Raw genomic sequence first — 64,442 nt, forward strand, 5'->3', positions numbered from 1 at the left:
TTACAAACACCGTGTAGCTGTTATGAACCTGCAGTGCGTGATAGTTCGCTAAGAACACTACAGCAGATAAACAACTCCGATACCGAGGAGTTAAGTCATTGTGTCTAAAACATGTCACCTGGTTATCTCGAAATCTGGACTCCCCGAAGACCCTGTTCGACACGTGTATTAATTTCCTCCTCACATAGAAGGGAGACGATACATCAGTGCAGGGGGACTTCGTGTTGTTCCTGTATATTAATATCCGCAATACGCGTGCTTGTACAAGATATCTCTGTTTGGCGAGGTTGGGGAAATGAACCTTTATCAGCGGATATTGATCTTAAGTTTCAAACTCTCTACACGGGAATTATATCTGATCGCCAACGGCGTGATCTGACTCCTTTCTCCTCCACATAAACGTTTAGGACACATAATCCATATCTGAATACATGGGAAACTCCCTATGGGGAGAACTGCTAAGTAGAGTGTTTGATCTAAAGTCACCTGGTCTTCGACAGCAAAGATACGTGGTTGTTACGGCAAAGATACGTGGTTGTTACAGCAAAGATACGTGGTTGTTACAGCAAAGATACGTGGTTGTTACATTTATCCTGAAAGTCAACTATACAGTGTCGCGCAAAGTGAAATTATAGTATTTTTGCTTTTTTTACAAATGCAAGAGCAGAGGCTGATTTCAACATTCATCAAACGAACATAACTACAGCTTGAAATGTTGATGAGGTGCTCCTGGCTACATCCCCTCTGCTACAATGTACTGAACTGACCGGTACATCGGTGTCAAACATTGTATTACATTACTGTATAAAGACTGGATACAGGAAAGATTTGAAGATCAAAACGTTTCACCATAAAGGAAAATGTCTCCGTCTCCGAGATGCCCCCTTGCTGTGTTCCTGACATTAAGCTTTATATCAGGTAAGTAAACTGATAACTAATGAAGCCTGTTAGCGCTGAGAGATTATCTGACTTAATGGGGGTTTGAAGGTGACCACTGTGTTGCATGCTGAGGTAAGACATGGGAATTGTCTCTAATCTAGACACATAAACAATACCCTACATAGTGAACAGATGGGTAAATATTGTTTCGTTAATTGTGAATATTCATAAAATATAATATAAAGATAGTATTTGACACTTGACTTATTAACGCTTCTTGCATAAGGATGTTTCCCGTGGCCTGTGTAGGTCCTCACTCCCTTCTCCTGGTGTAAATAGGCGACTACAATGGGGATCTGAGACCTACTGTTTCCCGTGGCCTGTGTAGGTCCTCACTCCCTCCTCCTGGTGTAAAGAGGCGACTACAATGGGGATCTGAGACCTACTGTTTCCCGTGGCCTGTGTAGGTCCTCACTCCCTCCTCCTGGTGTAAAGAGGCGACTACAATGGGGATCTGAGACCTGCTGTTTCCCGCGGCCTGTGTAGGTCATCACTCCCTCCTCCTGGTGTAAAGAGGCGACTTCAATGGGGATCTGAGACTTGCTGTTTCCCGTGGCCTGGTTAGGTCCTCACTCCCTCCTCCTTGTGTAAAGAGGCGACTTCAATGGGGATCTGAGACTTGCTGTTTCCGTGGCCTGGGTAGGTCCTCACTCCCTCCTCCTGGTGTTAAGAGGCGACTACAATGGGGATCTGGGACCTGCTGTTTCCCGTGGCCTGGGTAGGTCCTCACTCCCTCCTCCTGGTGTTAAGAGGCGACTACAATGGGGATCTGAGACCTGCTGTTTCCCGTGGCCTGGGTAGGTCCTCACTCCCTCCTCCTGGTGTTAAGAGGCGACTACAATGGGGATCTGGGACCTGCTGTTTCCCGTGGCCTGGGTAGGTCCTCACTCCCTCCTCCTGGTGTTAAGAGGCGACTACAATGGGGATCTGAGACTTGCTGTGCATGTGCCATCTCACTCCGCCAGAGTTGATCGTTACGAATTCTTCAAATCACTTGTTTGTCTGGTCCTGATTCCAATATTTACTGTCCGCCGTGAGCTGGGTTACTGCAGCGTCATATAACATGCACCACTCACACACATGTATGCATCTCGCATGCATAATCGTCATGGAAAAATAGATTGTTCTTAACACACACCCTATACATTTCAAACGGATGCTCCCTTAGAATATATATCTTGATGGTTTCATATTTATGATTACTTAAGGAATATACTTTACACTGGTACTCACATACGTATCACCATTATTAATATTTATAGTTACTTGAGACAGATACTGATGGTATATCAGCCATAGTTTATCAGCTTGTACATTCAGTCTTAATATAGCAGCTTTTTTTTATATTCGGCCATTGTCTATCAGCTTGTATAAACAGCCGTGATATATAACAGTTTATATTCAACCATTGTCTCTCAGCTTGTATAACCAGCCGTGATATATCAAATGTTATATTCAACCATTGTCTATCAACTTGTATATTCAGTCTTGGTATATCAGCTTATATATTCAACCATTGTCTATCAGCTTGTATAACCAGCCGTGATATATCAAATGTTACGTATATTCAACCATTGCCTATCAGCTTGTATATTCAGTCTTGATATATCAAATTTTATATTCAACCATTGTCTATAAGCTTGTATAACCAGCCGTGATGTATCAAATTTTATATTCAACCATTGTCCATCAACTTGTATATTCAGTCTTGATATATCAAATTTTATATTCGACCATTGTCTATCAACTTGTATATTCAGTCGTGATATATTAGCTTATATATTCTGTCATGATATATCAACTTATATATTTAGCCAGTGTATATCAGCTTGTACATTCGACCATGGCATATCACCTACTTATACATTAAAGAAATATAATTTAATCATGCAATTGTTTTCATAAAAAAACGCAATTCCAAACTGACTGGTTTCGAACAGCTGTTCACGAATCGATTATGCCTCAGTATCTTTGGATATTTGTATTTTTAGTATCTTTTCTAACCCCACCTCAGTCAAGGTCACGTTGACCTTGATAACGCGAAGGAATATGTGTAGAATGGTGGAAATTATTAATGACTCACTTGATAAATCATGTACTAGACTGATAGCATTTATGAGACATAAAGTCGTGCTGTCGGGTCGTCATGGGAACAACGTGTACGGCCGTATGTGAAGGGGCCAGAAGGAGATTACCCCACGAAACACGTGTATCGATAACAACAGACGTTGTGTTGTATAGAAACGTATATTGTCTGTTAAAACTTAATAGAGCTTTCATTCATTAGCCACGATATCTTTCAGAAACTGTTTCAAGATCTGTACAGGGCATGTCGCTTTGACCAGAGAACCCCATATTTATTCTATTTTCACACAACTTATCGCTAACAGAGTTACAGCTTCTTGTGTGTGTGTGTATTAAACACATGTACAGTGCAATTAACCCCGTGCGGTACCCGTTCCTGGTGTTCTCGCAGTGATAAGCCTTAAATGTTGCCCTAAAGCAATGCTCCCTCACTCACCCACTCAATAACCATACAGTTTGTTCATAACGAGGTGCAAGCGGTGTCTATTTTTAATTTACCCAAACATGAAATCACACTTGTCCGCGTTACAAGACAATGTTACAATGTAACATTTATGCAAAACACAGTAACGGGAAGAAAAATAGTATTGATCATTGTCATTTTACAAACGCCCAAGGCATACAATGTGAATATATCCTTATTTATCAAAGTATCTACATATCTGACCACATATAGTATTCACATGCTGTTAGATTTCAATATGAGTTGGTTTTTAAACGGGAACTTTTAAACAGATCCCACACGTATGGAAGATAATTTATGGATGTCAACTTCTTTAATATGAGAAACACAACGTTTTGGAGTATATGCTTACTCCTCCATCAGGTGAATGACTGCTATGAGCCAGAGGGCATTTATAAGTACATGTAAGAACTACAAAAGTAGTAAGATAACAAAAGGTGGAAACTTAACAAGGGAAGCCAACAGATAATTGGCGCTGATAGGTGATTAGCAATAGACAATGGAAGTCAACACTTTACAGTAATTACCACTGATAGTTTGGACAACTGGAAGCCAGGACTAAATGATCACTGCTGCTCCGAAACGTTGTGTTCCTCATACTAAAGGAGTTGACATCCATAAATTATCTTCCTTATGTGTATCACTTCTACATGTCTTTCAAAGACTTATATGACGCTATGATACCTAACAGGACGGCTGTATGTGATGACGCTATGATACCTTACAGGACGGCTGTATGTGATGACGCTATGATACCTTACAGGACGGCTGTATGTGATGACGCTATGATACCTTACAGGACGACTGTATGTGATGACGCTATGATACCTTACAGGACGACTGTATGTGATGACGCTATGATACCTTACAGGACGACTGTATGTGATGACGCTATGATACCTTACAGGACGGCTGTATGTGATGACGCTATGATACCTTACAGGACGGCTGTATGTGATGACGCTATGATACCTTACAGGACGGCTGTATGCGATGACGCTATGATACCTTACAGGACGGCTGTATGTGATGACGCTATGATACCTTACAGGACGGCTGTATGTGATGACGCTATGATACCTTACAGGACGGCTGTATGCGATGACGCTATGATACCTTACAGGACGGCTGTATGTGATGACGCTATGATACCTTACAGGACGGCTGTATGCGATGACGCTATGATACCTTACAGGACGGCTGTATGTGATGACGCTATGATACCTTACAGGACGGCTGTATGTGATGACGCTATGATACCTTACAGGACGGCTGTGCGATATGACAACCAGGCATGATCATGAGTCGATTGTGTTCACGGGAGATACTCATAGAACAGACATGGTGAACACATACCCATCAGTACATACATATCTACTCATAGAACAGGGTTAATGACACCATACCCATCAGTACATACATATCTACTCATAGAACAGGGTTAATGACACCATACCCATCAGTACATACATATCTACTCATAGAACAGGTTTAATGACACCATACCCATCAGAAAGCGCAGATCTACTCATAGAACAGGTATTGTGATAAGACATATATATCTGATTTCAACAATATTAATTTCCAAAAGAAGGAATGGGTTTTTTGAACAGGCAAAGTCTATTTTAACACCTCTCCCTACAAAAGACATTTAACAATTGATGAGTAAATTGTACATAACATAATAAATCTAGATGAATTGTACCTATTGTTGCAAATAGTGTGATGCGAATATACAAGTCACACACAAATACACACATACCAACTTTTAGTGAAGTCATATACAGTATTTTGTGACTGAATATTATCAGGTGGTTTATTCCACATTCGCACTGTATCCGGTATATATGATCTATACTAGCTTACTGTTCTAGCATTTACAGTCTGTAGCTGTGAAGAAATTCTTAAATTGTAACGTGCGCCCGCTGAGACATTAGGAGGAACAAGATTACATAGATATTCAGGGGCCATCTTTTTTAACCATTTTATAAAATGTACATATCTCAGTACATGCAGTTGTGACAAAGTGACAATACATCCATCAGTGCGTGCATATGTACTCATAAAACGGACATTGCGACACTCTATCCATCAATGGATACATACCTACTCACAGAACAGACATTTTGAGAATATATCCATGAGTACTAGTGCATAATATTTATAAAACATTTAAGATTTTGAGCTGTAAGAATATCTTGCGACGCGTGTGCGACACAGTCGTATGTTGAAACCATTTCGGTAAGCACCCAGTGTTACGATGGTAGTAAGGCTGGGTTTGTTTTTGGAGATGCGCCAAGTGGTCTCAGTAAAAACACCCCGTACATGAAGGATGGTAGTTCTTGCTGTGAGCAATATTCACTTTCTCACTCGTACGAACAAACAATGCTGACAGATGCACCAAGAGGGTCACATAATCCTTTAATAGTTCTGGGGGGTCAATTTAGTGTGTTTGTGATCCATGGCTCTGTGTGTCACAGTAAATGTTACCTTACCAGGCAACAAGCAACATGCTTTTAAAAACACAGAAAATATCAACATGTTTTTTTATTTCAATATATACACTTCAAGCAGGTGGAAGGAGAAAAGATCCCCTGAAATTAGTTAAGACTTGACAAACGGAGGAATGACTTCAAACATTTGCTTGTACAAGGTCTTCCCTGGGATTACTAAACAAATAGACGTACATCATCCTCTGAAAATACTATCGGCCTAAACAGCAACCAGTTAGTCTTGTCTTGCTCTGTCTGTTTGGACTGTGCCGTAATGTGGTTTCTACAATTTAATAAACGTTTGTAACAAATAAACAGACGGTTCTATCAAGGGCATTTCAAATATAATCCTTAGATACGACTGATAGCGCAGTGACCTTTCTGATCTTTGCAAACATGAGTCAGCCCTTGAAGGAAGCATCGGCTACATCAAACGTGTAATAACAGCACATGCTTCGATCTTCAACACGACTTTGTCTGCAAACAGTGGCTCGTCCCACTCCTAATGTACATATGTCTGTCTGCGATATGTACTGACTGAGGTCTATATATCTGACTAAGTGATCATTATCAAGCACATTCCTGTCACTGAAGATTAAATATGAACAAGAAACAGGCATGGCTATATCGTGATTGCAGTCAAATAATCACGTTGTAAATTGTTGCTTTACATGCATATTGAGAACAAATGCATGTAGATGTTTCCTCTTAAACTCCTTTAATCAATATTCACCACTCCATCGTGTGTGTGTGTGTGTGTGTGTGTGTGTGTGTGTGTGTGTGTGTTTGTGAGTGTGTTTGTTTGTGTGTGTTCCTGCACGTGTACGTGTGTGTTTGTTTGTTTTTGTATGTGTGTTTGTGATTTGATTTAAATATTTTTATTCAATAATTGAATCTGGATTGGGTATGTTTGGGGAATGTTGTCGTAGCCACTTTGTGAATGTAGAATTACCCCGTAGTAGCAGCGTCGTTGTAGGGATGTAATGTTGCCGTAGCCACTGTGTGAATGTAGAATTACCCCGTAGTAGCAGCGTCGTTGTGGGGATGTAATGTTGCCGTATCCACTGTGTGAATGTAGAATTACCACGTAGTAGCAGCGTCGTTGTGGGGATGAAATGTTGCCGTAGCCACTGTGTGAATGTAGAATTACCCCGTAGTAGCAGCGTCGTTGTGGGGAGGAATGTTGCCGTAGCCACTGTGTGAATGTAGAATTACCCCGTAGTAGCAGCGTCGTTGTAGGGATGTAATGTTGCCGTAGCCACTGTGTGAATGTAGAATTACCCCGTAGTAGCAGCGTCGTCGTGGGGAGGAATGTTGCCGTAGCCACTGTGTGAATGTAGAATTACCCCGTAGTAGCAGCGTCGTTGTGGGGATGTAATGTTGCCGTATCCACTGTGTGAATGTAGAATTACCCCGTAGTAGCAGCGTCGTTGTGGGGATGTAATGTTGCCGTATCCACTGTGTGAATGTAGAATTACCCCGTAGTAGCAGCGTCGTTGTAGGGATGTAATGTTGCCGTATCCACTGTGTGAATGTAGAATTACCCCGTAGTAGCAGCGTCGTTGTGGGGATGTAATGTTGCCGTATCCACTGTGTGAATGTAGAATTACCCCGTAGTAGCAGCGTCGTTGTGGGGATGTAATGTTGCCGTAGCCACTGTGTGAATGTAGAATTACCCCGTAGTAGCAGCGTCGTCGTGGGGATGTAATGTTGCCGTAGCCACTGTGTGAATGTAGAATTACCCCGTAGTAGCAGCGTCGTTGTAGGGATGTAATGTTGCCGTAGCCACTGTGTGAATGTAGAATTACCCCGTAGTAGCAGCGTCGTTGTAGGGATGTAATGTTGCCGTATCCACTGTGTGAATGTAGAATTACCCCGTAGTAGCAGCGTCGTTGTAGGGATGTAATGTTGCCGTAGCCACTGTGTGAATGTAGAATTACCCCGTAGTAGCAGCGTCGTCGTGGGGATGTAATGTTGCCGTAGCCACTGTGTGAATGTAGAATTACCCCGTAGTAGCAGCGTCGTTGTAGGGATGTAATGTTGCCGTAGCCACTGTGTGAATGTAGAATTACCCCGTAGTAGCAGCGTCGTCGTGGGAATGTAATGTTGCCGTATCCACTGTGTGAATGTAGAATTACCCCGTAGTAGCAGCGTCGTCGTGGGAATGTAATGTTGCCGTATCCACTGTGTGAATGTAGAATTACCCCGTAGTAGCAGCGTCGTCGTGGGGAGGAATGTTGCCGTAGCCACTGTGTGAATGTAGAATTACCCCGTAGTAGCAGCGTCGTTGTGGGGATGTAATGTTGCCGTATCCACTGTGTGAATGTAGAATTACCCCGTAGTAGCAGCGTCGTTGTAGGGATGTAATGTTGCCGTAGCCACTGTGTGAATGTAGAATTACCCCGTAGTAGCAGCGTCGTCGTGGGAATGTAATGTTGCCGTATCCACTGTGTGAATGTAGAATTACCCCGTAGTAGCAGCGTCGTCGTGGGGAGGAATGTTGCCGTAGCCACTGTGTGAATGTAGAATTACCCGTAGTAGCAACGTCGTCGTGGGGATGTAAACTCCCCTCCAGTACAATCGTCACAGTTATAAGATATAAAATCAAGAGTTGTATGAGTAGTAAGTTACCCCTAGTATCCGTATAATTGTCGGATGTAAAGTTACCCCTACTACCAGCTATATTGAACGATGGACGATGATGTGTGTAAAAACATGTGGTGTGTGCAGATATTAATCACCCATGTTAATATCACCCCGGACTTGTTAATCTGTCATCCGGGTACTTCCTCCATAGGGACACCGTTCGTCCAGTATACCAGACACTTTCGTTTGCCACACAGACGGGGTAATCCTGTGTTGTCAGTGCATTAATAACATCACTATGGAGGGTTTGACAGGCTCACCGCCCAGCTATAGGTCGTACATTATAATTATGACTTATTGGAAATAAGATCAAAATTAGGGGCTGTTGGATTGAAAATCGGCAGTGAATATATTGATCATATGAGAGTATACCGCTGGTATTCCAAACAAAACACAGGTTCGGAGGGAGGAATGGTCGATAGATAACTGGTAGTTTGGATTATGTCTGATGTGGGATAAAGGTTTTGTTTGGATGTGTTTGTTGTTGCCAGTCATTGCGGGGTAACCTAATCACATGGTAATGTGTCAACCAACGAAACTCGCCAGATGCCAGTAAAGCTTGTCATGGATTTAGAGAACACTATAAAGAGACACCCCTCTGCTTTCTCTGGAGATACGGGTGTTTTGTATTGTCGGCGAGAGGCAAGAGCCGGGACCATGGCGACGATGACAACGCAACAATGTTTGGTTGTTGCAATTACGCTAGCGGGTAGGACATTTTCTACTTTGACTTCACTGTATTGTTATGAATGTATTTGGGCTCAGTATCCAATATGCAGTTTTCATGTACTTCAGCGAGATATTTAAGTTTCGCTCTGCGGACCTGAATTCGTATCTGTTCACGTACAGAAACAATGTTTCTGAAATGGTATGATCTTCCATGACCGTTAGCATCTCTGAAGTAATTTGAGGTTATATCACAGAGTTGAAACCAATATATATCATTTTGCATTTTACTACAGGCGTCATTATCAATTACTGAGTAACCTTCTACTGCGTAAGTCTTCTACTTCTAAAGATCAGGAGATCGAGAGATGGATATTGCTAAACTCATCTTCAAGATATCTAAGGGTGGTCGGCGGACTGGGTGTGATAGAAAGCGGAACATGCAAGTCGACGATTTTATCTGTTACCCAAACAAACAGTGATAACCCGAGACACACCCATGTTATCAAACTCAGGATTTCATAAATTATCCTTGTCTGACATCATGAATGTATGACCGATAATTTGCGATAATGAAAAATAAGACATTAAAACTACAAGGAACCTTCATAACATGCAATTTCTATCAAGTCTTAGAATCATACTGAACGTGAATTGTGGCATCCTAATGACCTTAAAGGGGACATTTGACAAACATGCGACTGATTTTGACATAAGTCTGTTAGTATCGCCAAAGTGGAAAAATCATATACATGTATATATGCTTTAAAAAAAATAGGGGCTAGTGAACTATATATGTTATGAACGGTCGTCAGAAGAAAGCTTAGCTTTGAAAAATAACTGCTACAGAGAGAACGGTTTAGGAACCAAAACACACCTGAAACATTGCACGTGAAAGATGCAATTCCTCCGTGCTCGTGGGTAGGGGGTACTTCCAGATGTTGACACTTCAGTGAAAGGTCGTCAAATCGCTCTTATCCATTTTTATTGTTGATTTTCATTATCTATGTCTTTACGCTTGATTTAATGCAGGGTTTGTGCCTAGGTTGGGAATGTTTCGTCTACAACGCGAGGAACGCCTTTGGTTTATAGATGTAGCCAATATGTTCAATGTGTCTCAGTCTGTGATTTGCAGATATTGGAACTGGTTTCTGCAGACATAAATGTTAATCATTGGCCTCGCTCAGGGCACCGTCGGTCAACAACACAAATTCGGGATTAATTAATCAGAAAATAGGCTTTAAGATATTGAGCCTTAACAACCAATAAAATCGCGCCAGGAAACCTGAGTTCAAGTTTCTGACCACAGGGTTAGAAACCGTCTGCATACAGGTAATCGGTATACCCGGCGATCACGTGTTGTAGCATCGTTAACAAATGGGCACATTCTAGCCAAGCGCCTATATGGTGTTAAGAATCGCCTGTAGTCGCCAATGGACTCCAGTGGTGTTTTCAGATGAACCCAGATTCACTCTGGACTTTCTGGATAGGCGTGGACGTGTCTGAGACGTCCCAACGATATATCGCCATGCGAATGTCAACTTAAGGCAACATGACAGATTAGGGGGTGAGTCTGTAATGATATGGGGCGGGATCACTATGACTGCAAGAACGCCAATGCATTTGGTCCATGTTGCAGTCACTGGACAATACTTCCGAGACAACATACTGGCACCAATACTTATGCCGCTGGAACGTCATGCTGGTCCACGTTTTGTCTTTCAAGACGATAACGCTCGTGTCCAACGTGCACGCCTCGTAGCTGATTACCTTCACCAGAAACATATGCCCAACGGTCAGTCAAACGTTCTGCCCTATCCCCCATAGACCCCTTCTGGGATATATTCGGTACTTTCTCTATAGTCAAAAACTTGATGATTGCTCGGTACTCGTTCTTTTCCATTTCTGTGTCCATTTGGACTCCTATCACGTTCAACTGGCTGTCACTAATTTACAAACAGCCTCAACAGACCAAATTCACTTGCAATGAACAACTCAAACAGTGTACAACATTGACTACTTCACTTTGTCATGGCCCATAGTTGAAAGTTAGAAAGGCTTCGAACTTTTTGACCAACCCTCGTACTTTCATGACTAGCGCCTCGTCTTTGCAAATGTCACGTTAGACTATCGTTTCTCATCGTTCCTCCATGCCGATATGTGGGCCTATTTCTCATCGTCCCTCCATGCCGATCTGTGGGCTTATATCTCATCGTCCCTCCATGCCGATCTTTTGGCTTATTTCTCATCGTCCCTCCATGCCGATCAGTGGGCCTATTTCTCATTGTCCCTCCATGCCGATCTATGGGCTTATTTCTCATCGTCCCTCCATGCCGGTCTGTGGGCTTATTTCTCATCGTCCCTCCATGCCGATCAGTGGGCTTATTTCTCATCGTCCCTCCATGCCGATCAGTGGGCTTATTTCTCATCGTCCCTCCATGCCGATCTTTGGCTTATTTCTCATCCCGGCCAGATTCTTTTAATAACATATATTTGTGTGTTGCTTTTGGAAAATACGAAAATGTGTATAGAGGAGTAGCCACAATTAAAGGTCAAAGTTTTGGCATAACCATGCAAATATTATTAATTCATGTGTGATGATCAATACCGCTTTCTTGTATTATCTTCTTTTCGCGGCCTGTATGGAGGATGAATGTGTAAGTTGGGATCAAAAAGACATTAAGACAAAAGTGTTAGTGACTACGCCTTCATGTTGCTGAGATTTTTTAAAACGTCCTACCTATGCACTCACTGACTTGTCTTCCATGTCCGGACCAAGTACAGACAACTGAATAGATCTGTTGTTTGTATACTTAAGCACTGATACACTTTGATCTTGTGAGTAGGCAGCATGGCCTGGATTGAATGCCGTGACTCAAGTGAATAAATCCTGACATAGTATGCGTTAATGCAAGAGTCACTTTGTATCCTTATTCCTCTCAGAGCTGGAAGTAGTATCAAGAGGTTAGATTTACTGTAGCTTTCATGTTGGTCTGTAATCTAGTTTATTCCCGCAATGTATACAGCTAATTTGTGGAGTGCTGATGTGTTAACATGGCATGATAGAAGATGATTCATTGACTCAGTCAGTATTTACATACTATTGTCATCTTACATTCTTATCTGAAAGGATGCCGTACATGAGATATGATGGACACGATTAAACCAATAATATCTTCATTACCGTTGTCCTTTCCCTCGGTAATCTTGGTATTTCAGCCAACATCGGAATGAAGCGGTGTGATCGAACGTGCGCTACGCTATATATTCATAAGCATACAGATTGCACATAAACGATACGATGTTCTGTACAACTGTATTTCAGGGCTGCTGCAGACGTGTGCTGGTTCAGCTGTGGGCCCCGGGCACCGAGCCAAGAGGAGTGTGGGTAGTCCAATCTTTTGTTTTAAACACTGTAGTTTTTAAAATTCGAATAAGCTGGATTTAGCGTATCACCTTACAAGTAGGAATATAAATATCTTACAGCTGGAAGCTACTTAAACACCTTTTGATCGTGTACTTTATGAACCTGGGTCCTTTTTCACAAAGCAAGATACGTTGTTGATATATGACTAACTTCCTGAGGTAGTTCTTAAATTACCTTTATCATCCAATAAGGTAAGTACTTGAATGTATTTGTTGTAGCCAAACTATAAAAGACGTAACCGTAGAGCAAGTTGTGTATACATACGCTCATGTCTCCTTTTGAGTAACTATCTTATTCCGCGATATATCCGCGATACTGCTGGTCGTTGCATGGCTGCCATGTGAACAAGACGTCACACGTACTAAATGAATGCGTGTGCACACCTTCATGCTATAAGATAACATTTTGTAATAAGTTAACAGACATTCACTTTGTGTGAGTTCGTTGGAGTATGAACCTTCATTAGAGAGAGGGCCAAACATTACAACTACACACATTTGAATGTGGGACCTTTTTGGGTGAATGGTGCTCCTCGGAATCGGTTACTAGTATATAATTGGTGGCATTCCCGCTCTATACTGCTCACAAACAGCTAAGCACCTCCCAATTCTTTCATATTACTGTCGTTAATTTGTCAGAATAACTATAGTAATATGAAATAATCGGGTGGTCATTTAACCTTTTATGAGCAGTATATCTACAACATGTGGAGGAATTGGCAACGAATGGCTGTGAATTATTCTACATTATTGTTCGATTGTATCTGATCATGTTTTAAACATGGCGTGACATGTTTTAGGCGTAAAGGTGTATATCTGAATCATATATTCCTTTTCCAGGCAACATGCAAGGACAAGTATAGGCAAGTGACGGACCATTCTGCTTGTATTGCGAGCTCAAGTCAAGTGTCAGAATCAGGTACAACATTACACTTTTAAAGGACAGTCGCTAAAAATTCAGGATTTAGTTAATTAGCTTAATGGATATAGCATCAGCAGTAGCTGGGCGGATGGTTAGGTCGTAGCTGAGGGTTGCCGTAATTTCAGCTGTGTCTGTCACATGTTATGGCCATGTTGAATGCCTTTACGAAAGGCATGAGTGAATGGTACATATTCGTCAATGATGATTATTCATTGTTGGAAATACTTGAAGTGTACTGTTGGAACAATGTAAGCATGTATATGTACGTCACAGGAACTCGTTATTGATCAGTAAATAAATATATATATATACCCCATATATGTAAGTAGAGATATCTTTTTATTTACAAAGCAATATCGATGTACATGTACTTTGATTGACAAGTCAGTACCTTGTACTACTAACCGTTGACGCTACCGTCCGGATTTACAGGGTTTCACGTTTTCAATGCCGTATTTTTTCTTTTAGGGATTTCCGACGCTGACAAAATTCTAATCGTTACCCTACACAACAGTCATAGAAATAGCGTTGACCCACAGGCTTCAAACATGCTTAAAATGGTAAGTGGCAAGAAGTAACAGGGTTCCATGTTAATAGGGGATCACCACAGGGGTCGCCGCGGCTCCCTCCATGCCTGTCTTTCCTCACGAAAATTTCAGCGATTAAGGAAACAAGGGCTAGAATGAAATTGCTGATAAAATGAGTTCGGGTAAACGAACAACGCATTGACAATAAAAAACATCACCTTTGTCAGCTTAGGTTATATTTTAATCACGATATTGTAGCACAACCACCGGTGTTGTTTTCACCCCCAATCAATATTCCTTTTTAATTATGAAGCTATTTCTGGATAATAGCCACCTAGATGAAAACAGCAGGTAAATGTTGAGTAGCGAGTACTCCGTCCACGTGTCCGGATAACGACCTCCATCCACCCTGCGTGCCATCCATCCAGTCAGACGTCGGAGAAGCTAAGGGGGCAACTGCAGCCAATCCCCATGCAAAGCTGCTTCCATTTCTCGCGTAGTCTGTACATGAGGCTCCAGTACCTGTATACGACGCCCAGGGATGTCACAAATGTCCTCGAGAGGATTCAGATCTGGCTCATTGTGGCACAGGGGTAGCAGCGTTGTTCCGGAGGCATGTTGTTCCAAAATATCTAGCATGTACTGATTATCTATGAGGTTGCCTTGTATGGTGATCAGTACTTGCAATCGTGTGAAATACACCCAGATCATTACTGAGCCTCCTCCCAAAAGGGGCGGTTAGCCTGCAGTTCCTGGGAGTTTTAGTCTTACTCCTGTCCCTCAGAACCCTCAGTCGTCCATCCGTGACATGGGGCAGAAACCTGGTTTCGTCGACCAATGGATTTTCCGCCAGGTTCACCGATCCCAAGCCCGCCGTGCTAAACCCCTGGCAAACGGAACCCCTGATGATGCTCTGTCAGGAAGGGGCGATGTGAGGACTCTCCTGAGCGCCATCCCTACTGCTTTAAAGCGGATCCTCGGGATTCTGGTGAACAAACGTCGATTGGATAGCCACAGTCGCTTCAGGACGGGACTCGTCCTACAAATGGCTGCCGTTGAACAAATTGAAGCGGTGTCCTGTTTTAACGTTGTTACGTCACAGGAGACCGCCCTGACCGTGAAAGGTTCTCCACAGCTCTGGTTTGTCCATGTTGTCTTACCGATCGGCTGATTACTGTGTAATTGTGGGCCATTTGACGCCTGGTAGCTTTGAAGGACAACTCTATGGAATGCATTCCGATTATTCGCCATTATTATTTGTGCCTCTGATATCTTCCTTCGTGCCATGTTCAGGGGAAGTGAACATTACAATTTCAAACAGCGGATTTAAATACCCAAATGTGATGCCTGGGCATACTGTATGTGGGAGAAACTATGAGAGACATACTGTATGTTGGAGAAACTATGAGAGACATACTGTATGTGGGAGAAACTATGAGAGACATACTGTATGTGGGAGAAACTATGAGAGACATACTGTATGTGGGAGAAACTATGAGAGACCTGCTGCACGAGCATGTCACTGTTAGTTCTGATGTCAAACATGAATGGTTACGTCCTTACGATTGTTCCAGCAGATACATGTATGTCTACGAACATTCCAAAACATCCACAAATTCCCAGGTTTAACCACTCGTGTAACACTCCCCCTGTATCATCTCTGGAAGTAAAGATAAAGATACATATGTTAATGTTGTGACAGACAAGCTCGATTTATTTGCCAGCACAAGATCCGACAAATGACTTTCACGGGAATGTGTGGGTGATGATAAGTCTCTTTGTTAACCTTAAAACATGCACAGAACGAACTGATTTCTTATATAAGCTATCATTTCATTTTCTCACAGTCCTGGGACGAAGAAATAGCGAGCATAGCACAGCACTGGGCAGAGGCGTGCTTATTAAAGCATGACAGTAACGACCAGAGAGCCATTCCAGGTAGTGTAGAATCATTGCACAAACACGTTATACATAGTATGATAGATGGATACCATGGGATTGTAAAATGGGTAACAGTGTTCTTTCTGAGACTATGTCCATTATTGATTTTATTTGGGAGGGAACTTCAGTCACACACCACTTTCTGTATGCTACTACTACTACTACTACTACTTCTACTGCTGCTACTACTACTACTACTACTACTACTACTACTACTACTACTACTACACCTACTCCTACCCTCTCTAATCCGGTGTCTCGAGGTCACCCCATCTTATAACTGACATTATCCAGTATATGACTGTTATTGTTGTTGTTGCTACTACTATTACGACGACGACGATGCTCACCACAGAACAGACCAACGTCCTGTTCAAAGGCCTGAAGTACATTCCCACCAGACCACAACGGAACCATGATGACTTCATCTCTAATATCGAGAAAGGGCTTCAGCAACTCGCACCAGGGGGTAAGGTCGACTATCGCGTCACCAAATCTGTGACATTCTTGCCAAAACCATAATTCCTAACCTCACCAGAGCCGAGCCAAAGTCCCTGAAAGAACTCCGAGATGACAACCCCATCAAGATTGCCCCTGCTGACAAGGGCAGGGCCACAGTCATCATGGACACTGTCCACTTCCATGAGCTAGTCAACAACATCCCCCAAGACCCCATCAACTACTCCAAGATCAAGAAGAACCCAACTGCCAAACTACTTCGCCAACATAAAACCCCCCTCGAACAACTAAAAGACAACTCTGAAATTAGCTAAGTACTTCACCACCACTTCTCCGTCAATCACCCCCAGCCACACCCTTTGCTAAAGCCACAATCAAAATCCAAAAGAACCCTCCTAAGGCCCGTCTACTTGTCTGTTCCCAAGACACTGTCGTTGACAACACGGCCCAAAACCCCACCTGAATCCTTGCCCCCATAGAAAAATCATCTGACTCCTTCATCTCTGATTCCACCGACTTCTGCTCCAAACTCACGAACATCGCCGACCCAGATCAAATCATGAGTTACGATGTAGTGGACCTCTTCACCAACGTACCCATAGATGACACTCTGCAAAGTCTCCGCCGTCGCATCACTGAAACTCCTCTTGAAACTAGCCTATCCACCGAATCTATCATCGCCCTCACCACCGCCTGTATCTGCTATACCTACTTCACCCTGGGCGACGAGTACTATCAACAGATACACGGCCTACACATGGGATCCCCACATCCTATCCTGACTGAAATCTACATGACCTTCAATAAGCCCTAACCACATCACCCATCCAACCTATTTGCTGGTACAGAAAAGTCCACAACACCTTCGTCATCCTAAAACAAACCCAACCCTGCTACTACAACATCTAAACCAACAACACGACCGAGTACAGTTCACCATCGAAATAGGAAAGAACAACCAACTACCCTTCCAAGGTATCCTTGTCTCCAGGACCCCAACACAATCCAAACCAGTGTCTACCGGAACCCACCCACACCAATCTGTACATCCACTTCAATCCGAACCATCCCCTCAGAGCCAAGACTGGCATCACCTCTACCATCAACGAGCCATCAACCTTTCTTCTGCTGAACCTGAGAACCTGAGATCGAAAACCTCCGTCATGTCTTCACCCACCTCAACAATTATCCACCCAATCCTGTCGACAAACCCAGATCTGCGACCACTAAACCCGGATCAGCGCCCTCCCATTCATATGAAAGGCCTCCCGCATCAGCCGCCTCCTCAAACAGCAAGCCAATATCGACACCTTCTTCACCAGTTCCACCTCCCTCAATACCCTACTAGGAGCCAACAGCAGGAACACAACCAAACCTCAGGTGCCTTAATTACTACAACTCTCACTACTACTACTACTACTACTACTACTACTACTACTACTACTAATGCTGCTGCTGCTACTACTACTACTACTACTCTCACTACTACAATCATCACTTCTACTACTACTACTACTACTACTACTACTATCACTACTACTATTCCCACTACTACGAGCATCACTGCTACTACTACCGCTACTACTACTACTACTACTACTACTACTACTACTACTTCTACTACAACTACTACTACTACAATCATCACTGCTACTACTACTACTACTACTACTACTACTTCCACTACTACAATCATCACTGCTACTATTACTACTACTACAACTACTACTACTACTTCTACTACTACTATTATCACTACTACTACTATCACTACTACTACTACTACTACTACTACTACTACTACCGTTTCTACAGCTGATTCTACTATTACTACTATGTTTAATACATTTGACTAGCTGTCATAACATCAAAGTAATCATCATTGATGTAGCCGCTCATAGCGATATCATGACGTCCCAGGTTCCATGAACGTTGGCCAGAACATCGCCACTGGCACCCAGAACTGGACACATGCTGTTACCCTGTGGCATGACGAGGTCAAAGATTTCATATTTGAGGGAAATAACTCATTTCCAAGTGTCGGACACTATACCCAGGTTAGTTTATTTAACCAGTTTAGTTCAGCTTGTATTCAGCTCCCGGTAAACATGTATCAGATCTTGTCTTGCCGTCGTGGGATGTCATCAGTGAACATCGCCTCACATGCACCAGCTGACGTGTTTGTTCCTAGTAACGAAGATTTCCGAGTAGTTCTAAATCGTTTCCATCCACTTTTTATATATAAAACATACAAACAATAAAATGCACAGCTGCGTCAAATGAAGTGTTGTGTGAATGGTGTTGACGATACGGTCGTTCAAAAAACATAAATACTTGCCGTTCATATTTGCTGCCAATTATTTTATTTTCAATCATTGAAATTATCAAGCAGGTTAAAAGTTTTAAATAAAGATCTACTTTCACGTCACACTTGAAGTGCCAAGGTAACGGATTTTGTGCTGATCAATAAACGTGAATGCACAAAATAGCACTGGTTCAATACGTTTGCTATACGGTTTGAACAATATAAAGTTTACAATGTGAGAAGTGTCAAATCTTGTCATTCTGATCAAGTGTCAATTATGAGTATCTTACATTGTAAGTAATGTCAAATATTTAGTGTCATTTTTTTCATCATGTTAATATATATTCAATATACTACAAGTCTTAAACGTGTTCCTTGTTTGTTGACTTTAGCATTGCATGGATAAGTCCATTACAGTATAGGGAAGAAGGTTTCGCTATTGTGTGCCCTGAACCATGATGTTGTAGGCAAAGTGCACTGTAGGCAATAGGAGGAGTTGACCGCACCACTACTAAATGCTATACAAACAATACAAGAATTCTGCCAAAATACAACACAATACATTCACAACCAGAATCAACAATAACCCCCAGAACCGGCAAACTCCAACAAAATACTGCCAACAATGTGGGTGCTACATACAATTTAGTTCAGTTTAATTCCAACCAAGCTAGTTGGATGGCGGTAAGAATGCTGGTGTGTCGTCAAGCGTTTTATTCATTTTAAAACGTTTACGATGATGTCTTTTCTATATAATGACGAGAGCCCCAGTGCCTTTGCTGCTACGTTGTCGACATACACAATAGTGCATGTACGTTTGCAACCAGTAGGTACGGAGACTCGTGACTGTGTGCGTATCGACAGGGCCTGGTCATATGCGGCAGTTGGCCAACACCATGACAGGAACGACAGCCATCACCAACAGCTGGGTGCATTCAACATTCTTCTGACAATCGTCAATCCTGTTTCCTCTTACTTATATCATTTGTACAAGTTAGTATCCAAATATGTAATTTAGAATGTTACGTTCAGTCTCAATGAAATGTCGCAAAGATACATGTTAAGATGTTAAGATGTTAAGTATGTTTACAGCTGGTGTGGGCGGACACTCAGAAGATTGGTTGTGGATATGCAATGTGCGGCACGACTTCATTCTATGTGTGCAACTACGGGCCAGCGTAAGTAGAGAACGGCTCTATTGAAAGACATGGGAAGTGATGAATGTTCCTGACTCGGTTTCCTCCAGACAACTAAGATTTAGATAGCATCCTGGGAGGTTCATTTTGATTCGCGTGTATTACGTATAATGGCTTCTTAACGACACAAACCTTCCTGAAATACTCGTAGCTGGTGCAGATGGAATGCACTGTATGAATATGTTGTCACGTGGACGTTTATGACATCAGAGGAAGATCTAAGTAATATATATGTTGTCCCGTGGACGTTTATGACATCAGAGGAAGATCTAAGTAATATATATGTTGTCCCGTGGACGTTTATGACATCAGAAGAAGATCTAAGTAATATATATGTTGTCACGTGGACGTTTATGACATCAGAGGAAGATCTGAGTACCGGTAATATATATGTTGTCCCGTGGACGTGTATGACATCAGAGGAAGATCTAAGCAATATATATGTTGTCACGTGGACGTTTATGACATCAGAGGAAGATCTAAGTAATATATATGTTGTCACGTGGACGTTTATGACATCAGAGGAAGATCTAAGTAATATATATGTTGATTTGCCCACACCAAACACATTTTCAACGGTTCTATATTGCGAAGTTGACGCTATTCAGTGTACTGCAACACCAACCTTGCGGTCATCCAGAGCCGGGCGGACGGTATTTTTTGCATTTCAACGAGTCAAACATTTGTGTACAGATAAAATAACACACATGTTGCTTCATGCCAAGATTTCTGGAAGGTAACTCTCTTCTCATTCGACTTTGACTGGAAAAAAGCCTTTTCACGTTGAACATCGTGAACAGACTGATGAATGTATGTGTTCCTTCCTCACCCCATGTACATACCTTATCTACATACCTGAGTACATTGCCATGTAAACGCAAAGTAAATATACCTATACAAACGTATGTAAAGTTACACATATAAAATTACTTTCGGGAGTAAATGTTGTGCATGTTTTAGATTTCCTCTATTTAAGGTATGCTGAATACGCCGTGTGAGGTGTTGGCGTTGTTTTCAGAAGATTAGAACGGTACATAAAGGTTGTCATTCCTCCAATCCATATTTAGATGACAAAGTTCAAAAGTGATGTTATCATTAAAAGAGAGAACTGTTTGTTTTCGACCACGTAATTTCTTACCGTTCATAATCTAACTGTGAAAATATGTTTGTAAATATTTTGTTTTCACGAATTTAGTGGGAACGTTGGTGGATTCAACATGCCTTACAAAAACGAGACCACGAATGAATGCAGCGCTGAACACAAAGATGGCAACTTGTGCGGTGAGGAATTGTAGTGACCTTAACAATGTAGTGTAAATGCATAACGCGCGGTTTGGGGCAGCTACAAATAAACAGCAAAGGATACAAAATGCAGGCTTAAACAGCAAGCGCTGCACCTTGCTGTTCATTTGTGCTAATAGAACTTGCATCTGAGACTTGGGTTTTTACACGAGTATGTATATCTAGGTTAGATCACTTCTTGGTGGACTTATATTTTGTTCATCTGTCCAAAATAATATATTACCCTTGCACATTTAGCATTGATTACCACGACTCTGATGGAGATGTCAAGAAGTAGAGGTAGTTAACCCATCCTGACATTTGGACGAGGATTGAAGTAGCTGTCCAAGCATTACCTCAATTGAATGTAAATGTCTTCCTTCTGTGTACAAATTCGTTATAGAAATATGGTCTTCCAACACCGTTGTTGTTTTCGGTATTTCAATATACACTGTACACACTCTGCTGTTACTCGTCAATGAATGCACGAAGAACATCTCTCCTTGCACATCGATTTGTCCTCTTGTTAGGGTATGGTCATGCTTTGATGAAGTTATTGAATAAAGTTATTATAATATTCAGATATCTTTCAGATTGTAAAGTAACCTGCTTAAATGGCGCCACTGTGTCTCGAGACGATTGTTCATGTGTGTGTAAAGTGCGCCCGTTCTACACTGGAGACAACTGCCAACGTAAGTAAAACCTAGTACTCCATGCCCGTCTCAGGGGCTTGATGGTTGCATGACGCTATTTAGAGTACAGTCAGATGATGCCCTTTACTCGATGTTAAGCCTGATTATCCGAGAAGTTACAATATTTATTGTATTCATTATATTTATGATGACTGGTGGTGAATTGTAACCCTCCTATGGAAGAATAGTGAGAATACATAACAAAGGCAATGTTCTATTAATGCTCTGATTAAACCTTGATACAAACTATTAATCCTGAACAGATATTATGTAGCATTCTTATTATAAATTTCAAATAGGTTATACAAGCGCATATAGTTTACCCTTTGCCTACATGAATGTTGTGGTAAAGTGTCCTATTTCAACTATAATGATCTTGCTCTTGAAGAGTTAGCTTAAACGGTGTCTATAACCTGACTACCCTACAACTTAACCATACATACATAGGTAATATAGTTAACACACTAGCAGCCTTTCGTAATGTGGTATGTACAGTAAAGTACGTTTACGCTTATGGCGAACTGACGGATAAATCGAACTGTTTGGGGGTCCCGTCCATTTGCAGTATACATGATCGATATATGCTCATAACGACCTAAAATTAGCGGTCCCTTTGAGTTCGTCACCATCTTTAATGTTTTACTTTTTAGATGCTTGCAACAACAGCCTCAGTTCATCGTCATGGACACTCAAAATCTATATGTAGCGTCCATGATGAAATTAAGTTCTGTACTGTTTTGATCCAGTAAATGAAGGTGTGGAGATAATAATTAGATCGGGGACAACATGTTATTAATTAATACAGAGTTTGTTTTCCAGTTGAATGCAACAAAGCCGAGAAGGACCCCGATGAGTGTAACGCGGCATATAGAGATTATGCCTGTTCCATCATTGCTGTCGAGTGTCCAAACAAATGCCACGTGTGTCCATGTAAGTATGTGATGTGCTGTTATCATTAAGAAATTATCAGGTATCGCCTACATAATATACACATAGCTTCTACACGGAAAACAACGTTATGACAACGTTATGACTATCCCCCACCATGGGGCACATTACAGTTGTGTTTGTCCATATAGCAGTGGATATAAACTTAAAATAGTCCTATAAAGCCTTTATGTCATCAGAAAGAAATGATTAAATGTGAAATTAATACACATAAAAGGTCCCTTCTCTGGAAAAAATAACTCTGGCGAGGTATCGCTTAGATAAGCCAACTTCAGTAGTATCTGAGAAAAACTTGTCCCCACTACAGACGCTATGTACCAAGTAAGACAACATGGATCAAGGGCCGTAACTCTGTGCAAAAACAAAATGACAAGACCAGTTTTCGAACTAATTCTTGACAAGCATATCTTAGATAAGCATGCAAACGTTCATTCGTGAAACTACAGCAGTTTCTTAGAAAACTAGTCTCCATTCCACGCAGCAAACCCCAAGTTAAAAGAGCATGTAGCAAGGGACATAACACTATAAAGATGAATTTACATAAATTTTCGAACTCATCTGAGATCTTAACCTGTAACATCAGTGTGTAAAATTTTATTTCTCTGACTTAAACAGTTTTTGAGAAAAAAATATCCCCTTTGAGTTTTTATAATCCCTGCCCCAGAAATATATTCATGATAAGAAAGGGCATTGATAGTAAAATATTCAACATGCATTGTAGAGAGGATAACCTGGTGTGAGAAATGTCTATGCTGCGTGTACATAGTAACTGGTAGATGTCACAGGGTATAAATAGACTCCTATGAACAACTGTTTTGCCCATTTGTAGGGATTTTCGAACAAAAGATAACGTCAAGACCAGACCGACATAAAGTGTGCTAAAGAGAGGTACCTGGTATATGTGTTTCTAAGTGACAGGCGTTTCGATTTCCTTTTGTATTTAATGGAAAGAAGCAACAAAATTCCGAAGAAAGTTCATAAATAAAACATTTGTCACACTTTGGGATAAAGGTTAGAGCATTGTTCCTTCTTTTTTCGGACTTCCAAATAGAAACATTTGGCTCTTTACATATAGTTAAAATGTACTTATGCAGTCTATCATGCTGATGTGACGCTGTAATTATCGTCTGTGTGCTGGGAGTTGCTCGTCATTGCCAGTAGTTTGGAGTCGTGTTTTATACGTGGCACCGTTGACATCTCTTACTGGCATTTGTAACCCAGGATGAAAAGCTGTGCGTCACCCATATGGTTCACGATAACCGAGTTAATTAATGACAATGAGTTCACGCGCATTATAACATTCTTGGGGTAATGAAACAGCATTGTTGACGCATTGCAAACATTATTCACGCATTGTAAACATTATTCGTGCTATGCTTAATTCCGTCACGACCCGTTAAGATCCGGGGTAGATTAGGCCTTCAGCAACCCATACTTGCCCTAAAAGGCTACTATGCTAGTCGTAAAAGGCGACTATGCTTGTTGTAAAAGGCGACTATGCTTGTTGTAAAAGGCAACTATGCTTGTCGTAAAAGGCGACTATGCTTGTTGTAAAAGGCGACTAACGGGATCGGGTGGTAAGGCTCACTGACTTGGTTGAAACATGTCATCGATCAAAATTACGTGGATCGATGCTCATAATGTCAATCACTGGCTTGTCTGGTCCAGACTCGATAATTTACAGACCGCCGTCATATAGCGGGAATATTGCTGAGTGCAAACAAACAACAACAACAAACAAACAAACAAACAAATAATTCCGTCACGATAGTAATGACACTACACAGCATCACTGATGACGTCATGTTGACCCGGTCAGCTTCTAGTTGCGGCTTTCAATGTAGAAGGAAGTATTTCTTCACAACTGCAGGTCGTTAAGTGGGAATACTATCTATGGTATTGCATCCTTGTGTGCATCAAGATTACTGTTTCAAACACAAACAAACGTTCTCAAAGCAATACTGTCCTTCTACCTCTGCAGATGCGGGCATTCACTACACAGAGGGCAACAAGCAGGGTCGACTGACTGGTGACCTCGTACTGGCCACTATCATGGTTGCCCTTGCCTGGATCAGAAACCCTTACCTGTAATACCAGCTTAGACCACTTGTAAAGTGTATATAGTCAAATGTATTAACATCACTATTAAAGTAACATGCAAGTTTCATGATCATGATAATTGAAAACAATATGGAACAAAACAGGAAATTAGCCATGCAAACATTGTACTAAATTGTTTCAGTACATACTGCATGTTATGTTTTAAATCTATATATGTATGTATGTACATCGCACGACAATGAGTAATTGATGTCTCATTTCCACATATGTCGTTATACCTCTGTATTAAAGTAAATAGACCTGTTTCACTTGAAGAAATAATGTATATAAGCGGGAACACTTTGCTAAACATCAGTTACATTTAAGAAATATTTTTTTTTAATAAATTGGGCATCTCCACATCGACCTGCTCACCTGTTGTGTTAGACTTTATTCAAATACAGCCTTTGAATCTTGCAACTGTAACTATGTCCTGTGTTTTCTTGCAAGTTGTAAGGTTAAACCCCACCAATAACAATAAGCTTCAATACTTTTATGGCCAAAGTTTGATGACCAGGTATCAAGGACACTATGACGTGCTTAATGTATTCATCAGGTGCAGATACAACATCTTGTACTACAACATTAGACGAATGACGGCTTGGTTTAAAGTCAAACTCCCTGTACTGTTACACACATAACGTGTCTTGAAAAATAATTTCTTCATACATCATGACGAAACGACATGATCAGGAAGTATCACGATTAACAGGGAGGGATCCTATTGTAGTCCTGAACTGGAAATGCTCAAGAGATCAGATGTCATCGTAAAGAACCTTTCTCGAACTCCTCTAAACAAACTAACAGGTATCCATGGATACACTTGTATCAGCAATGTTGATAAAAAAAAGATGGACAAAACCATTTTTGTGAAGATCTGAAGCCATGTTCACCAACCATCCTCATCTTAGAGTCCTTGGAACACCGACCCATGTCTACTTTGCCTTGAATGTCCTCCTGCCAATCACTCACTCCCATTGGAATACTGAATCCAAATGCACTTTTTGTTACTACCTTTTCATAGAAATGTGTTGTATTAGCCTTCACTACCTTAGTATTTTTCCCATGTACAATAAACAATCTATGGTCCGAGCAACGGAAATATATTAGTCTCTCTAACACTATATTTTAATGTTGTATATCACTGTAGCACGTAAAAGATAGACTTCACAACACAGACACAATTTCTCAGTGCTACACATGACAGGTATAATGTCATTTACTGGAACTGAGTACCTAACTGTTTGTTTCATTCTTTTTTCCAGCATATTATCACATTAGTCAATGTTGTGTTTGTATCAATAACAGTAAATGATATATATACACAGCACTTTATTTACTCAGAAATATCTTTATCAAAATACAATTACATCATTCTTGTGGAATGTTTAACGCTATCAATACAACTTCACCATATGAAACAAAAGCACATCCTAACACATTACTAGAACGGATCTCAATGTCCAGTGAACACTGGCAAGGGGAATTACCCCGGTAAATACGGACAAACAAGCGCAGACTTTAGAGTTACCTCTGCAAACATAAGGATTAAGTTTGGTTTTTTGCATTGACAAGCAAATCAATACTACATTTAGCAAACTGGTATTGACCACAGGAATAATTTTTATAAAAACATTCAGTTGCTATCTGCAACTAAGACACAGAACTGCCCTTGTTGTGCACTCACATAATGCTTCATCTAGGTTCATCTAGAATGTGTATGTATTTAACAAATAAATGAATATTGAAATATATATATTGATTTTCTCTACTTTTCTTACCAATTCAAACAATTGTGTACACAGAGCTGAAGGAATTGTTACCATATTTGTATTGAAAGTCTCATTCCTCTGAATCTCTCCTGAGAGTGACTAGACCTAGTGATCTATATACAATCTGAGCACTGACATAGCTGTGGATGTGCTCCTGAATATCAACTCTCACTGCATTACACAACAGCTGAGGACACATCCTCCTGAGGCAAGGGAGTTAACTGAAACTCCAGTTTCCACCCTCGCCAAACTACGCTGCAATTTCGTGGCTCAATCGTAGCGCCACCAGTGGCTATTACGAGTTAAGCCCCTTCTATGTCCCTCCTATTGACCAATTAGAGTTCACCTATCTTATCACTTGCATATGCTTCAAACAAAATGGCAGCACTCAGTCAAGAAAATCGGATCGATAATCACAATCTATATTGTTACAAAACCTTGCGAGGTGCGCAAAATCACTTGAGCACCTTGATTTCAAACATGAAAAGATTTTGAAAATATCTGTCGACGACCAGCTCATTGAACACATGCTTTGGAAATCCTGCAGTCGACCAAAATCTGCACTTTGAAATCCATGTTGTTTATGAACTGGGTGACTAGTTGATTACGCAATTTTGATTGGACTATGCATAAACTGGATTGTTTATAACTCCGGAATTCCATCCTAGTTCGGCAAGGGTGGAAACTGGACTGTTATGGTCAGTTATCTCCCTTGCCTCGGGAAAATGCTGAGTACATTGAAATTCCTGAAGCTGTAATTCAAAATCTGGATTTACTTTGACCATGGAAAGAGTGAGTTACGTTGGATATATAAAAGTATTTCAGTCACATAAGTTGGATATCAATCTGGATAGAAAGCCAAAGATGACACGGGTCACAGATATTGAACACTATGGGTTGGGTGCATTTCCAGGGGTTACAACTGTGTTGGAACCCACAGACAGACAGGTAGGAAAACTGGGTCACCCATACTTCCAACTAAATAGACCAGTTTCAAAATAACAACATGGGACCACATAAATTTCAATGAATTCCTATTCAAGGGACATAATATAATAAGAAAACAAAGATAATTCTGATACATCCAGATTTTTTTATCCTAGGGTGAACATTGCACAAAGATGCTCCAAGAAACATAGGTAGGTCTGTACTGATACCGACACTGCCCTGCACCGCATCCCACTGGACACCAGAGTCCCCAGGAAAAGGGTTTATTGTTGGTCCCTGTGAACCAATGAGACGACTGTGTAGCATACAACTGGTGTTTGGGGAAAGGTAAGTCATTGGAAAGGAAGATAAAAGATGTTTGACTTTGAGGAATGCAACAAATATTTAATAATGTTAGGGACAAATGGCATCTATTTCAAGTTTGAAGTCATTTAAAGTTTGCCATTAATAAATCTGTTCAAGTTTGCTGTGATCCAAATCATACACCTCACTGTAAAAGATAATGGAAAAGACAGGCATTTGTTAAAGACAGCGGTTTGATCCTTATAATCATTACTGACTTTGTGTTGACAACCAAAATGTCCAAAAATACTACGTCTTAACATAATCTCTATAATGGTACAAAGAACACTTTTAGTTGCAGTTGTACATAGGTTGATTGCTAACATACAAAACATCCACTGACAGAAAAGTGCGTCCTCATCACAGTCCATGAATGGATACAAACAATCAACAACACTCATTATACAACACTGTACAATTGCTGGGAACAAAATAATTAAAATGAAATATATACATTAGTCAAAATATGAATGTGAAATTACGGAAAATATTGATCTGCCAATCAGCATGATGAAGGCTCCACATGAGGAGCACGCTGCTCCACACATCTGCCAGCCAGCCAGCCAGCCAGCCAGCCAGGCCACACTCCTTGTCACGTACAGTCACCAGGATCAATGATATCTTATGTAGGTTCATGCTGCAAGAGCTCACTGGACATGTGCTTCTGAATACAGGACTGACTGTCCCCATGACACAGAGAGTTTGTTTATAATTGAAAAACAAAAATTATCAAATATGAAATAAATCAAAACACCTGGTCTTTAATAAGCTGCAAATAATTCCTTATAAGAACACCAGTGGTCGAGGTTTACTGAGCATGTTACCAACAAACCAAGGATCACATCTATGTCATTCTCATATTTGAAGCAAGCCAGAACCAGAGAATCAAGTGTCAGACTTTGCACAGCCAATTGTGGTGCCTTAGACCACTGGGCTGGCCTGGCTAGTGTAAGAAATACATAGTTTGGGAGGTCTTGTTTCTGGATTCCGAAGTTGCTCCTGGGTGTCATCAAGTGCCTGTAAGCCAGGACAAAAATCTTCATTCTCTGTATGTAAACAAAGAAGATGTCTGTTTCCAGAAAAGAAGGAAATGTACAAACATAATTTTCGGGGAAAATAATTCAAATGGTGTCAACAGATTGTGCAGAGCCTAGCTTCATAATGATAATTCCACATGATAACTCTTCCATGTTTTCAGGAATAGCATCATCCAAAAGCATTCTTCATTCCATTTCATATCTCCCTTTTCTGCACTTGAAGGCATTCTGTACATTCTGGAGAGACCCGCCTGCCACGAAGAAGGCAACGACGGCCATGAGGATCATGATGAAGTAAGCTGGCACGATGCTGGCGAGGTAGAGTGGTTCCGGGCGGTACTTTGTCCTCTCGTTGAGTAGAGACTGCAACACGGGAATATCATCAAATAAGTGTGTGACAAGGTTGCTAAAGCAATAGTGTAACAATGACCTATCAGTAATAGAAATAAATTGATGCCAAACAAGTGTTAGAGTGAGTGAGTTGGGTTTAATCCTGCTTTGAACAATGTTTCAGCTAAATCATGTTTCAGCTTGCTGTGGGAGGAAAGCGGGACGACTGCAGGTCTTAGACGTTCACCACTTTGGTGAAACCCCTGAGCATGGGTAATCTGCTGCCAACCAAGGATAATAATTAGGGTGAATCCAGGAAATGAAGCCCATGATCACTGGATCCTGGCCACCAAAGGGACGTAATTCTGCAAATACACCACCTCGATGATTGGGACATCTATGCCTCTATGTGTCATAAAATAGAAAGGTGATTGAATTACAAGCAAAAAACACAGAATGAGCCCCATAAACCCCTTTTCCTGATCACCCATAACTTCCCACCATGGTGAAATGAATGCCTCCTGCATCCTCCTAGCAGATGGAAGTGGCTTCCCCTGACTGGCACACTGAGGAACCTATATAGGGCTGCTGAAAGGTCCATGTCATTTGGGAACTATGACATATCATCAGCCAGTCACATATTGTGTCAAAGAGCAGCTCTCATGACTTTACTTGGATACACCCATCGACACACTACCTCAAGTCTATGGAAGTTGTTCAGTAAAGAATGCTAAGTAAGTCAACATATGTCCATCCTCTCCCCTTCAAACACCTTAACTTATGTCTTAACATTAGTACAGCATACAAAATGTAAATAAACACTGCAGATTCCCTCATCTCAGAAATACATCTCTCCATGTCACTGTTACGCAGCAAGAGTTACCTGCCCTTGGCATTACAACCTTCAAACTCCTCACAGCGATAGCCCATTCACAGAGGTCTCAATACTATCACTACCACCAGTCAAAGCTCCCCTCTGTGTTGGGTGGCCACAACTATGCCGGGAGTTGAACTCTCAACCAACAGACCATTATGTTTACAAACAAGTGTTGTGACGGCTAATACTCTTACCCCATCTTAATTATTTTCTTTGTTTGCCAATTTCAATTTCTATTTCATTTCCATTATCATGCAATTGGTATCATAGGAATGTAAGGGGGAAGTTGGTTAATTTTCCATTCGTCTGCAATCTCGAACCAATCTGATTAAACAAACTAAACGTAAATTCATCTGTGAAATCTGATCAGTCGTAAACCTTTTCAAAGTTGGCTATGATGGCATTCCTAAAGACATAAGCCCCCGAAAAATGTGACCACTTTTGGGGTTAAAAGACAAATTTCAAGATTCTTGTTATGGCTACTTCCACACTGATGTCAGCGATGTTACCGAGAGTGTAACGAATGATGAAACCTTGATGAAATAATGCAGATGGACATGAGGAATACAAGACAAGCACTCACCAGACAGGACACCAGCATGTGTGAGGCTACAACACCGGCTACCACCACATACTGCTTCTTGTCCAGGGCATGGAAGAAAATGACACCCCAGAATGTGTGCAGCAAGATGAAACACAGGGTCAGGAACGCTGGAACAGAGAATATATAGTGTGAAAGTGGGGAACGCTGGAACAGAGAATGTATAGTAAGATAGTGGGGAACGCTGGAACAGAGAATATATAGTGTGATAGTGGGGAACGCTGGAACAGAGAATATATAGTGTGATAGTGGGGAATGCTGGAACAGAGAATGTATAGTGTGATAGTGGGGAACGCTGGAACAGAGAATGTATAGTGTGATAGTGGGGAACAGTCAGGAACGCTGGAACAGAGAATATATAGTGTGATAGTGGGGAACGCTGGAACAGAGAATGTATAGTGTGATAGTGGGGAACAGTCAGGAACGCTGGAACAGAGAATACATAGCGTGATAGTGGGGAACGCTGGAACAGAGAATATATAGTGTGATAGTGGGGAACGCTGGAACAGAGAATATATAGTGTGATAGTGGGGAACGCTGGAACAGAGAATATATAGTGTGATAGTGGGGAACAGTCAGGAACGCTGGAACAGAGAATACATAGCGTGATAGTGGGGAACGCTGGAACAGAGAATATATAGTGTGATAGTGGGGAACAGTCAGGAATGCTGGAACAGAGAATACATAGCGTGATAGTGGGGAACGCTGGAACAGAGAATGTATAGTGTGATAGTGGGGAACAACCAGGAATGCTGGAACAGAGAATACATAGCGTGATAGTGGGGAACGCTGGAACAGAGAATGTATAGTGTGATAGTGGGGAACAGTCAGGAACGCTGGAACAGAGAATGTATAGTGTGATAGTGGGGAACGCTGGAACAGAGAATATATAGTGTGATAGTGGGGAACAGTCAGGAACGCTGGAACAGAGAATATATAGTGTGATAGTGGGGAACAGTCAGGAACGCTGGAACAGAGAATATATAGTGTGATAGTGGGGAACGCTGGAACAGAGAATATATAGTGTGATAGTGGGGAATGCGGGAACAGAGAATATATAGTGTGATAGTGGGGAACAGTCAGGAACGCTGGAACAGAGAATGTATAGTGTGATAGTGGGGAACGCTGGAACAGAGAATATATAGTGTGATAGTGGGGAACGCTGGAACAGAGAATATATAGTGTGATAGTGGGGAACGCTGGAACAGAGAATATATAGTGTGATAGTGGGGAACAGTCAGGAACGCTGTAACAGAGAATGTATAGTGTGATAGTGGGGAACGCTGGAACAGAGAATATATAGTGTGATAGTGGGGAACAGTCAGGAACGCTGGAACAGAGAATATATAGCGTGATAGTGGGGAACGCTGGAACAGAGAATGTTGAGTGTGATGGTGGGGAACACACAGTCACGTACACTGCAACAGAGAATGTTGAGTGTGATGGTTGAGAACACACAGTCACGTACACTACAACAGAGAATGGTTAGTGTGATAGTGGGGAACACACAGTCACGAACACTGCAACAGAGAATGTTGAGTGTGATGGTTGAGAACACACAGTCACGAACACTGCAACAGAGAATGTTGAGTGTGATGGTGGGGAACACACAGTCACGAACACTGCAACAGAGAATGTTGAGTGTGATAGTGGGAAACACACAGTCACGTACACTGCAACAGAGAATGTTGAGTGTGATAGTGGGGAACACACAGTCACGAACACTGCAACAGAGAATGTTGAGTGTGATAGTGGGAAACACACAGTCACGTACACTGCAACAGAGAATGTTGAGTGTGATAGTGGGGAACACACAGTCACGAACACTGCAACAGAGAATGTTGAGTGTGATGGTTGAGAACACACAGTCACGAACACTGCAACAGAGAATGTTGAGTGTGATAGTGGGGAACACACAGTCACGAACACTGCAACAGAGAATGTTGAGTGTGATGGTGGGGAACACACAGTCACGTACACTGCAACAGAGAATGTTGAGTGTGATAGTGGGGAACACACAGTCACGAACACTGCAACAGAGAATGTTGAGTGTGATGGTGGGGAACACACAGTCACGAACACTACAACAGAGAATGTTGAGTGTGATGGTGGGGAACACACAGTCACGAACACTGCAACAGAGAATGTTGAGTGTGATGGTGGGGAACGCACAGTCACGTACACTGCAACAGAGAATCTTGAGTGTGATGGTGGGGAACGCACAGTCACGAACACTGCAACAGAGAATCTTGAGTGTGATGGTGGGGAACACACAGTCACGAACACTACAACAGAGAATGTTGAGTGTGATGGTGGGGAACACACAGTCACGAACACTGCAACAGAGAATGTTGAGTGTGATGGTGGGGAACACACAGTCACGTACACTGCAACAGAGAATCTTGAGTGTGATAGTGGGGAACGCACAGTCACGAACACTGCAACAGAGAATCTTGAGTGTGATGGTGGGGAACACACAGTCACGAACACTACAACAGAGAATGTTGAGTGTGATGGTGGGGAACACACAGTCACGAACACTGCAACAGAGAATGTTGAGTGTGATGGTGGGGAACACACAGTCACGTACACTGCAACAGAGAATGTTGAGTGTGATGGTTGAGAACACAGTCACGAACACTGCAACAGAGAATGTTGAGTGTGATGGTTGAGAACACAGTCACGAACACTGCAACAGAGAATGTTGAGTGTGATAGTGGGGAACGCACAGTCACGTACACTGCAACAGAGAATGTTGAGTGTGATGGTGGGGAACGCACAGTCACGTACACTGCAACAGAGAATGTTGAGTGTGATGGTGGGGAACACACAGTCACGTACACTGCAACAGAGAATGTTGAGTGTGATGGTTGAGAACACAGTCACGAACACTGCAACAGAGAATGTTGAGTGTGATGGTTGAGAACACACAGTCACGAACACTGCAACAGAGAATGTTGAGTGTGATGGTGGGGAACGCACAGTCACGAACACTGCAACAGAGAATGTTGAGTGTGATGGTGGGGAACACACAGTCACGTACACTGCAACAGAGAATGTTGAGTGTGATGGTGGGGAACGCACAGTCACGAACACTGCAACAGAGAATGTTGAGTGTGATGGTTGAGAACACAGTCACGAACACTGCAACAGAGAATGTTGAGTGTGATGGTGGGGAACACACAGTCACGAACACTGCAACAGAGAATGTTGAGTGTGATGGTTGAGAACACAGTCACGAACACTGCAACAGAGAATGTTGAGGGTGATGGTGGGGAACACACAGTCACGAACACTACAACAGAGAATGTTGAGTGTGATGGTGGGGAACGCACAGTCACGTACACTGCAACAGAGAATGTTGAGTGTGATGGTGGGGAACACACAGTCACGAACACTGCAACAGAGAATGTTGAGTGTGATGGTGGGAAACACACAGTCACGTACACTGCAACAGAGAATCTTGAGTGTGATGGTGGGGAACACACAGTCACGAACATTGCAACAGAGAATGTTGAGTGTGATGGTGGGGAACGCACAGTCACGAACACTGCAACAGAGAATCTTGAGTGTGATGGTGGGGAACGCACAGTCACGAACACTGCAACAGAGAATGTTGAGTGTGATGGTTGAGAACACAGTCACGAACACTGCAACAGAGAATGTTGAGTGTGATGGTGGGGAACGCACAGTCACGTACACTGCAACAGAGAATGTTGAGTGTGATGGTGGGAAACACACAGTCACGTACACTGCAACAGAGAATGTTGAGTGTGATGGTGGGGAACACAGTCACGAACACTGCAACAGAGAATGTTGAGTGTGATGGTGGGAAACACACAGTCACGTACACTGCAACAGAGAATGTTAAGTGTGATGGTGGGGAACACACAGTCACGAACACTGCAACAGAGAATGTTGAGTGTGATGGTGGGCATGGTAAAACATCATATATCATGGTGACTAATACATCATATATCATGGTGACTAATACATCATATATCATGGTGACTAATACATCATATATCATGGTGACTAATACATCATATATCATGGTGACTAATATATCATATATCATGGTGACTAATACATCAATCTGGAGCATGCAAACCATGGACTGAAAGCAGGAGATACAGTGATTTGGAATCGCCACAGGGTAACAGGTTGGTAAGATATTTACCTGACGTGAGGAAAAAGAGGTGAGAATCTCCATGGATACCAATTGTGCCTGGACCCACCATGTCTGCGAGCACGTTGATGAGGGAGAACGCCCCACACATGATGCCAAAGCCTAGACCAGACACTGTAATCCAATCAAAGTCACATTGGTCAGGAATCTAATATGTTTAACAGAGTGTTAACCAAACCAATCAATTGATATTGATTTCCATTCTGCCTCAAATCATAGATGAAGTACAGTACTTAGTGTTTTTAGTAAATCTTACAGAGCAATGAACACACACATTTAGAAAGTCAAATGTAATGTATGTTATTTGGGGATAACACTTTCTTAGTATTCAGAATGAGGCACCTACTCGCCAGCACACTTGTATGACTTGTCAGAGGGGTACACAAATTACATCATCTAGACTACCAGTTGTCAAGACTTTCATTTTTGTGGAAGCTTCAGTGGCTGAGTGGGTTAGATCGCTGACATTGTGTGCTGGCGATTAGGTGCCTCACTCTGGCAGTGTGGATTCAAATCACGGACGGGACTCAACCCAAAAAGTACTATCTGTACTTAACTAAGAAAGTGTTATCTCAAATAGAACATTTGTCATACATATAGAATACTAAACGAGCTCCTGTGTAATACCAATTTTATGAAACGAGTGAATAGTTGTTGTATCTGACGAGCGAAAGCGAGTCAGATACCACAACTATTCACGAGTTTCATAAAATTGGTTTTACACAGTAGTGAGTTTAGTATTTTATTTATTACTTGCCATTTAAAACGTTTTTAGAATTATACTGTCGAGTGTGAATAGGCTGACACCTAGACGATCCACGGAATAATACAATTCAGTTTAACAGAATAATACTTCAAACACGTCAAAAGTTGAAACGTATGAATTTAATGCCATACAACGGTCTACCTTTAGAATTCAGGCGTCCGTTCCACAAAATTATCGTAGCGTTAAGGTTATCGCAACTCACATACTTAAACTTAGACCAACGACTGTCGTTGCGCTACAGCACGATCGCCTTGTGGAATGTGGCCTTGCACCTCAAAGTTTACAATCACGTCACAGTACCCAATGACGTAATTTGTGGAATTTTGTTGCAAGATCCTTCGGCGAAACAATGCCATGTGACGTCAGCCTAGCAACAAGGTTGCTGGGGTCATCGAGTGTGCTTAAGCTCCTCTCAGTGATCTATCATCTCCACACGCAATGTTGTTGAATAAGTCAAGGGATGTTGAGAGCTTTCAATATTTGTTCGTGAAACGTGTTCCGAGAGTACATAAGCACGCGTTTTGGTATTACACAATGTGTAATACAGCTGTATGTTTATTAAACGGGTGATCTCTTCACGGGCAAGTAATAAATAGCAATATCAAATAATAGACTAAACTTCTGGTGAACTGCATCACATAAAATTACTGAATCACAGGTTTTTGGCAATTTATGTATTGATAATATTTTCATTTTGCATTTTATTGTAAATCTATGTTGTCAAAAGAGAAAAGTATATTATATTCAATTTTTTCTAAGGTGTTTGATCCAGTTGACAGAGCCAAACTCTGGTTAGTATTAAAACAAAAACACATTTCTCCTAAGATGTTTGGATCCATTTATGATAGTATAAAATCTTGTGCTAAAGCTAATCATACATTTTCTGAGGAAACTTTTGAATGTAATGATGGTGTTTGTCAAGGATGTGTTTTAAGTCTCTTTCTGTTTTACATAATTATTGATGATTCAGACAAAGAAATAGAAATTTCATGTTGTCAATTATATCATGAATTGACTCAGTTGTTTTTACTGCTTTTTTGCAGATGATGTACAATTATTTTCTGACACAATTTTTGGGTTACAAAAGTGAAATAATGTCTTTGAACAATATTGTGTGGAATTATCAGTTAACTGTTAATTTAGAAAAGACAAGAGTTGCAGTATTTAAGAGTTGTAGTGCCAATTATGAACCAATTATGGCCTACACCCATACTGAATAAAGTGAGTGAGTGAGTGAGTGAGTATGGTTTTACGCCGCTTTTAGCAATATTCCAGCAATATCACGGCGGGGGACACCAGAAATGGGCTTCACACATTGTACCCATGTCGGGAATCGAACCCGGGTCTTCGGCGTGACGAGCGAACGCTTTAACCACTAGGCTACCCGACCGCCCCATACTGAATAAAGACCAATGATCTTGATATTTCCATAGCTCCCAAGTCTACCAAATCTCTGCTACACATCACTTAGGCAAATCTTTGACTTATATAACACACATCAATGCATGAGTCTTACCATAGGCCATGATGTGCTTATTGGAGATGTCTTTAGGCGTGACATTTTCTGTCTGAGCTGTCAGACTAACTTTCTGAAGGCCTTCATCAGCCCTCCTGGAAACAAGGAATATACACAACAAAATGTTAAATAAGATCCAATAAATCAATCAATTCATTCAAAACATCCAGGTAAGACACCAGGTGGGTGTGTGCAGATCACATCAGGGGACAGCTTCAGGGATTCTAACATTATAAGTTGTAGCAGTATCCCGTGTGGTACATGTGGTCTGAGCATGAGGCAAATGGTATAAAACCTAACTGGGGACACATTAACTGCATATACCCCAAGTGATACTGCTACAACAAATTTATCTTATTGACATTTTATATCTGCCATTGTAAAAGAATTAAAACAAATTCAAAATTGATAGAAAACAGCTGTACAACTGAGCTGAGGTTAACTTGCACTGTGTCACATGACTTTCATTGACACATGAACAGCATGCAACTCCTTGCTTTGTAGCCGGGAATAAAGGATTTATTCTGCCACTCAGACATCCACATGCAGCCTCTTATCTTCCCAGCGGGGTATAAAGGATTTATTCTGCCACTCAGACATCCACATGCAGCCTCTTATCTTCCCAGCAGGGTATAAAGGATTTATCCTGCCACTCGGACATCCACGTGCAGCCTCATTTCTTCCCAGCGGGGTATAAAGGATTTATCCTGCCACTCGGACATCCACGTGCAGCCTCATTTCTTCCCAGCGGGGTATAAGGGATTTATCCTGCCACTCAGACATCCATGTTCAGCCTCTTATCTTCCCAGCGGGGTATAAGGGATTTATTCTGCCACTCAGACATCCACATGCAGCCTCTTATCTTCCCAGCGGGGTATAAGGGGTTTATCCTGCCACTCAGACATCCACATGCAGCCTCTTATCTTCCCAGCTGGGTATAAGGGGTTTATCCTGCCACTCAGACATCCACGTGCAGCCTCTTATCTTCCCAGCGGGGTATAAAGGATTTATCCTGCCACTCGGACATCCACGTGCAGCCTCATTTCTTCCCAGCGGGGTATAAAGGATTTAAACCTGCCACTCGGACATCCACGTGCAGCCTCATTTCTTCCCAGCGGGGTATAAGGGATTTATCCTGCCACTCAGACATCCATGTTCAGCCTCTTATCTTCCCAGCGGGGTATAAGGGATTTATTCTGCCACTCAGACATCCACGTGCAGCCTCTTATCTTCCCAGCGGGGTATAAGGGATTTATTCTCCCGCTCAGAAATGTATTCCCCTCCCAGGCAGGGTACATATATTTTATCAAGAACATGTGAACCAATCAGCTCTCAATAATCTGACTTGGAGGTAAGATAATGGTTTCCTTCATGCTGTATGATAACCTGGTAGGCACAAGTGTGTCACAAATAGGGCTGGGACCATACACCAACTGTGCTATCTGATACACATCACAATACCTGACACACTGACGATTAACAGATGAAAAAATTTACTCTTTCACTATCAATTTGCACTACTGATTAGTGCTTAGTGTAACAGTTATTACAGCAAACATTTAAGGTAAGAATTGATGTTTTCTACTAAGTAACTTCGTGTGTAAGTGCACCTTGATCAAGCAACACCGGGATCAGCACTGAAGGCTGCACCGTGGAGGTGAAGCATTATAGGAGACCCTTGAAAGGCAATCTTTACCTTAAAAGTTTGTAGAAGAGGAATCTGAACAGCTCTTGGAAAATGACTGAGAACACCAGCCCGAATGCCAGATCATTCTGGAGGGGAACCACAGCGTACCACAGTATGGAGGATATCAGCAGTGCTAGCAACCAGAAGAATGCCCTGAAGTCATAAAGATAATAAGAGGATTGGCATAAAAATTAGAAGAAAACATTCAGTATACATCTCATAAACATGATAAATGGTTTGACATCATGGACATATATACACAACATTTGTTTTTGTTTGTTTGTTTAATTGTTTTAACACTGCACTCATAATGTAAATAATCTAGTGTGGACCAGACAATACAGTGATTGACATCATGAACATCGGTCTACGCAACTGGGATACGATGACATGCATCAACCAAGTCAGCAAGCTTAACCACCCGATCCTGTTAGTCGCTTGGGTAGTTGAAGACCCATTCTAACCAAGATCACTGGTCATATCTACACAACAAAACAGGCGAGACAGAAACATAAAAAAAATAAAAAATACTTGACATTGCTTGAATTACCCTGCATCCTGGTTGAATGTTGTCAAATCACTGACCCTGCTATCCTGGTTGATTGTTGTCAGTTCACTTACCCTGCTATCCTGGTTGAACGATGTCAATTCACTTACCCTGCTATCCTGGTTGAATGTTGTCAGTTCACTTACCCTGCTATCCTGGTTGAATGATGCCAATTCACCATGTTCACTTACCCTGCTATCCTGGTTGAATGTTGTCAGTTCACTTACCCTGCTATCAGTACAATGACCCTGAGGGGATCCCTGGCAATAGTGAAAACAAACATTGCCAATGGGGGACCAAAGGCAATGAATGTACACCCGAAGAATTCCATTAAAGTCATCTTGACAGACACCTGGAAAAGATAATGGGTTATCAATGAATGAACTTACCACGATGATGGTTACCACAAACAGTGGACAGGAATAACGTAACCATGGTAATAGAAGACAGGAATAATGTAACCATGGTAACAGTGGACAAAACTTTTGTAACCATGGTAACAGTAGATAGGAATAATGTATCCACAGTAACAGAAATATGTGGTGCTGGTTTGAAAATGGCATTGAAGAAAGAAGTAATGATGAATAGTGCAAGATGTTATGGGTGCAAGAAACATATCATAAGATGAAAGCAAGATTTGAGATGCATGAACCAATTACCATAGCAAATCTATGTTCATTTTTAACATGATAAAGCAACCAACAACAACCCAATATTTATGTCTGTTTTCACATCTCACATTCAAAACATATTAATTTCATGTGTATGAGTTTTGATAAACACAACACTTAATATATGAATAACAAGTTGAAATTCAGTTTGTAGTAAACATGCTAAATGGATCGGTTACTTCTGAACCTAGCAAACACAGAAATGAAGGAGTAATGCATCTTTAATCTCTTAACATGCTGAAACAAAAACATATCCTCAACATTTGACCAACTCTTCAGCATATATCATGTACATCATGTATATATAAAAAAGATCAGGTTGAGACTTAAGCCACGAGTTTGAAGACAGGTTAAAGTGTTTTGTTTGTTGGTTTGTTTGTTGTTTAATGCCTCACTCAGAAGTATTGCAGCTCAATGATGGCAGCCTGTAATTTCTATTTGGTTTATCATGTCTTGTAGTAAACTAAGCTAAAGATTGCCACTCTACTGACATTGAAACCTACTGAAAGTGATGCCAAGGGCAACGGCCAGACTTGCAGCCTCAAACTCTGTAGAAATGCTGTCATCAAGGACGTGTGGACAATATGTATGTCAGATACATGTGTTGGTAGTTGCAGTCAGTGAACAAATGACACGTCCAACATGTTATACTTCTAGTGATACACAAGCTGCCCTAAGAGACAATACTTTAAGACAGGAGCAGCTTTAGAATACTGTCTTCTCTATCTTAGCATGAGCAAGTGCCCCACCCCCAACCAACTTCTAGACCAACCTGTACTGTAATCTTTTTAAGCACACCATACCAATCTAGAAGATTTCCATGACAGTCTGTACTGTCCATGTAACACATCAGTGTACAAGATGTAAATAAGTGCCCATCTAGAAGATTTCCATGACAGTCTGTTCTTTCCATGTAACACATCAGTGTACAAGATGTAAATAAGTGCCCATCTAGAAGATTTCCATGACAGTCTGTACTTTCCATGTAACACATCAGTGTACAAGATGTAAATAAGTGCCCATCTAGAAGATTTCCATGACAGTCTGTACTTTCCATGTAACACATCAGTGTACAAGATGTAAATAAGTGCCCATCTAGAAGATTTCCATGACAGTCTGTACTTTCCATGTAACACATCAGTGTACAAGATGTAAATAAGTGCCCATCTAGAAGACTTCCATGACAGTCTGTACTTTCCATGTAACACATCAGTGTACAAGATGTAAATAAGTGCCCATCTAGAAGATTTCCATGACAGTCTGTACTTTCCATGTAACACATCAGTGTACAAGATGTAAATAAGTGCCCATCTAGAAGACTTCCATGACAGTCTGTACTTTCCATGTAACACATCAGTGTACAAGATGTAAATAAGTGCCCAGGAACCAGTACAAAAAGGTTTCTTTGTTTGTTGTTAACACCACACTCAGCAATATTCCAGCTATATGACTGCGGTCTGTAAATAATGGGAGTCTGGACCAGTGATTCATATCATGATCACTGATGCATGCAATTGGGATACGATCACATGCATCAACCAAGTCAGCGAGCCTGACCACCTGACCCCTTTAGTAGCCTCTTACGACAAGCATTGTCGCTTCTTATGACAAGCATGGGTTGCTGAAGACCAATTGTAACCCGGATCTTCACATGTGTTGAAAAAGTTTGGAGTTCATTGATTTTGAACTATGTTTGTTCTCTACCACACAATCTCTAATACTCAATCTCTACCGCAAGCAATCTTGATCTTAGAACTATGTTGCCAGAATATGCATTTATCCTTTTCTTAATTTCATGTGCACATGGTAGACTTGGTAGATTGAAAAACTACTGGATAACAACTTGTTGAAAACTAGAATTCTGTTGCCAACACTTGACAGTAATTCATTCAAGACATATTTGGGTTTATTTATTAAAAATGGAGGAGGTCTTTGATAGGCATTTAGAAGTCAGGAGAACATGAATACATGACACTCTTTATGGACAGCAACTTCTTTTATTCTTTGTACAATGTTTCAGAGCTACTTCTTGCTCCTTCATCAGATGAATGACTTTGAAAAGTACTTGATTTTGATTGGTCAATCAGAGGTATCAAATCACAATAAATCCCCCTCTAATTGAAACAGCTGATTTTATGGCCGCATCACCACGGAGACTAATATTTTTGGAATAGCACTTCAGTCATTGTTGGTAGGGGTATTTAAATAATTATATGTGCAATTATAGGCTACAAATTTCAAAGCTGTAGTTCCTACAATATTCAAAGGATGTGTGGCAATATACATTGTGCAGAAAACAAAACAGAAATCTACAAAGAGAATGTATTTCAGGTTTTGGGAACAGAGAGCTTATAATTTGGCACATTTTACACAAAACTGTGATGTCATATCTTTTGTGTCACAATGAATGAGTTGTAGAAATGCTCTGCAACATGTGCAAGTTCTACAGCACACATTAGCAGATATTGTGAAAGGGCGAATCCATAGTCACCACAGGGAACACTTGATGAACTGATGAAGGATATGGTAATAATATATAGATATTGTCTCAGCTGTAGCAAATGCATTATAATAGCATCAATCCAATACAGGGTTACCTAATACAGAAGCTCAGCAGAACGGGACAGAGTGATGAAAATGGTACCAATTAGCAAAAACTGAATATCACTCAAAGCAAAAAACAGCTACTTTTGATCATGTTGATAGCCAAAAATGGAACCTAATCTATTTTTACTTTGGTTTTTAAAAATAAGCAATATATGAAATGAAACTCACAGGTTCACAAGCAAATACAAATAACTGTGAAATGTAAATCGCCTTAAAACATATTTACTTTAGAAATTAGCCTCTTCTTCCAATTTATTTGCCAACTCTGATAGTCAATGTCAAACGGAAATTTAAATTTTACAATGTCGTATCGATGTGTTGTACAAGAGAAGACAGTCAGGAAAAAATGAACATGCTGTATCACATGATGAACGCTTCAAGTTTGTGGTTCTAGAGTACCTTAGGAAAGTATAAAGAAATTTGCAGGAATATAAAAGCTTTTTCTCTCCGTTTTTCGAGATGCATTTGTCATGTTACAGATGTGATTGAAAATATGAACTTTGAAGCAAGTATCCAATCTGGTACTGGAGCAGGGGTCCGGAAACGGTCATATGCGGCGGACATGTCCCATTGGGAATGTCATATGTCTGATTTAAAATATTGCCTACATTCAAATTTTGCTGTCCCGACATTTGGGGTCCAAATAATCTACCGGTCATTCAGTTAAAACGTACCCAGTGATACACCTTCAAAGAATTTTGATGCAATGGTCGGAAGAAATTGTATCTGAAATTATTATTTTATCAGGAATAATATATTCCAATATTGTGTTATTTTAGTTGCACAATATATACTTGAAATTATAAGAACCATAAGCGTAGCACTTTGGTACAGATGGTATGCAGGATATTTTTTGATGTATGGAACGATTTTGACCAGTCACCGTAGGGGCTTCCCGCACTACATGTATTTTGATTGCGAAAACGTAATGTTGACATTTAATGGTCAAACTGCCTCAAATACGACTTTTAGCGTGTAATGGTACAGCATTTATGATATGTGTATCCATCTCTTGCAACTAAAGTTCATTTCAAGGCGTCAATAGCGGTAATCTGACTGTGGTTGCTGTAAATAATGGGGAGTTGTGCGATCTACCGATCACTTCGCATACAATTTCTCCGAAATTATTGTTTGTATCCAATCTGACACTAAAGTACAGTAGGCAATGATAGGTAGTTATACAGGAATTTGCAGGAATAAAGAAGCTTTTCTCCTCCATTGTCTGAGATGCATTTGTCAAATTACAGATGTCATTGAAAACATGAAATTTTAAGTAAGTATCCAATCAGAAAACTACTACTGAAGAAAACTAGACAGACAAAGGAAAGATACCCAACATTTCTGACATCAATATTTAGGCATCAGCATAAGCCTCTGCTAAGACAATGAAGACCGTAACTATGTGATTATTTTATATTGGTAAAGTATTTACAGTAATGTAAGAGTATATATATGCTTGTTCAGATGGCTAACAGCACAAGGGAATAATTGCATTCTCAATGACTAAACGCCCCCCAATGAACACTTCCATACATTCTTTTTCATAAAAACCTTTTGAAGAAGATACGAATACTTGATGTTTACTTTAAAGGTAACACGGAGAAAATATCATTTCCTGTGTTGAATTTGAACAATCACTACGGCCTACATTGAATATATTTACATAAAATGTGTGTGAAATTTGCATGAATCCAAATAGGCCTATTGGTGTTCAGAACAAACTGACTCTGATACATACTCAAAATTCAGAAATGTCCAAGTTATCAGTCAATGTTTTTCCACTTGTGCACCTTGTTTCAACCCGGAAGTAGCTGATGACAAATGCCTATTTCCGGTTGTAAGGAAATGAATGGTAAAACGTTTTCCATTGGATAAATGTGTTCCATAAGTTTTTATTGTTTATATTTTACAGTAATTTCCAAACACAGGGGATTTATGCGCTCTCAATATTATCTTAGAAATGCCGATATAATTGTATGATACTGATAATCAAATTGATATTTTTCTGCCGAGAGTTGCTTCCGTAATGTCCTTATAAATATTTATCGGTGTCCTCAATGATAACGGGGAAAAACAAGTTAGGTACACAAAATTGTCAAATATGATGCAATGAAATGCCTAAAATAGACATTATATCTTCTTGGTTAATATCATAACTTCGGGTTGGAAGAAGCATGAATCATTTATTTATGTTGGACATCGCGTGACCATCAGCTGTGTCTTCAACATCAAACAACAAAAATGTTACAAAAGGAGTTACGATGACTCAAGGTAATCAAGGTGTTTTCAGTTTGATGAAGAATTACTTACTTCGGAATCAGATTATACTTGATCTGAAAAAAAATGAAATATTCTAAATGAAAACCAGAAGGAAATCCATTTTGAGTAAAAGTACAATTCATCAACATGATCATGTGCATTGGCACACTTTACTTGGCGATTACTCTAGATCAGTAGACGCTTTAATACTTATATATAGGCTAGGCGGTTACATTTTCTGCACGGAAATAGCTGAAAGGATATGTTTCACTACTAATATTTTTTCCTCTTCGTGTATGTAAAACTCATTTCCTGTCTATAAGTTTGTTATTTTGTCCATGGACATTTGCCTTAACAATGTATTTGTCCGGTCATCATGGTCATCTATAATGTTTAGTCTAAAAGTCATGGCTTTAATAACTATGTTCAATCTGACAATAACAAGACAATAAATAATGACTGTAAGTTAGGGCTGCAGGTAAAATAAATGGCCATTGAGTATACATGTACTCACATGTTGTCATTTACTTTGGCCTACCTTTAAAATACAGTACCACAAACTTTTCAAACACATGATCATACCCTATGACGTAATTTGTAGTATTTTGTTGCCAGTCACACCGGCGAAACAATGCCATGTGACGTCAGGGGTCATCGAGTGTGCATAAGCTCCTCCCAGTGATCTATCATCTCTACACGCAATGTCATTGAATACGCCCTGCGGTGTTGAGAGTTTTGAGCATTTGTTTACTGATTATAGCCTGCGACTGCGCATTTTAGAGCAAGCGCTAGTTTACAAAAGCACTTTTATTTTTTATGTATTTTTTATTTTGTTTTTCTCGTAATTGAAGTGAATAAAATGGTTATAAATGGGAACTAATATACATATATATTTTTTCGGTTCATTAAATTTCATTATTATGCACAAGAATGCAGTTTATTAGGAATATTATATTGGCACTGAACACATCCTAATGTCGCCAATATTAGGGTAGGTTACCCCGAACTCTCTATCCTTAGCCCTTGGATCCCCTTTACGATCATTAGGGTTAGGAACCTGTTAAGTGGCTATTACATTACCCGAAGTCTATCCTTAACCCTTGGATCCCCTTTACGATCAATCACCCCTTTACGATCAATAGGGTTAGGTACTCGTTTAGTGGCTATTATAGATTATATAGGGGCTCCTAATATTCTTCACACAAAAACGTTGAGTACAAAGGATGAAATGGTTTTGTGTCGAATATTTTGGCTACTGGAAACTATCTTGGAACATTCACACAAGCCACTTTCACCGGCTACATTTTTTCAGTACTGATTAAAAAAACCTCACTTTTCTGTCACAAAAATCACCCGACGACTTAATAAATACCATATCATTCATGTGTACTCGCGAGTTCGACGTCTGATGCCTGGAGCCGTTTTCAGTTCGCGGCATATCGGCTCATTCCTCACCACTCGGTATCTTGTAGATTACGGAATGGGACGAGTGTGTCAAATGGCATCGGGATCATTCATAAGTGTCCGTAGACTAAAGTCACGAGACACCATGCCTATCCGTAACCTTCGTAAGTGTCCGTCACCTATTCAACACTTTTCGTTCAGTTCCATGACGTCATAGGCATGACTAGGTAAATTTTAACAGTGTGGATGTAGCTCAGTCGGTTAGCTGTCGGGCTAACAATCCGAAGGTCGCGAGTTCACGTCTGACGGATTCTCACAAGACTGGTTGCTAGTCTTGAGACATGTGACCTACGGCAGAGATCGTCCTCACGAGAAGTTGTTGTAATGTATTCTAAAGGTGCTCCTTTACTTTGGGGCCTTATACCTGTAGAATTAAGCACCACAAAGTTAACAAACAATTAACGAAAAAATTTGAAACATGTCACAATACCCTGTCATGTAATTTGTGACATTTTGTCGCAAGATACAAAACTCCAGTGAAACTATGCCCTTTCGCAATGAATCAGTTGACAAGAATGGAGAGAATGTAAAACTTTTCTTTGGTTAAGTTGATCATATCGTCTTGAATGGGAGCTGCCATTTTTGTTTCTGACAAATTCCCACAAAAACTTGTTGCTTGTCTCAGGGATCGTCCTCACGAAAAGCAGTGGTGCTGAATTCTAAAGGTGCTTCTCTTTTGGTATGCAGTATATTTCAGTTCCCTTGGGTCCAGACTATTGGGTTTTTAAAACAATTGAGTCAACCTTTTTGAAATATCATTCTGGATATAATGCTGTTTCAGATGACTTACAGTTTGCATCTGTCCATGTGTTGCCCTATGTGTGTCATAAGGTTACAACAGCGATAATGTCTTAAGTTACAATAAAGTGAGACATAGCACTTTTTAGTCTTATTCAATGCAGTAGAGTTCAGGTATAAGTGATGTCTGCATTTGATCAATATGCTAATTATCTCGAGCTGTGGTTAGTTACCAACACATCCAGCAAAGTTGGTAAACTTAGAGCCCAATACTGGCTAGACATTTTGGGGAAAAAATCATTATTTTTGTCCAAGATTGTGATTTTCTCTTTGTTGCCACTATAAGTATTTAAACAGTCACACAGTGAAATCATGGTTAAAAAAATAATTCTGAGGTCTTTTTTTTCTCAAATTCAGACTTCTAACAGCTGTGATTATAGAGAAACAACTGGTCATTATGGGCCATATACCACGGGAGATATAGCGTCTGAGTAGAGTCTGTGGCCATGTCTCATGTCCACTGTGAAGGTTGTATCAGTCGCCATTGTGCGGTCAAGGCAGACAACACAACCAGCTGCCCAATGGCCGTCTGTGATGTTGGTTGTGGAGCCAGGTTTCATCAATGTCTGCAGTCTGAACACTCCAACCTGTGTCCAGACGAACGAGTTGCATGCATCAACTTCCTCTATGGCTGCCCTCTTGTAATGCAGCGAAAGAAACTGGGAATTCATCTTGAAGTGTGTCCTGCTAGCGTCCTATGTTGTCCCATTGAATGGAACAGATGGCCCATGTATTCTGTGGAAGATAAGAAAAAGATGCCACTGCCTTCCAACATTTTGAAAGTTCATTGTGGGCAGTTGGATGTGGCTTTAGCGATGCGGGACCAAAGGATGTTGGTTGAAACACTGAATGCTCCCAAAAAGACGAAGCGAATATTGCGAAATCGCCTCACCACTAGATATCCAGCAGCCCCCTTTAGTCATCGAAGTAGCTCAATGGAATCAGATATGCTCACATCGGAAGAAACTTCAAGAAATGTGTCTGATGATGAGGGTGGAAATACACCCTGGAACCTGGGGAACTATCCCCCGGGCCTGCAGCGTAGTGTGTGTAGTCGACTCATCAGAGCCACCAAACAAACTGCCGATAGTCTTTCAACAACGCTAGATCTCGCTATGGCAAATTCAAGCCATTCTCTTAAGAATATTGATGAGACTGGTGAGCAAGGAAACAAGAAGACCAACGAAGTGCCCAGTCCAACTCCAGACATCTCCAGGTGTGATAGTACTGGAGGAGCCATTGACATTGGTGAACCAGTTAGCCTTACACCAGCTCAAGATGCGGATGAAACAGCCATGACAAACAACAATAATAAAAACCTGACAAGGAAACTAGACAACGATACACGGCTGTGCGATGTCCTTGGTGTGGATATCAACATAGACTGCATCACAAAGTATCAACCCAAACCAGCTGAAATGTTTACTTTTCTATGTGCTCAGGAATTCCGTCGAGATGAGTATGCATGGCACTTTAAAAACGTACACAACGATATCCAAAGCTGCTTGAATGGCTGGATGGAGCAAAGATGTCCTCTGGCATATCTGGGGTGTACGTTTTCCTTTCGGCGCTTTCAGCCAAGTAAACATGGTGTGTCTATTGTACATAGTGCATTATTAGAGAGCTATGGCTTAGCAGCAACAGAAGCAGCAGACTACAATGTTCCAGTTACCAACAAACTTCAATCTGATGACTGCCAGTCCGAAGCTATGGACACAAACTGTACAACGTATCCCAATCGTTCACTACCCCCTGTGCAATATGAGACCACCCCGACCTCACAGCACAGTGCACAGTCGGAGGTGGTGCCTTCATCTGACTGTGTTCCTGAATCTGCTGGTGATGCCCTGGACATGGAAGTTTTCACCTCTTACCGAGCCTACTCCGCTATATCTGTGCAGTCCCGCCTCTCCAAGCCAGACACTCCTACGTGGAATGATACAGGTTCGTGTGCTTTGCATTCAGCATGTTTATTTGTAGGATAATTTTGGGTATTACTGTACTATTACATATCTTGTTTGAAACTTACAAGTATTATTAATACGATTGAATTGATTGAGCGATCTGTAGATCTTCTTTCCAATTCTCTCATTGATAGAACTCTGAGGATGGTGAGAGAAATAAATCCTATATTATTTTGAAGATCTCAATCTTTATCACTGATATAGACCTTAATCTTATTTTGACAGCCGTTATGTAATAGTAAAGTCCTCTATTAGCATGATTAGTAAAAATAGCATTTACCATGCTCATCATAATCATCATGGGGGCACGGGTGGCCCAGTCGTCTAAGGCTCCGCGATTCACTGTGCAGAGTTGCGTCCCTTGTGCACGCCAGAAACCTATGATTGTGGGTTCGAATCCCGGTTCGCCCCGATTATGTTTCTAGGTTTGTCAGCACCATACCCGTGCTCGTGGCTTTCATCGAAGTGGTAAACGTCTGAGACCTGCATCACTTCGGGCTTTCCTCCCACATTCAGCTGACATGCCGATATATCTGGAATACTGTTAAAAGTGGGGTTAAACCCAACTCACTCACTCATAATCATCATTTTAATAACCATGATAACAATTATAGGAAATCTTCACAGGATTAGGACATATACCTGAGTCACATTTGAGTAATTAACATGGTTAAACGTACACTGGACAATGATTGGATTTACTTATCTTGTTATGATGTACATGATGTAAAGCATACACCTGCTGGAGTTGTTACACAGTGATGACAGTGCCCTGATAATGTATACTGCTGTTCATCACTGACAGGTGACTGTAACTATGCAGACTGCAGCAAGAAACAAAACTCACTCACTTTTTCACTTCCGGGTATTTCGATAATCTGTATTACATACTTCATCTTTTTAACTGATTGATTTTAGCTTGTATTTGCATCACAACAATGAAATGTCTGTATGTATCAGAGGTTTGTTGTCATGGTTACAGGCATGGAGTTTCTGAATCTTCCCTTCGAGGTGCTGCAGCATGTGTCCCGACATCTGGACTCATTCAGTCTGTGTAACCTAGCCCTCACCTGTAAACTGCTGCGTGACGTCTGCTGCAGCCTGCTCGATGAACGCGGCATAGTCATACAGGTCTGGGAGAAGGTCAAGGACGCAGAGCAGAAGGTCACATGGCAGTCATTTTGCAATGTAAGTCAGGAGTGTATGGCCATATTGGCTCAATATGAACATAGGCTTTGCAGTAAATGTTGTCAGTATTTTGTATACAAAAGTGTTAAAAATTTGCAAGGGTTCTCAAAGTTTGGAACGCTGTATAGAAACCATGTCCTTTACTTGTTGAGTGTTTACTAAACATGCTGAAGCTAATGTTACAGTAGTCTTTATAGATCTTAACAAATGCTTAACTATATCTGTGCTGCTGCTGTCCACCTTGGCGTCCTAAAGTGGTAAAATTCTATTTCTAAGATACTGGAGTCGTTTGGGTAGTCGAGTGGTTAAAACGTTCGGTTGTCACGACAGAGACCTGGGTTCGATTCCACACATGGGCATTCCTCCAAAAGTGGGAGAGATGACAATTGGAGAAATGGTACAGATAATCGACGTGAGGAATGTGAGAATTTCCTGGAAATACCAAACTTTACCCACCTGTTCGTAAAATGGACTTGTCTGACTTTTCTATGGTCAGATTCTATTCAGGGAGTCAACATTTTTAAAATATTGGGTAAATATTTTTAAAACTTGTACATAATGTTGATGTCTCATATAAGAAATGAACAATGCGTGGTCGTTGTTTATCGTACCATGAAACTATGCAGGTGGAATAAACCACTCGTGTTTCCATGCGCCCCTCATGGTTTATTCTCCTTGCAGTGTTTTAGTGTACAACAAAATAACGACCATGTGTCATATGTTTCTTAAATAAACATCATATTGCAGACTCATGTGCAATTGTTTCTCCTTGGAATTCCAGGTGAGTATAGGTCCTGCATGCTTGGGAGAGTTTGTTCCATTGAGGATTGGGTGTCAGCATGTGTGACATAGCCGAATGACTGCCGGGATGGTTCTCATGATGCTCACATTGTTAACCACTAGTTTGTCTGGTCCAAGTATCAAAACAACTTTCACTCTTATCACATGCACTCCATTTCAGCGGTGGCGCTTCAGCACAGCCTTCAGCCCAGTTGAACAGTGGCAGTTTTCGGGCCACAATCCGATCGGGGAGCATCTCAAAACTTGTGCCTTCAACCAGAACCGAATCCTGAGAGACAACCCCTTCTTTGTGTACCCTCCCGGTGATGCTCCCATGGACAACGAGCTGCGGTCACTGTTGGCAGAGCGGCAGCGTGAGTCAGTGTCGGTGAAGCTGCGAGAACTTCATCAGTGGTATCAGCAGTTTCAGGACGTGCAGGAAGACGGGCGGGGCAACATCGGACATGTCATGGAAAACTAAGACAGAACAATTTTTAAGGATTTCTTTGCCACAAATCTTATTTCTTTATAGTTTTATTATCAGAAAGTTGATTGAGGGGAAGGCTGAAGCTTATAGTTTAGAATATGAGGTTGATATTTGTTTTGGAAATGGGCTTATATGTACTGATGCTTGAATGGTCATTTCCGGCCTTTATTAGTTACGTTGATCGTGATCAAGCTTACATTTATGTAGAGAAGATTTTCTTGAATGCTGCACAGTACAATAAAGGCAGAATGAAATGTCAGGAAGTCTGAAATTTGAATTTGTCCGAACAGTTTATAATATATTTTTACAGAGTGAAGAGTCTGAGGTTCAGTTTGATAGGTTGGGGTTGAATGTTGTAATCATTTTTTATACATGAGCATGTATTGTGCATTGTCCATCATTCACTCTGAAACTACAAGAGCTATGGAGTTGAAACTTCACATGAATAAAGCCAGCCATCAAGTGGCTTTCAGAATAGCAGATAATAATGCATTGGGTACAGTTCGATGTTTTATCCAGTTATGGCCTTTGACTTTCATGATCCCTGTTTTTCGAGTGTTGCTGCATTTTCAACTTATCCTCTAAAACTACAAGGTCTATGGAGTTGAAACTTTACATGAATCATCTTAGCTATGGTTTCTCATAACGTTGCTTATAGGGTTTTGATCTGATGTGAAACATGGCCACCCTGGCTGCCATATTTAGAAATCATTCATGGCTATATTAATAGGCAATGTCTTAAATTTGTCAAATGTGAATATTTAATTTTATGGTTGTACTATTGCGTCCTCTGTGTGGTATATATCTGAGAGAGTCAGTTGCTTTTTGGAAAGAACTTGCATGCAGTGCATTGAATTGAGATGTAAGTGTTCCTGTTTTATGCCATCATGTTAACACTATCTGGCAGCAGTTTGTCTATGTTGGCGGAGGTCAATATTTACCCTGTTTACTCCGTCACCCTGATTCAATCGTCCACTCTATATGTTTGCTGTTTGCCGTTTCTTTCCCATATCATTTAGTTACTATGGTTACTGTGAGAAGTTGTTTTGTTTTGAATCTCATTGATCATGCAGATATGATGCTCTTTGTTTAAATATATTCTGTTTTTAAACCATTTAAAAATGTACTTAAAGCTTATACTTAATCTATGTTGATGACATTGGAATATCTTAGATACTTGTTGCACAAATGCCTATGACTGTAAAATAATGCCTAAACAGCGGTTTTTGTTAAAGTTGCCATCAGATGAAAGCAACACAGGGTATTCACTCAATTTAAACAGTAACCACCAGGATATGATTTGAATTGAGGTTGATGTTGAGTTACTTCCCTTGGAGTGGTTTCAGTGAGCTGCATCTGTACCAGGTATTGATACAACATTGGTGGATGATGACTGCTTTGAGGTTCCCATGGTAACGGAGATACGTCCTTCCTGTTATTCTTATCATTTGATTCGTACCAAGTTGTACATGCTAAGAGTAGATTGTGTATTGTTATCATTATTATTATTATTGCCATTAATGTACGGGTCCAGATATGAAGAACTAACGACCCCTATTGAGGATAAAGCAATATCATTCTAGTCGGTTGTAACAAATGATTTTGGTATAGTTGAGTCATCAACAGAGATCAGAGTGAAATTGCTAGGTTAGGTCAGAATGATTTATATGTTTCTCTTCAGGGGAATGAATGGTTTATTTAGCAGTTTTAATGTTTAGATTTGTTGCATTTAGATAACATTGATGTTACAACATGTAGCTGAGAGTTGTTGTTAACACCTTACTATGCTAGACTATCTATACAGTCATGTTGTTACTCCACCAGTGGTCATGTGCTACTGAACACACCTTGCCTTTTCTGATGAAGTCTATGTGACGACCATGTTTGCAAACTTTAGTAAACATATAGATAAATTAATTAAGTTACCAATAACTTATAAAAATCAGATCTTTCATTCTGATGTGATACCTCTTCTGGGTGAAAGATCTGATTTTAATGATTGTGTTTAGTTTAAAGAAATGATTCTTAAAAAAATATAATTACCTCCATATTAATGTTGCGTTACTGTATGAAAATCGCATTCAACGTTAAAGATTAAGAAAGGGTGAAATCTTTCATTTGTGTGTCACATTACAGTTCGTTATGTGTAAAATATTACATGTAGTCAAACATCAAATCCACATTACAGTTCGTTATGTGTAAAATATTACATGTAGTCAAACATCAAATTAACATTACAGTTCGTTATGTGTAACATATTACATGTAGTCCAACATCAAATCCACATTACAGTTTGTTATGTGTAAAATATTACATGTAGTCAAACATAAAATTCACATTAAAGTTACATATCAGTTAGTAATGTTTGAACATGAAACCTTTGGGAAAAAGTTCAGGTCTGAAAAGCACTTGAGAAAACCAACATAAAATAATCTGAAATATCGGTTTATTTTTTCCCACATACTGAACCAGCATTTTCACACAAAATGTTATAAGAAAAAAATATTTTTTTGTCCGTAAAGAATAATAATGTACAGTTAAAACAGTTTGTTGGATAATAAAAATCTTCTATTTCAATCACTGTTCATGTTGACTGAAACAGTTGATTTGCCACATCCATGTCTTCAGAAGAAAACCTCAGTTTTATCAAAATAAATATTTCAGAACTTTCTTTGATCTTCAGACAGATGTAAGTAGAAAGTTTTTCCAAGCTTATAAATCAACTGTGTTTGAGATTTATGTACAGCAATGAACCCGTGCAATATGATATGCCGAGAGAAACAAGTAGAGGTACACCGGGGGTATGGCTGGCCTAGGGCTATGTTGTGCTGTGGAGAGTTGTGCCCGGAGCTGTGTCCAAACCCAAGTCACATTTTTTAAAGTTGAAACATAGATGCATCAACTAGTCATGATAAGTACAATCTCAGATCTCTGATGATTGTGTCATGTGTCACATGACACATGGATTAGTGATGTAGTTTGGTAAATAAAGATTAGAGACATTCACTTAATTCACAGATTTTGTGGGGACATGTAATGGTAAGTCGGACACAAATATGATGTTTTTTACATGAATTTGGTGCATGTAGACATTAATATTTAGTTGCACTTTTCAATAATTGGTTGTACTGGTGTTTTATATAGCTAAACCAAGGCCTGCTGTATACCTGTAACTATGTCACTCATCCAGTAGTGCAGTTATTACAACAGCAGCAAGTTGATGCTGGATAACGGGAACTGGTTGACAACATTCTGACGGGTCATTCATGTGTGACTGTTCTATACAGTGTCGGGTGCGGCCCCACACAGGAGAACATGACTGATAAGAAAGGTCGACTGTACAAACAATAAGGCAACAGTTGACAACAGTCATCTGAGCCAGACTTATTCATATTGCAGAGTTGTGACCCTTTTTAGAAGCAGGATCTGTTGGTCATGAATCCCAAATCACCGGGATTATGATCCTCGGAATGTTGACTCCATACCTCACTTAGGTTTTCTTCCTAGATGAAGCTGGCAGCCGTGATGTAACTGAAAAAAGTCACTTCTCTTACTCACTTTCATCTGACATGTGTAATGTATAAGGCGCAATATGTTTGAGGTAGAAATGTTGGAATGTAGATACATGTATATAATGTTGAGTCCCAGAAGACACTCTACAGGTAATATATTGGACAGTCACCTCCTAGTTTGCCCAGGTACAGTTGTGAAAGTAAAAGAAATCTTAATTTGGATTGTTTTATGGTATGTTATGACTCGGGTTACTTGCTGAGCGCATGGTTCTCTAAGAACCAATGTAGTCTTTCATTTACATTATTTAATATATTTATTTATATATACATACATGTAACATTGATTGACTAATTTATAACATTATTTGCCCAGTTGTCTTTGATGACTGCCAGATTTGAGGCACACCAGATGTGAGGCACACCACTTATTTGTCTGGCCCCCCGAATCAGTTAATCTCCATGGGAAAGTTATTAATATAAGACTTGAATGCCACAGACATCAAGCTAGCAGTCAATTACTTTCCTGCATGAAATGAACGCTTTGTGTCATTGTGTACAAGTCAGATGACAGGTGGCCCAGCGGAGCAGGGTGTTGCCAAGTGCTAGGGTCTGCTGGTCTGGGGTTGGATAGCCCTTGATGTCCTCAAGGGTAGTCCCAACTGTATCAGTTTGGGCAGCTTGTATGGTACTGGAAGCACAGCTAGAATGACCGACTTGTATCACTGAGTGTTGCCCTGCAGCCTAGATGTGTGTCACCTCACTCTCAGCCTACAGAGCTGTGGAAGTCAATTGGAAGTCATAATGAAATAATCATTTTCTGATTGTTTACTGAAATATATATTAAAACCCATTTACGACAGACTACCCATTCATGACAGACTATATTTGCTTCACTTTGGGATAAAAAAGCAACAGAAAGAGATACTAAAAACACTTTTTGTGATCTAGATTTATGAAATATTTTTCTGATGTAAATTGAAAAACACCTGATAAACCTAGTATTCTCTCATGCATACCTTTAAATTAACCTAGTAAACATTTGAGGAAGTTTGAAGTTCAGGGAATTTACTTCAAATTGACTCTGACAAATGTGTGTGGTGTTTTTTTTTTCATTTTGCTCCAATGTTTGTTCATCATATTTATCCCCAAAATGATAAAAAATACTTTCAACACCCTGTTTGTATTTTGGTGGTTACATTATTTCAAGACTATTATATTAACCTAAACTCCCACAAGACCAACTTTTTTATGTTGTCTTCTGAATCCTGGCATATATATCCTGTAAAACAAGGGTATGCATACATTGCCTTGGCAGATCTTGTCTTGGAGTGTGTTGCTGGATCTGGTGTATAGTCATAAGTGATATCTACTGATCCTAGAGTTTGGGGGAATTAGGACTGTTCAATACCTCAGCTGGTCCATATCACCTTTGGAATAGCAGTGATGATGTATGTTAAGGTTTAGAGTGAATGTATTCTGGAGTGTTGGCACCATGAAGGTGTCATGATGCACATGTGTACACACAGACAATCCCACCGATTCCACTTGATGTAAACTTGTACCAGCATAATTGTTTCTGTTTCTTCATGTATTTGAAATAACTGGATGCTGTACATGTAGAGCCACTCTGTAGTAGCTTCACTGTTTGTACTTCACTCACCACAAATGTATGTTTGACATTAATATTGGTTCCAGAGCCTACTGTCAAAGGGTGCTATATGTATTACCAAATATTAATAGTGCTGGACAGGATGAAGAATTTATGAGCATATATGCATTATACACCAAGAGAAGTGTCATTAGAATAATAAAGGTGAAAATATTGACAAAATGAGTTGGTTATTTTTTTAGTCTACTTGCACTTATTCCCGGAGTACATAGTTAGGCGATAGATCGTCGTCCAGTCATGTGAGGCGAAGCCACTATCGATGTTGTGGTGCACAGTTAGATCGTCGTCCAGTCATGTGAGGCGATAGATCGTCATCCAGTCATGTGAGGCGATGCCACTATCGATGTTGTGATGCACAGATAGATCGTCGTCCAGTCATGTGAGGCGATGCTACTATCGATGTTGTGATGCACAGTTAGATCGTCATCCAGTCATGTGAGGCGATAGATCGTCATCCAGTCATGTGAGGCGATGTTACTATCGATGTTGTGATGCACAGTTAGATCGTCGTCCAGTCATGTGAGGCGATGTTACTATCGATGTTGTGATGCACAGTTAGATCGTCGTCCAGTCATGTGAGGCGAAGCCACTATCGATGTTGTGGTGCACAGTTAGATCGTCATCCAGTCATGTGAGGCGATAGATCGTCATCCAGTCATGTGAGGCGATGTTACTATCGATGTTGTGATGCACAGTTAGATCGTCGTCCAGTCATGTGAGGCGATGTTACTATCGATGTTGTGATGCACAGTTAGATCGTCATCCAGTCATGTAAGGCGATGCTACTATCGATGTTGTGATGAACAGTTAGAGCGTCGTCCTATCATGTAAGGCGATGCTACTATCGATGTTGTGATGCACAGATAGATCGTCGTCCTATCATGTAAGGCGATGCTACTATCGATGTCGTGATGCACAGTTAGATCGTCATCCAGTCATGTAAGGCGATGCTACTATCGATGTTGTGATGCACAGTTAGATCGTCGTCCAGTCATGTAAGGCGATGCCACTATCGATGTTGTGATGCACAGTTAGATCGTCATCCAGTCATGTGAGGCGATAGATCGTCATCCAGTCATGTGATGCACAGTTAGATTGTCGTCCAGTCATGTGAGGCGATAGATCGTCATCCAGTCATGTGAGGCGATGCTACTATCGATGTTGTGATGCACAGTTAGATCGTCATCCAGTCATGTAAGGCGATGTTACTATCGATGTTGTGATGCACAGTTAGATCGTCGTCCAGTCATGTAAGGCGATGCTACTATCGATGTTGTGATGCACAGTTAGATCGTCGTCCAGTCATGTAAGGCGATGCTACTATCGATGTTGTGATGCACAGTTAGATCGTCATCCAGTCATGTGAGGCGATGCTACTATCGATGTTGTGATGCACAGTTAGAGCGTCGTCCAGTCATGTGAGGCGATGTTACTATCGATGTTGTGATGCACAGTTAGATCGTCATCCAGTCATGTGAGGCGATGCTACTATCGATGTTGTGATGCACAGTTAGATCGTCATCCAGTCATGTAAGGCGATGCTACTATCGATGTTGTGATGCACAGTTAGAGCGTCGTCCAGTCATGTGAGGCGATGCCACTATCGATGTTGTGATGCACAGTTAGATCATCGTCCAGTCATGTAAGGCGATGCTACTATCGATGTTGTGATGCACAGTTAGATCGTCATCCAGTCATGTGAGGCGATGCTACTATCGATGTTGTGATGCACAGTTAGAGCGTCGTCCAGTCATGTGAGGCGATGTTACTATCGATGTTGTGATGCACAGATAGATCGTCGTCCTATCATGTAAGGCGATGCTACTATCGATGTTGTGATGCACAGATAGATCGTCGTCCAGTCATGTGAGGCGATGTTACTATCGATGTTGTGATGCACAGATAGATCGTCATCCAGTCATGTAAGGCGATGCTACTATCGATGTTGTGATGCACAGATAGATCGTCGTCCTATCATGTAAGGCGATGCTACTATCGATGTCGTGATGCACAGTTAGATCGTCATCCAGTCATGTAAGGCGATGCTACTATCGATGTTGTGATGCACAGATAGATCGTCGTCCAGTCATGTAAGGCGATGCCACTATCGATGTTGTGATGCACAGTTAGATCGTCATCCAGTCATGTGAGGCGATAGATCGTCATCCAGTCATGTGATGCACAGTTAGATTGTCGTCCAGTCATGTGAGGCGATAGATCGTCATCCAGTCATGTGAGGCGATGCTACTATCGATGTTGTGATGCACAGATAGATCGTCGTCCAGTCATGTGAGGCGATGTTACTATCGATGTTGTGATGCACAGTTAGATCGTCGTCCTATCATGTGTAGACGTAATCTGAATGTAATGTGTGTAATCTGAAGTCTTTGTCCTTGTGATTATGACCGAGTCATTATACTGCTGGCAGACCAAGGTGCACGAGTGTATGTGGGATTGTAATCCCCTACCCGCGGATAGAAGTACATCTATTTGGCGCAACATAGATGCATGTCATCGTATCACAATTGCGTGGATCGATGCTCATGATGTCAGTCACTGGACTGACTGGTCCAGACTAGTTTATTTTACATACCGCCGCCATACAGCTGGAATATTGCTTAGTGCGGCGTTAAACAACAAACAAACAAAATGACACAACTAAGCACAGCTACCCCCTAGATTTTGTCACATGACCTAGTACCACCTCCTAATGCCCTAGTCTTCAATCCCCGCCTCCCTATCCACCATCACCTGAACTCACCCCTCCCTGTCCTCTGTCACCCTCCACCCCTCCCTATCATCTTCCACCCTCCACCCCTCCCTGTCCTCTGTCACCCTCCACCCCTCCCTGTCCTCTGTCACCCTCCACCCCTCCCTATCATCTTCCACCCTCCACCCTCCACCACTCCCTATCATCTTCCACCCTCCACCCTCCACCCCTCCCTATCATCTTCCACCCTCCACCCTCCACCCCTCCCTATCATCTTCCACCCTCCACCCTCCACCACTCCCTATCATCTTCCACCCTCCACCCTCCACCCCTCCCTATCATCTTCCACCCTCCACCCTCCACCCCTCCCTATCATCTTCCACCCTCCACCCTCCACCACTCCCTATCATCTTCCACCCTCCACCCCCCACCCCTCCCTATCATCTTCCACCCTCCACCCTCCACCCCTCCCTATCATCTTCCACCCTCCACCCTCCACCCCTCCCTATCATCTTCCACCCTCCACCCTCCACCACTCCCTATCATCTTCCACCCTCCACCCTCCACCCCTCCCTATCATCTTCCACCCTCCACCCTCCACCCCTCCCTATCATCTTCCACCCTCCACCCTCCACCACTCCCTATCATCTTCCACCCTCCACCCTCCACCACTCCCTATCATCTTCCACCCTCCACCCCTCCCTATCATCTTCCACCCTCCACCCTCCACCACTCCCTATCATCTTCCACCCTCCACCCTCCACCCCTCCCTATCATCTTCCACCCTCCACACCCCACCACTCCCTATCATCTTCCACCCTCCACCCTCCACCACTCCCTATCATCTTCCACCCTCCACCCTCCACCACTCCCTATCATCTTCCACCCTCCACCCTCCACCACTCCCTATCATCTTCCACCCTCCACCCTCCACCCCTCCCTATCATCTTCCACCCTCCACACCCCACCACTCCCTATCATCTTCCACCCTCCACCCTCCACTACTCCCTATCATCTTCCACCCTCCACCCTCCACCACTCCCTATCATCTTCCACCCTCCACCCTCCACCCCTCCCTATCATCTTCCACCCTCCACCCTCCACCCCTCCCTATCATCTTCCACCCTCCACCCTCCACCACTCCCTATCATCTTCCACCCTCCACCCTCCACCCTCCACCCCTCCCTATCATCTTCCACCCTCCACCCTCCACCACTCCCTATCATCTTCCACCCTCCACCCCCCACCACTCCCTATCATCTTCCACCCTCCACCCTCCACCCCTCCCTATCATCTTCCACCCTCCACCCTCCACCACTCCCTATCATCTTCCACCCTCCACCCTCCACCCTCCACCCCTCCCTATCATCTTCCACCCTCCACCCTCCACCCCTCCCTATCATCTTCCACCCTCCACCCCCCACCACTCCCTATCATCTTCCACCCTCCACCCTCCACTACTCCCTATCATCTTCCACCCTCCACCCTCCACCCCTCCCTATCATCTTCCACCCTCCACCCTCCACCACTCCCTATCATCTTCCACCCTCCACCCTCCACCCCTCCCTATCATCTTCCACCCTCCACCCTCCACCACTCCCTATCATCTTCCACCCTCCACCCCCCACCACTCCCTATCATCTTCCACCCTCCACCCTCCACCACTCCCTATCATCTTCCACCCTCCACCCTCCACCACTCCCTATCATCTTCCACCCTCCACCCTCCACCCCTCCCTATCATCTTCCACCCTCCACCCTCCACCACTCCCTATCATCTTCCACCCTCCACCCTCCACTACTCCCTATCATCTTCCACCCTCCACCCTCCACCCCTCCCTATCATCTTCCACCCTCCACCCTCCACCACTCCCTATCATCTTCCACCCTCCACCCTCCACTACTCCCTATCATCTTCCACCCTCCACCCTCCACCACTCCCTATCATCTTCCACCCTCCACCCTCCACTACTCCCTATCATCTTCCACCCTCCACCCTCCACCACTCCCTATCATCTTCCACCCTCCACCCTCCACCACTCCCTATCATCTTCCACCCTCCACCCTCCACCCCTCCCTATCATCTTCCACCCTCCACCCTCCACCACTCCCTATCATCTTCCACCCTCCACCCTCCACCACTCCCTATCATCTTCCACCCTCCACCCTCCACCCCTCCCTATCATCTTCCACCCTCCACCCTCCACCACTCCCTATCATCTTCCACCCTCCACCCTCCACCCCTCCCTATCATCTTCCACCCTCCACCCTCCACCACTCCCTATCATCTTCCACCCTCCACCCTCCACCCCTCCCTATCATCTTCCACCCTCCACCACTCCCTATCATCCTCCACCCTCCACCACTCACCTTCCCTTCTTGGCTCGTGACCATTCTGCTGTTTTTATTCAGACGAACTACTTCTCTGGCACGGAAGATTGTTAAATACATGTAATTTGTTAAGTATTTCAACATAGTATGTTTAGTTGAGGACTATTCGGCTTAAATCAGACTTATTCTATACATATTGATCATGCCTTCCCATAGTAAGTTTGTATGTGACATTTTCAGTAAAAGTATTTACTCTAGATGTTATCACAAGCCTCGATGGTCAATCAGTGCACACCTGTACACACTAAACGTCATTACAATTTGAAGACCACTGAGTCCATTACGTCTGTAAATATATACCTAATAAAGTAAGTACATAATATATGCCCTTACTAGCGGAAGTATGACAAATTAACTGAAATGCAATCCGCCCAAGTGTGGTTTTGTAACGTAGACTGTTTGGCGTCCGCTGAAGTGAGCTGTTCACATCAGGTTAGAGGCAGAATGTTGATGTCGCCTTCTGTAAATAAGGTAAGACGTTTTTGCTAGCAGGGGATCATTTAATGTCCTTGGGGAAGGCTTGGTAATTTTCTGAACAAAAATGAAATGTTCCCGCAATACAGTAAAACATAATTTGACCGCATGTTTTACAAAGAAAGTAAACCTCATTCGCTGGACAGTCAATGCTGTTAAATACTGTTTAGTGGATGAAAAGCAACAGCAATTTCATTGGCTCAATTCAGGGAAAAACGTATGTCTTCACCTAAAGATAGGGCGATGATATCGTCATATCGATGATGTCACAGGTGTACAATGTGTTAACACAATGGATACATAGATGTGAAGAGTGCAGTTGTCTCAGATAGGTGGGTGTTTTAACAGGTGGGGTACTTAGAAAGACTGACTGCAGTTATTTCATTGACAGGAAGACTTTTTTCTGTGAATATTTCTTTCTTCATGAATCTTTTTTCATTAGTAAGAAAGAAATATTTTGATATTTTTGAATGACTGATGGCTGCAATTTATCAAAACATAACTGTCTTGAAGTGTATGTATGGCATTCTTAAACTTGTCTAATCCAAATGCATTAATAAGTTAAATTGTTAATAACTATTGCATGGAAGCAGAGGAACAGAGATAGGGAAAATAACAGTGAACATTACAAAACAACAACAATTTTTTTCACATTCCAGAAAAGTTTAGTTTGAAAAGTATTATTTGTTCGCTTTGTTTTGGGGCAGAGATATCAAGTTTGTTTGGATTGTGTCGGGAACGACTTTAAACAAGGGAAGCTTCAAGGTCAAGGTCATCTGAGACGTGAACAAGGTTCAGCGTGAGAGTTTGTAGGAATTATCTGGGAGATGCTGCCACCTAGGGGCGGAACATACAAGGTGTGCCACACCTCACTGATAATACCCTGCACTATGGAGTACCAATCAAGTGAGGTGCTGTAGATGGGTTAATTGCTCAGCAAATGTTCACGCGTGCATGTGAATTTAAATAGAACAGAGTCAACCAGCTGTTGGCATGTGTGTCTCGAGTAAGTGGCAGGCGAACAAAGCGACGATATGTTTACGCGCAATCATCACTAACACAAAGTCGGAAAAGTGTGCTCACAAATAAGAAGTGGAAATAAACGGTTTATATTATAGGCTCTGCATGTCTTCAGTCAAATGTGTATTTAGTAATTATATACCTTTTAAGACGAATATTATCCTAGTTTGAGATGGTTTTACGTACCTCCATTTTAAGCACAATGTGTATGTTTTCGTTTCATTAATTAATTCTACCGTTCTTGAAATCACGAAGCAATTGAAGCACCGCTCTCTTTATACACGATCATCTTGTGACTAGTGTAGAGGTACACCCTTCTGTGGCGCTGAATTCGAGCTTATGTATTATTATTAAGGGTAAAAGTTCAGTTTTTCATGCTTAAAACGTACCATCATGTGTGTTCTAAATTATTGGTCCTGGTGTATTTACACTTCACCCTTCTCTTTTGCTGATCCGAGAACAAACATCTTGGGCGAGAGACAACTTTGTTCAACCACGCCTGCTATTTCCCCGAATGGCCAATCGTCTTGCATCATCTTGCAGAATAATCAGTCTCAGCTACGTCACGCGGAATATCTCCGACCCACTGAATATTTCAGTTATTGGATTTACTGCTTGTTATCAAAGACAATAACCTACGCTAATGGAGTTTATAACGGCCATACACTGAAGTAAAGGTGTTGACTTAGGCCTCGTGTTGGAATGATTCGTGTCACGAACAGCTTTGTCATCGAGTGTTTGGATCCCGA

General features: G+C 41.4%; 3 protein-coding genes across 4 annotated transcripts; 2 read left to right on the forward strand and 1 right to left on the reverse strand.

Moving 5' to 3' along the window:
- Positions 1-422: 422 nt before the first annotated feature.
- LOC139462579 (cysteine-rich venom protein-like) lies at positions 423-26,786 on the forward strand. Of its 2 annotated transcripts, none has more exons than XM_071244418.1 (11): positions 423-918; positions 12,617-12,675; positions 13,558-13,636; positions 14,108-14,199; positions 16,014-16,104; positions 18,487-18,623; positions 19,964-20,049; positions 21,263-21,348; positions 21,942-22,040; positions 22,860-22,970; positions 24,970-26,786. In XM_071244418.1, exons 1-11 carry the CDS (start codon positions 861-863, stop codon positions 25,077-25,079), a joined length of 1,008 nt encoding a protein of 335 aa, XP_071100519.1. In that variant the 5' UTR covers positions 423-860; the 3' UTR covers positions 25,080-26,786. The 2 variants fall into 2 exon arrangements, with proteins under 2 accessions (XP_071100519.1, XP_071100518.1); XM_071244417.1 differs by lacking the exon at positions 423-918 and adding an exon at positions 9,172-9,334.
- On the reverse strand, positions 26,393-44,798 carry LOC139462580 (gamma-secretase subunit Aph-1-like). The gene is made up of 7 exons (XM_071244419.1): positions 44,717-44,798; positions 39,928-40,052; positions 39,163-39,306; positions 37,467-37,561; positions 35,176-35,298; positions 30,978-31,105; positions 26,393-29,550 (listed from the first exon to the last, which is right to left on the reverse strand). Exons 2-7 carry the CDS (start codon positions 40,038-40,040, stop codon positions 29,374-29,376), a joined length of 780 nt encoding a protein of 259 aa, XP_071100520.1. The 5' UTR covers positions 40,041-40,052; positions 44,717-44,798; the 3' UTR covers positions 26,393-29,373.
- Positions 44,799-45,140: 342 nt separating this feature from the next.
- LOC139462581 (F-box only protein 30-like) lies at positions 45,141-57,230 on the forward strand. The gene is made up of 4 exons (XM_071244420.1): positions 45,141-45,249; positions 47,857-49,443; positions 50,446-50,651; positions 51,613-57,230. Exons 2-4 carry the CDS (start codon positions 47,946-47,948, stop codon positions 51,910-51,912), a joined length of 2,004 nt encoding a protein of 667 aa, XP_071100521.1. The 5' UTR covers positions 45,141-45,249; positions 47,857-47,945; the 3' UTR covers positions 51,913-57,230.
- The last annotated feature ends 7,212 nt before the right edge of the window (positions 57,231-64,442 follow it).

Source organism: Haliotis cracherodii, unplaced genomic scaffold, assembly GCF_022045235.1.
Source record: "Haliotis cracherodii isolate W230 unplaced genomic scaffold, xgHalCrac1.p SCAF_15, whole genome shotgun sequence".
Lineage (NCBI taxonomy): Eukaryota > Metazoa > Mollusca > Gastropoda > Lepetellida > Haliotidae > Haliotis > Haliotis cracherodii.

Excerpts from the sequence above, each read along its gene's own strand:
- LOC139462579 (XM_071244417.1), top strand. The coding sequence starts at position 9,172 with ATGCCAGTAAAGCTTGTCATGGATTTAGAGAACACTATAAAGAGACAC. Across the intron at positions 14,200-16,013 it reads CTTCAAACATGCTTAAAATG|TCCTGGGACGAAGAAATAGC; the intron begins GTAAGTGGCAAG and ends ATTTTCTCACAG. Across the intron at positions 21,349-21,941 it reads CAAAGATGGCAACTTGTGCG|ATTGTAAAGTAACCTGCTTA; the intron begins GTGAGGAATTGT and ends GATATCTTTCAG.
- LOC139462580 (XM_071244419.1), bottom strand. The coding sequence starts at position 40,040 with ATGACTTTAATGGAATTCTTCGGGTGTACATTCATTGCCTTTGGTCCC. Across the intron at positions 39,307-39,927 it reads GTCATTGTACTGATAGCAGG|GGCATTCTTCTGGTTGCTAG; the intron begins GTAAGTGAACTG and ends TTATGACTTCAG. Across the intron at positions 35,299-37,466 it reads TAAGCACATCATGGCCTATG|TGTCTGGTCTAGGCTTTGGC; the intron begins GTAAGACTCATG and ends ATTGGATTACAG.
- LOC139462581 (XM_071244420.1), top strand. The coding sequence starts at position 47,946 with ATGTCTCATGTCCACTGTGAAGGTTGTATCAGTCGCCATTGTGCGGTC. Across the intron at positions 49,444-50,445 it reads TCCTACGTGGAATGATACAG|GCATGGAGTTTCTGAATCTT; the intron begins GTTCGTGTGCTT and ends TCATGGTTACAG. Across the intron at positions 50,652-51,612 it reads CATGGCAGTCATTTTGCAAT|CGGTGGCGCTTCAGCACAGC; the intron begins GTAAGTCAGGAG and ends ACTCCATTTCAG.